This window comes from Hypanus sabinus, chromosome X1 (assembly GCF_030144855.1).
Source record: "Hypanus sabinus isolate sHypSab1 chromosome X1, sHypSab1.hap1, whole genome shotgun sequence".
In the NCBI taxonomy this organism is placed as follows: domain Eukaryota; kingdom Metazoa; phylum Chordata; class Chondrichthyes; order Myliobatiformes; family Dasyatidae; genus Hypanus; species Hypanus sabinus.
Window position 1 is genome coordinate 63,378,831 of NC_082738.1, and position 72,089 is coordinate 63,450,919.

A 72,089-nucleotide genomic window follows, 5' to 3' on the forward strand; every position below is an offset into this window, starting at 1 on the left:
TTCAAATGATTTCCGTATTCTTTTAAAAATAAAGTTATCTCCCTTTTAAAGTTTAATGTGCTCTTGGATCTCGATTATATATTAACACATAAGTGGGGATTAAGTTCAAAGTAAAATGCATTATCAGATTCACCACATGCAACCTTTTCCTGTGGCCATAGTTAGCAGATCTATAGAGCAGCCACTGTAAACACGATCAATGGAAAACAAACTGTGCAAATGCAAATATAAATAAATAGCAATAAATAAACGAGCATGAAATAACAAGATAAAGGGTCCTTCAAGTGAGACCATTGGTTGTGGGAACACCAGAAGTGGAATGAGTGGAGTTAACCCATTTTGTTCAAGAGCCTGATGGAAGAGGGGCAGTAACTGTTCTTGAACCTGGTGACATGAGTCCTGAGGCACCTGTACCTTCTATCTAATGGCAGCAGTGAAAAAAGAACAGGGCCTGGGTGGTGAACACAACTCAACAACTCATACGGATGTGCTCATTGTTTGGGTGGGTTTTACTGGGCAGAATCCAATACCTTTTGTAGGATTTTCTGCTCAAAGAAATTGGTTTTCCCATACCAGGCCATAATGTAGCCAGTCAGCACTCTTTCCACCGCACATCTACATCTACAGAGGTTTGCCAAGGTTTTTGATGACATAATGAATCTCTGTAGTCTCCTGAGGAAGGTAGAATCTCAAATGGAGATAAGAGGGTGTACAGGAGCGAGATATATCAGCTAGTTGAATGGTGTCACAGCAACAAACTTGCAAAATGTAAGATAAAAAGACCTGATTGTGGACCTCAAGAAGGGTAAGACGAGGGAACTCAAACCAATCCTCATCGAGGAATGAGAAGTGGAGAGAGTGAGCAGCTTCAAGTTCCTGGGTGTCAAGATCTCTGAGGATCTAACCTGGTCAATGCATCTGTTAAGGCAAGAGAACAGATGGACTTCATTAGGATTTTGAAGAGATTGCTTTGTCACCTAAACTTTTGAGAACACTCCAAAACTTCTATAGATGTACTGTGGAGAGCATTCTGACAGGCTGCATCACTGTCTGGTGTTCCGGGGCAGGGGTGCCAGGGGTTACTGCACAGGGCCGAAAGAAGCTACAGAAAGTTGTAAAATTAGTTAGCTCCATCTAGGAGATTGGCCTCCATAGAATCCAAGACATGTTCAAGGAGTGATGCCTCAGAAAGATGACATCCATTATTAAGGACCCCCAGCACCCAGGGCATGCCCTTTTCTCACTGCTACCATCAGGTAGGAGGTACAGAAGCCTGAAGACACACACTCAGTGATTCAGGAACAGCTTCTTCCCCTCTGCCATCCGATTCCTAACTGGACTTTGAACCGATGAACACGACCTCACTACTTTTTTTAAATATCAGGGCTTTTTTTGCATTCTTTATTTTAACTTACCTATTTAATGGACATATATATATATATTTACTGTAATTTAGTTTTTTTCTCTACATCTATTTATCATGCATTTCATTGTACTGCTGCCGTAAAGTTCATGAATTTCACAACATATGCCAGTGATATTAAACCAGATTCTGATTCTGAGTTGTGTACCACAACTGTAGTTCAATATCTACCATCAGGCTGATCAACACCTCCACGCATTAACCCACCCTCCAATGGGAGCTCACATCACGTTATATACAATCAGTGTATATATGTAACAGTTACTTGTACATTATATTTTACATGTCTGCTTTTATATTTATTGTGTTCTTTATGCTGAATGTGTTTTGATGATGCATTGGATCCGCAGCAACAATTGTTTCATTCTCTTTTACACTTGTGTACTGAAGAATGACAATAAATGATCTTGAATCTTGAATATCCAATGCGGTGACATTTAAATGACATGGAGTCAAATGGGGCAGGAAAGCAATACTGAGACCACTTTGTTTTTGAGAGAAGCATACTCCAATTAGCACACACCTACTTCTCATTACTTATATTTCTCTGTTGACAGATGCTGCCTATGTATATCAAATGTTTGCAATATTTTTAGTTTTCCACGATTCTGGAAGGTGGGAAGGTTGAATTTTTTGTGTGTGGGTTTATAAGAGGATGTTGTAATATGAACAAAGTCACTGGAGAGACACTGAAGCCAGTGGAGACACAAGTGTTTTATTCAACAAAAATGAGACACTGTTGGAGGAAGATGTCTCCCGACCTAATATTACATGACATTTTTTTGTATTGCGATGAGCAAAGGTAACATCAAGACAGTTCTATAGTTAGAATGTATTTACAATTCTTATTTTGAATTACATATATTTGTCACACACCTCATTCTTCACACCCATACTGCAGACACCCAAGATGAATGTTAATCAGCATTGTCTGGTTAGCAATTAACTCCAGTGCATAGCTCCAGGAAAACTATTGTCCAGGGCTGTATCTTAAATTTACTCTATAGTTCACATTCAAGTCTGAAGATTGGTTGCTGGTTAAGTAAATATTTGCTATTTACCCTAACTCCAGAATACATCTTAACTGCCCCTCTTCTTGGTTTTTCTGGACAAAAATGAATTTGTTCCAGGAAAGGCTAAACTTTAAGGAGAATCTGATCAAAAAGGGCAGAAAAGATACTCTGTTCTTAGGACTACCTTCCCCAATTACCTATCACATCCTTATGTGCATCTACATCTACGCAATCATCCCTGATGGCTCCTTACAAGACTCAAAGCAGAGATTGTTCCAGAAATTTGACAAAGTCTTTCAAAATGCATCTTCATCATTGTATGCCTGTTGCCTCATCTCCTGCTGGCCTACTGCAGTTTTGATCACATTCTTCATCTTTACCCTTTCATTCTCTGATAGCTAAACCTTTCTCTTTCTGGGGGCACCAGCCGGATAAATGCATCAGGGTTCATTTGCCCTCTGATCGATGAACAGAAGGGGTTGGGGTGGCCTCTATTTGAATGACGGCAAAGACCTCTCCCCGGTGGCACCCCTTCCAAACTATCCAGTCGATCGCTGGCCAGCCACTGAAAGGGCCCAGATCATTTGTATTCACTGCCCATTCAGGCTGGGGTGACTGCTTTCAGATGCAATGTGCAATTTCTTCTCTTTCTCAGTCTGCCGTGCCATCAAAGTTGAGAACCTGATAGAACATAGAACAATACAGCACAGTACAGGCCCTTCAGCCCACAATGCTGTGCCAACCCTTAAACTATGCCTTCCGTATAACCCCCCAACTTAAATTCCTCCATATACCAGTCTAGTAGTCTCTCAAACTTCACTAGTGTATCTGCCTCCACCACTGACTCAGGCAGTACATTCCAAGCACCAACCATTCTCTGAGTGAAAAACCTTCCTCTAATATCCCACTTGAACTTCCCTCCCCTTACCTTAAAGCCATGTCCTCTTGTACTGAGCAGTGGTGCTCTGGGGAAGAGGCGCTGGCTTTCCACTCTGTCTATTCCTCTTAATCTCTTGTATACCTCTATCATGTCTCCTCTCATCCTCCTCCTTTCCAAAGAGTAAAGCCCTAGCTCCCTTAATCTCTGATCATAATCCATACTCTCTAAACCAGGCAGCATCCTGGTAAATCTCCTCTGTACCCTTTCCAATGCTTCCACATCCTTCCTATAGTGAGGCGACCAGAACTGGACACAGTACTCCAAGTGTGGCCTAACCAGAGTTTTATAGAGCTGCATCATTACCCCGCGACTCTTAAACTCTATCCCTCGACTTATGAAAGCTAACACCCCATAAGCTTTCTTAACTACCCTATCTACCTGTGAGGCAACTTTCAGGGATCTGTGGACATGTACCCCCAGATCCCTCTGCTCCTCCACACTTCCAAGTATCCTGCCATTTACTTTGTACTCTGCCTTGGAGTTTGTCCTTCTAAAGTGTACCACCTCACACTTCTCTGGGTTGAACTCCATCAACCACTTCTCAGCCCACTTCTGCATCCTATCAATGTCTCTCTGCAATCTTCGACAATCCTCTACACTATCGACAACACCACCAACCTTTGTGTCATCTGCAAAGTTGCCAACCCACCCTTTTACCCCGACATCCAGGTTGTTAATAAAAATCACGAAAAGTAGAGGTCCCAGAACCGATCCTTGTGGGACACCACTAGTCACAACCTTCCAATCTGAATGTACTCCCTCCACCATGACCCTCTGCCTTCTGCAGGCAAGCCAATTCTGAATCCACCTGGCCAAACTTTCCTGGATCCCATGCCTTCTGACTTTCTGAATAAGCCTACCATGTGGTACCTTGTCAAGTGCCTTACTAAAATCCATGTAGATCACATCCACTGCACTACCCTCATCTATATGCCTGGTCGCCTCCTCAAAGAACTCTATCAGGCTTGTTAGACACGATCTGCCCTTCACAAAGCCGTGGTGACTGTCCCTGTTCAGACCATGATTCTCTAAATGCCCACAGATCCTATCTCTAAGAATCTTTTCCAACAGCTTTCCCACCGCAGACGTAAGGCTCACTGGTCTATAATTACCCGGACTATCCCTACTACCTTTTTTGAACAAGGGGACAACATTCACCTCCCTCCAATCCTCCGGTACCATTCCCGTGGACAACGAGGACATAAAGATCCTAGCCAGAGGCTCAGCAATCTCTTCACTCACCTCGTGGAGCAGCCTGGGGAATATTCCGTCAGGCCCCGGGGACTTATCCGTCCTAATGTATTTTAACAACTCCAACACCTCCTCTCCCTTAATATCAACATGCTCCAGAACATCAACCTCACTCATATTGTCCTCACCGTCATCAAGTTCCCTCTCAATGGTGAATACCGAAGAGAAGTATTCATTGAGGACCTCGTTCACTTCCACAGCCTCCAGGCACATCTTCCCACCTTTATCTTTAATTGGTCCTATCTTCACTCCTGTCAACCTTTTGTTCTTCATATAATTGAAGAATGCCTTGGGGTTTTCCTTTACTCTACACGCCAGTTCCTTCTCATGTCCCCTTCTTGGTCTCTTCAGCCCCTTCTTAAGCTCCTTTCGTGCTACCCTATATTCCTCAATAGACTCATCTGATCCTTGCTTCCTAAACCTCACATATGCTGCCTTCTTCCATCTGACTAGATTCTCCACTTCACTCGTAACCCATGGTTCCTTCACCCTACCATTCTTTATCTTCCTCACCGGGACAAATTTATCCCTAACATCCTGCAAGAGATCCCTAAACATCGACCACATGTCCATAGTACATTTCCCTGCAAAAGCATCATCCCAATTCACACCTGCAAGTTCTAGCCTTATAGCCTCATAATTTGCCCTTCCCCAATTAAAAATGTTCCTGTCTTCTCCTGTTCCATGATAATGTTAAAGGCCAGGGAGCCAGATGCTCACCCACTGAGAGATCTGTGACCTGACCCAGTTCATTACCTAATACTAGATCTAGTATGGCATTCCCCTAGTCGGCCTGTCAACATACTGAGATAGGAATCCGTCCTGGACACACTTAACAAACTCTGCCCCATCTAAACCCTTGGAACTAATCAGGCGCCAATCAATATTAGGGAAGTTAAAGTCACCCATGATAAGAACCCTGTTATTTTTGCACCTTTCCAAAATCTGCCTCCCAATCCGTTCCTCGGTATCTCTGCTGCCACCAGGGGGCCTACAGAATACTCCTAACAGAGTATTAGGAGTACCAATCTCAATCTCAATCTCTGCTCCCTTCCTGTTCCTGACTTCTACCCATAATGACTCAAAAGAGGATCTTGCTACAATACCCACCATTTCTGCAGTTGGAATAGTATCCCTGACCAGTAATGCCACCCCTCCTCCCCTTTTTCCCCCTCTCTATCCCTTTTAAAGCACTGAAATCCAGGAATATTGAGAATCCATTCCTGCCCTGGTGCCAGCCAAGTCTCCGTAATGGCCACTACATCATAATTCCATGTATGTATCCAGTTCATCACCTTTGTTCCTGATGCTTCTTGCATTGAAGTACATGCACTTCAGCCCTTCTACCTTACTACATTTACACCCTTTATTCTGTTTCTCTTTCCTCAAAGCCTCTCTATATGATAGATCTGGCTTTACTCCATGCACTATACTTGCAGCTCTCGCATGACCTTTATCCTCCTCCACTCTGGTTCCCCTCCCCCTGCAAATCTAGTTTAAACCCCCCGGAGCAGCACTTGTAAACCTACCCACAAGGATGTTAGTCCCCCTCCAGTTCAGGTGCAACCTGTCCCGTCAGAAGCCCTCCCTCCTGCACCCACTCCTTAGCCATGTATTTAGCTGCATTATCTTCCTATTTCTAGCCTCACTAGCACGTGGCACGGGTAGCAATCCTGAGATTGCAACCCTGGTGGTCCTGTCCTTCAACTTTGCACCTAACTCCCTAAACTCTCTTTGCAGGACCTCTTCACTCTTCCTACCCACGTCATTGGTCCCTACATGGACTACGACATTTGACTGCTCACCCTCCCTCTTGAGAATACTGAAAATTCTATCCGAGATATCGCAGACCCTGGCACCAGGGAGGCAACTGACCATCCAGGATTCTCAATCTCTCCCACAGAACCTCCTATCTGCCCCCCTAACTATCGAATCCCCAATCCCTACTGCTCTCCTCTTTTCCCTCTTTCCCTTCTGAGCTGAGGGTCCAGTCTTGGGGCCAGAGACGCAACCACTGCAACTCGTCCCCGGTAGGACATCCCCACCAACAGTATCCAAAACGGTATACTTTTTGTTGATGGGAACGGCCACAGGGGTGCTCTGCTCTTCCTGTCTATTCCCCTTCCCTCTCCTGACAGTCACCCAGCTACCTGCCTCCTGACTCCTAGGGGTGACTATCTCCCTGAAACTCCTGTCTATTTCTGCCTCTGCCTCCTGAGTGATCTGAAGTTCATCCAGCTCCAGCTCCAGTTCCCTAACTCGGTTTGTCAGGAGCTGCAGCTGGATGCACCTTTTACAGGTGTAGTCATCAGGGACAACAGTGCTCACCCTGACTTCCCACATTCTGCAAATGGAGCACTCAACTGACCTAACTGCTGCCTCCATTACCTACTCCTAAGCTAATTAAATTAATGAAAGGAACTTACCCGGCCTTACCTCACTGGGAGCAAGCTTGTCCTCAGCCTCTGCTCGCCGAAGCCTCTCGAGCCAAAGCCTTCCTTTTCTGTCACCTGCTCTGTTAATCTGCTCACTTTTTAAACTCTCCTGCTGTCTCAGAGGCCGACCTTCACATGCTTGTGCAGTCGTCTCCCGTTCAAATTGCTGAAGAAATGTCCCTGCTGTAACTTGGATCCATTCCCATCTATTTTCCCCAGTATCTTTTCTATTCTATGTTACACAACTAATTATCTACCTTCAGCAAACAACCTTCATTACAGAGTAGCATTACCATTGCACTTTAACATGCTAGTCACGGCTTTCTGTCATGCGTTCTCGGTGTCCTCTGCCTTTGCGTTTGCTGTGGGTCTGCTTCTATCAACTGTGGTCAGGTCTGGTGCAGCTGGCTGGTGTTCATCACTTAGGTTTTCTGTAATTACACTGTTACTGGGTACACTCTGTCATGTGGGCTGAGTCCAGTGACTGCAATGCCGGACTTGTACACCAACACAGGCGTCATTCTTCAAGAGCACCACCTGGGAGTGAAACCCGTCTTTTCAGCCAACTCCCTTACCATGACTTGGTCACTTGGCCAAGGGAGGACTATCTTCTCTCTCCCCCTAGCTTTCTCCGATCCGCAATATATCGCTGCTGCTTTGCTCGACCCCTCAATGTGGTCCTTCACATCTCCCTGTAATCTTACTAACTTGGCATTTGTAGTTTCTGTTGCGTCTTGTTCTTCCACTGCCCTGCTCACACTGAGTCTGCCCACGCGTTCCCTTTCTGGTGAGCCTTTACGGTGATCACCTCAGGCAGCTGCACTATTTCTAACCACTCCTGACTGCTTGGCCTCTCTCCTTGGGACATCCTGGCATGATTCCCACACATCGCTGTCTCTCTTCTCTGTTTGGGGCTGCTGTCTTTCTGTGGGCCATGTTAGCTGCTTTGAGGGTCATACACATTCACTGTCCCTGGCTTGTCCATGTTATTTCTCCTTTCCCTGAGTCTATGATAGCACCTGCCTTATCCCCAGGATAGTACCTTCATTGTTTGTGCACACCCAAAAAATCTACGGGAATCTGCAATCCCTCAACCTCAAGTACCTAAGGCTGACCTCACCACCCTCATTGTTTCACCTCCTGTAACTCGCTTCTCCACTTATGGGCAAGTTACCGATACCGACGACCCCGTGTCCACTAACATTTCACATTGCTGCCCCCCAATAAACTTCCTGTGTACATCTGTGGATGACCACCATTGGCCAGAGGCTGCCGTCAGCGTTTGCCTGCCCTCACTAGCTCTATAATATAGTCAACAGTCAAATCAGAAAGAGAGGGTACCGCTGTGGATTCCACCTGCTTTGGTGAGTTATTTTCACATCTCTCTTTTCAGGACACTACCTCCAACCACGGTCCGAGAAGTCGCAGCTGTAAAAATCATCTCCTTTACCCTTCCACGTCTATTCCAGCAGTTCCTTGCTACGTGCCCTAGTTGCTGGCACTCAAAGCAAGTTCTCTGTGAGAACACAGCAGCTACATTCACTACAGCCACTTTACAACTTCCCCTCCCCCTCCACTGGTCTATCTCACCGGCCCATGATACTATCACAGATTCAGATTTCTGAATGGACAATGCTTTTTTTTGCTCTCTTAATCTTTTAAATAAAATATATACTGCATATAGTTATACATACAAAAATATATAATTATATATATTTCTTATTGTAATTTATTGTTTTTATATTATGCATCGCACTACGCTGCTACTGCAAAACAACAAATTTCACGACATGATAGCGATTCTGACCTAGTTCTGATTGAACACTGATAGATTCAGAAAGGCCATTTACAAACGCTGGAATATTTCCCAAAATTACTCAGAATTTCTCATTAAAAATTTTGTTCTTTTAACAAAGATACTAGAATATTAGTGATGTAAATTGTCATTATTGCAGAGGAGGAGGTGTGTTTAGAAACATAGAAAACACATAGCACAATACAGGCCCTTCAGCCCACAAAGCTGTGCCGAACATGTCCTTACCTTAGAACTACCTAGGGTTACCCATAGCCCTCTATTTTTCTAAGCTCCATGTAGCTATCCAGCATCTCTTAAAAGACCTTATCCTATCTGCCTCCACCACTGTAGCTGGCAGCCCATTCAAATTGATGCTCCTGGGCACATAGTTGTCTTTACGAAAATCTACTTTTCTTCAGCAGAATGCAGCTCGTAAGAATTGTCAAGATTAAAAATTCAAGATTGCTTATTGTAATTCATCAGTACACAAGTGTAAAGGAGAACAAAGTGATTGTTACTCTGGATCCAATGTTGCATAAAAACACAATAAATATATAAGTAATCCTATAAAACACAATGTACGAGTAAGTGCTGAGTGTGTCTATATACATAAGATTAGCTTTTATAGATAGACATAGTGATACTAGGTGTAGGAGTATCTGAAATACAAAGTGACAGAAAATGATAAAGTGACTCAGCACTATAACAGTAATGTAATGGAAATGAGAAAAAAAATTTCACGATCAAATAAGAGGCAAAATTTTTAAAAAATGAATACACTTTTATTAATCAATTTTGCACCACTATGTTCAATGTACAAGCATTGGCTCAAAAATTAGGACAATTTTCTTACTTGATATCCTGTCAACATTGAGGGGCAAGTGCAGGTTTAATTCTGACATATGTACTCTGTTCAGAGTTTACTGCACAACGATTAACCTTTGAGTAGTTTACACCCAGCAATGGGTTTACAAGCAGTTTGATAGATCTCCTAACCCAATCACCACCTAGCTACCCCTCACTATTGCAATGACATGTGAGGAAATCTAGTCAGAACAGGGCTGAACTCAGGAGTGATGCCTCAATGAGGGAATAACCATCAACGTGCACTGTCCGTACAAAAAACTCCCCAACGACAGGGCAAAATATGCTTGGAAATCTAAGGGTTAATTCCATTGCTAAACTGACATTAAAACTTGTGTCTGGAGCAAAGGAATATAAATGAACTGACGTCTGAAAGCAGAAGTTATTTCTAAATAATGTTATTCACCATCTAATCCATTCTGCTCAGAATGGACAGACTGGGTAGAGGAGCTCGACAATGGTGAGTTCTCCTGATAACACAACAGCAAACACTCCCTGTAAGCAAGGGGCTCAGGGGGTTACAGGTGAACATTTAAGCATAATCGTAGTGGCTGCCATGATACAAACTAAAAGAGATTCCACACATGCTGGAAATCCAAAGTAACACACACAAAATGCTGGAGGGAATTAGCAGGTCTGGCAGCATCAATGGAGCGGAATAAAGAGTCAGCATTTTGGGCCGAGAGGTTCTGAAGAAGGGTCGTTTATTCCTCTCTATAGATGCTGCATGAACTGCTGAGTTTCTCCAGCAATTTGTGCCTGCCATGTCAACTGTTCAACAAAATCCATGCCACTGGATCAATTTCATTTAAATCCGAGTGTTTTGGATCATTCCATCAAGATCCAAATCCGCCCACCAGTATTCTAAAGGCTTTTGGGCCTAGTTCTTCTCCCTGCTCCCCAACATTTGTGCTGATTGGAGTGACACAATGACCCAAACAGTGAGAGGGAAAGGCACCTCCCCTCCAGCTTCTGTCTTGATGCAGTCTAGTCATCCAACTCCAGGCCGAATTCACCATACAGATCCTTGATGGTGACCCCTCTGACTAAAGCTGGAGCAAAGACAACAAAGGGAAATTATTACAGGAGCTGGCTCAGTAAGGCAGAGACAGCAGCAGTGATAACTCTGGAAGCTGTGATTTACAGTATGTGAAGCTATACCATGCAAACAATTACTTCAACAGGAACGCACTGGTTTTGAAAACAGAGTGTGCTATATATTTCTGTATGCATGAACAAAGCCATCTTCATTTTTGCGGTAACCAACTCCACCTCATGTAGAGGCCGAAATAAAACATCTACTTGATTAATGCAATATCTTTAATATCTCCAGCCGTTTTGCAGAAGGGTTACCAGGCATGCAATTGCATATTTCTCTTTTGCCATTTAATCACTCATGGCTTTCATTGGCCTTTGGACAATAGAGAACAAGACAGACCCTTACTGATGTTCTTAAGAATGAGAGGGGATTTTAGAAAATAGTATAGCATAAGAAGGGGCTCTTTAACTCAAGCTGTCTGTGCAGAACACAATGCCAAATTAAATTTAATCTTTTCTGCCTGTACATAATTCATACTATGGAAAGCGGAAAGAGGCCAGTGAGTGAGTGGGCCAGTGAAGGAGTGGAGATTTGAGGCTTTGACTCGAGAGATTCTGGCAGTTTTGGCAGTTGGACTGTGCAATCAAGTCAATCAAGATTTGAATAGCTCAGACTCAGCAGAAAGCAGCTGATTGGGCAATCGAGGTCAGGTGACCAAGCAGTTTGAAAAGCTCAAACAAATAAATAGAGGGGTAGCTCAAGCAGAGCAGCCTGTGGAAAGCGGCCAGTGAAGGAGAGGAGATTTGAGGCTTCGATGAGAAGAGGTGGAGGATGAGCTTGTTCCCAGTTAGTCTATACAATGCCTCCTGAGACGGTGATGGGCCTCTCCTGTGAGATGTGGCAGTCTTGGGGGAACTCCCCTCTCCCGCAGAGTCACACCTGCCAGAAGTGCTTGCAGCTGGGTGATCTGGAAGACAGTGTGAGGAATCTGGAGCAGCAGCTGGATGACCTTCGACTCATAAGGGAGAATGAGGCAGTCATAGATGAGAGCTACAGGGAGGTAGTCACACCTAGGCTGCCGGAAGCAGGTCATTGGGTGACAGTCCGAGGGGGGAAAGCGAAGGAGAGTAGACAGGTAGTGCAGAGCACCCCTATAGCCATTCCCCTGAATAATAAGTTTACCGTCCTGGATACTGTTGGCGGGACAACCGACCAGGTGTGAGCCACGGTGGCAGGGCCTCTGGCACTGAGTCTGACCCTGTGGTGCAGAAGGGTGGGACAGAGAAGAGGAGAGCTGTCGTCATTGGAGACTCTATAGTCAGGGGAGCAGACAGGAGATTTTGTGGACGTGAGAAGGACACCCGCATGGTTTGTTGCCTCCCGGGTGCCAGGGTCCGGGATGTCTCTGACTGGGTGCATGATATCCTAGTACGAGAGGGAAAGAACCGGAAGTCGTGATACATGTTGGGACCAACGACATAGGCAGGAAGGGGGATGAGGCCCTGAAGTGTGAGTTTCAGGAACTAGGCAGAAGGCTGAAGAACAGGACCTCAGGGGTGGTGTTCTCAGGATTGCTGCCAGTACTATGTGATAGTGATGATAAGAATTGGAGGAGATGGCAGTTGAATGCGTGGCTGAGGAGTTGGTGCAGGGGGCAGGGTTTTAGATTTTTGTATCATTGGGATCTCTTCTGGGGAAGGTGGGACCTGTACAGATTGGATGGGTTGCACCTGAACTCGAGGGGGAGCAACATCCTTACTGGTAGGTTTGCTAGCATGGATCGGGAGGGTTTAAACTAAGTTGTGAGGGGGAAGGGACCCGGTGTGATAGAGCAGTGGCAGAAGTGCATGGAGTAAAGCCAGATCTGACATATAGAGGGGCTTTGAGGAAAGAGCAGCAGAATAAAGGGTGTAAAGGTAGTAAGGTAGCAGGGCTAAAGTGTGTGTACTTCAATGCAGGAAGCATCAGGAACAAAGCTGATGAACTGAGAGCTTGGATACATACATGGAATTATGATGTAGTGGCCATTACAGAGACTTGGCTAGCACCTGGACTGGAATGGATTCTCAATATTCCTGGATTTCAGTGCTTTAAAAGGGATAGAGAGGGGGAGTGGAGGGGTGGCATTACTGGTCGGTGATACTATTACAGCTACAGAAAGGGTGGGTAATGTAGCAGGATCCTCTTTTGAGTCAGTATGGGTAGAAGTCAGGAACAGGAAGGGAGCAGTTACTCTATTGGGAGTATTCTATGGGCCCCCTGATAGCAGCAGAGATACCAAGGAGCAGATTGGGAGGCAGATTTTGGAAAGGTGCAAAAATGTTATCATGGGTGACTTTAACTTACCTAATATTGATTGGCACTTGTTTAGTTCCAACGGTTTAGATGGGGCAGAGTTTGTTAAGTGCGTCCAGGATGGATTCCTGTCACAGTATGTTGACAGGCCGACTGGGGGAATACCATACTAGATCTAGTATTAGGTAACAAACCAGGTCAGGTCACAGATCTCTCAGTGGGTGAGCATCTGGGGAACAGTAACCACCGCTCCCTGGCCTTTAGCATTATCATGGAAAAGGACAGAATCAGAGAGGACAGGAACGTTTTTAATTGGGGAAGGGCAAATTATGAGGCTATAAGGCTAGAACTTGCAGATGTGAATTGGGATGATGTTTTTACAGGGAAATGTACTACGGACATGTGGTCGTTGTTTAAGGATCTCTTGCAGGATGTTTGGGATAAATTTGTCCCGGTGAGGAAGATAAAGAACGGTAGGGTGAAGGAAACATGGGTGACAAGTGAGGTGGAAAATCTAGTCAGGTGGAAGAAGGCAGCATACATGAGGTTTAGGAAGCAAGAATCAGATGGGTCTATTGAGGAATATAGGGTAGCAAGAAAGCTTAAGAAGGGGCTGAGAAGAGCAAGAAGGGGGCATGAGAAGGCCCTGGCGAGGAGGGTAAAGGAAAACACCAAGGCATTCTTCAGTTTTGTGAAGAACAAAAGGTTGACAGGAGTGAAGTAGGACCGATTAGAGATAAAGGTGGGAAGATGTGCCTGGAGGCTGTGGAAGTGAATGAGGTCCTCAATGAATACTTCTCTTTGGTATTCACCATTGAGAGGGAACTAGATGACGATGAGGACAATCAGTGAGGTTGATGTTCTAGAGCATGTTGATATTAAGGGAGAGGAGGTGTTGGAGTTGTTAAAATACATTAGGACGGATAAGTCCCCAGGACCTGACGGAGTATTCCCCAGGCTGCTCCACGAGACGAGGGAAGAGATTCCTGAGCCTCTGGCAAGGAACTTTATGTCCTCGTTGTCCATGGGAATGATACTGGAGGATTGGAGGGAGGCGAATGTTGTCCCCTTGTTGAAAAAAGTTAGCAGTGATAGTCCGGATAATTACAGACCAGTGAGCCTTGCGTCTGTAGTGGGAAAGCTGTTGGAAAAGATTCTTAGAGATAGGATCAATGGGAATTTAAAGAATCATGGTCTGATTTGCGACAATCAGCATGGCTTTGTGAAGGGCAGATCATGTCTAACAAGCCTGGTAGGTTTGTCAGGTTGGAGGCCGGTGACTAGTGGTGTGCCTCAGGGATCTGTACTGGGTCCAATGTTGTTTGTCATATACATTAATGATCTGGATGATGGGGTGGTAAATTGGATTAGTAAGTATGCAGATGATACTCAGGTAGGTGGCATTGTGGATAATGAAGTACGTTTTCAAAGCTTGCAGAGAGATTTAGGCCAGTTAGAAGAGTGGGGTGAACAATGGCAGATGGAGTTTAATGCTGATAAATGTAAGGTGTTACATTTTGGTAGGAATAATCCAAATAAGACATACATGGTAAATGGTAAGGCATTGAAGAATGCAGTAGAACAGAGTGATCTCGGATTAATGGTGCATAGTTCCCTGAAGGTGGAATCTCATGTGGATAGGGTGGTGAAGAAAGCTTTTGGTATGCTGGCCTTTATAAATCAGAGCATTGAGTACAGAAGTTGGGATGTAATGTTAAAATTGTACAAGGCATTGGTAAGGCCAAATTTGGAGTATTGTGTACAGTTCTGGTCACCGAATTATAGGAAAGATGTCAACAAAATAGAGACAGTACAGAGAAGACTTACTAGAATGTTACCTGGGTTTAGCACCTAAATTACAGGGAAAGATTGAACAAGTTAGGTCTTTATTCTTTGGAGTGTAGAAGTTTGAGGGGGGACTTGATAGAGGTATTTAAAATTATGAGGGAGATAGATAGAATTGACGTGGATAGGCTTTTTCCATTGAGAGTAGCGGAGATTCAAACAAGAGGACATGAGTTGAGAGTTAGGGGCAAAAGTTTAAAGGTAACACGAGGGGGAATTTCTTTACTCAGAGTGGTAGCTGTGTGGAATGAGCTTCCAGAAGAAGTGGTAGAGGCAGGTTCAGTATTGTCATTTAAAGTAAAATTGGATAGGTATATGGACAGGAAAGGAATGGAGGGTTATGGGCTGAGTGCAGGTCGGTGGGACTAGGTGAGAGTAAGCATTCGGCATGGACTAGAAGGGCCGAGATGGCCTGTTTCCATGCTGTAATTGTAATATGGTTATATATAAAGCTCCTTGAGGAGGTGACCAGGCATATAGATGAGGGTGGTGCAGTGGATGTGATCTACATGGATTTTAGTAAGGCATTTGACAAGGTACCACACGGTAGGCTTATTCAGAAAGTCAGAAGGCATGGGATCCAGGGAAGTTTGGCCAGGTGGATTCAGAATTGGCTTGCCTGCAGAAGGCAGAGTGTCGTGGTGGAGGGAGTACATTCAGATTGGAGGGTTGTGACTAGTGGTGTCCCACAAGGATCGGTTCTGGGACATCTACTTTTTGTGATTTTTTTATTAACGATGTGGGGATAGAAGGTTGGTTTGGCAACACTGCAGACGATCCAAAGGTTGGTGGTGTTGTAGATAGTGTAGAGGATTGTCGAAGATTGCAGAGACATTGATAGGATGCAGAAGTGGGCTGAGAAGTGGCAGATGGAGTTCAACACGGAGAAGTGTGAGGTGGTACACTTTGGAAGGACAAACTCCAAGGCAGGGTACAAAGTAAATGGCAGGATACTTGGTAGTGTGGAGGAACAGAGTGATCTGGGGGTACATGTCCACAGATCCCTGAAAGTTGCCTCACAGGTAGATAGGGTAGTTAAGAAAGCTTTCATAAGTCGAGGGACAGAGTTTAAGAGTCGCGATGTAATGATGCAGCTCTATAAAACTCTGGTTAGGCCACACTTGGGAGTACTGTGTCCAGTTCTGGTCACCTCACTATAGGAAGGATGTGGAAGCATTGGAGAGGGTACAAAGGAGATTTACCAGGATGCTGCCTGGTTTAGAGAGGCTGGATTATGATCAGAGATTAAGGGAGCTAGGGCTTTACTCTTTGGAAAGGAGGAGGATGAGAGGGGAAATGATAGAGGTATACAAGATATTAAGAGGAATAGACAGAGTGGACAGCCAGCGCCTCTTCCCCAGGGCACCACTGCTCAGTACAAGAGGACATGGCTTTAAGGTAAGGGGAGGGAAGTTCAAGGGGGATATTAGAGGAAGGTTTTTCACTCAGAGAGTGATTGGTGCGTGGAATGCACTGCCTGAGTCAGTGGTGGAGGGAGATACACTAGTGAAATTTAAGAGACTACTAGACAAGTATATGGAGGAATTTAAGGTGGGGGTTATATGGGAGGCAGGGTTTGAGGGTCAGCACAACATTGTGGGCCGAATGGCCTGTACTGTGCTGTACTATTCTATCTATGTTCTAAGTAATATCCAATTCCCTGCATTTTCATGTGTCTACACTACCCCGGAAGTGTGCTCCAGACACCCACCACTCTCTAGTAAAACACTTGCTATTCACATCCCCTTTAAAGAGAGGGAGGAATGGGGCTTGTTTCACTGATATTGCTTGTTCTGCTCTGTGATGTCATGCAGAGAATTGTGAGCATGCTATGTTGGCTGCCCCCAGCACTTCCTTGGGTACAGAGTCATAGACTAGAGCACAGTAAGAGGCCATTCAGCCTATCTAGTCTTATCTGAAGTATTAACCTGCTTCATCCCATTGACCTACATCCGGACCATACGCCATCCACGTACCTATCCAAATTTCTCTTAAATGTTGAAATCAAACCTGCATCCACCACTTCCGCTCATGGCTCGTTCCACACTATCACCACTCTCTGAGTGAAGAAGTTCCCTTTAAACATTTCACCTTTCACCCTTAACCCATGACCTCTAGGTGTCATTTCACCTAACCTCAGTGGAAAAACCTCTATACCCCTCATAATTTAGTATACCTCTTATCAAGTCTACCCTCAGTCTCCTATGTTCTAGGGAATGAAATCTTAAGCTAAACAAACTTTTCCCATTAACTCTGGTCCTCATATCCTGGCAATACCCTTCATAATTTTCTCTGCACTCTTTCAATCTTACTGATATACTATATGTCGGTTGATAATAGAAATTACACATTTCACTGCATGCTTTTGATGTATGTGCGATAAATGAATCTGAATATCTAAGAGGCATTTGGATAGTTACTTAGATAGGAAATGTGCAGAGGGTTAAGGGCTTACCAGAAGCAGATGGGACTAGCCTAGATGGTCATCAGGGTTGGCATGAACAAGGTGGGCAAGAAGGGCATTTTCCTGTGATATGCGATAGTGTCAGGAGAGATTTAAATACAATTCCACCTTGGTATATTCTAAACTGAAATGGCATCTGTAAGACAAAATGACAGTACCCGAGAAGTGGGATTATTTTGAGAAAGTTAAAGGAGTACAAGTCTACAGACTTGAGAGAAGATAACAATGAACAGGTGTTTGTCTGGAGAAGGCGAGATCATAGTGCAGGTGCAGCTCCCAAATAAGACCTTATCTTGGGAAAGCACTGGGGTAAGGGTTTTGAATGGATCTTGAAGGGTATAAAAAGAGGCACTTTCTCTGATGAAGGTTCTAATAAAGTCCCAAAATATCAACTATTTCTTTTGATGGATACTGCCTGATCTGCTGAGTTCTTCAAGCATTTTATGTGTGTTGCACTTTCTTTGTATAGGGGGAAATCTTCTCTTAGGCTAGGTCACAACTAGTACCAGTGCTAAGAGATGGAGAAGGGTAAGAGAGAGAAGGTGGCGTGAAAAGTTGTCAGGTCTGTGGTTCCCTCTGGCATTCTGTAGATCTTATCATTCAGTGGATAAGTATTAGCTTGTTTTCTGTACTGCTATTTCATTAACCATTTGCTTTCCATTTTGTATTGCATATTTTATACAATTCTAATAGTGATTTCTTGTGATTTAACACATTAGTGACTCCATTGTTTGCTATTGTACTTTGCTGGATCAGAAAAGAATATGGAACAAATTTTAATATTTATTACATATTCTATAAAGAGATCATAGTCCTATTAACAGAGGGACATTTTGATTTTGGGGGATATGGTCCATTTCCCTTGATTTCTGGATGATATGTCACTTTCAACTGACCGTAACAAGTTCTTACCCAGTTTTCCCAACAGAATCTGACCTACGTCTTTGATGTCATTGTACTCATGGAGCTGGTCAATGTGCTGGTCAAGTTCTTCGAGAGTATATCCTCTGCAACCAAAGAAATACACTAGTGATTCCTGTACACACACAGTCACATCTTGTACTTAACCTTAACGTTGAGGTACAGTCGGCCCTCCTTATCCGCGATTTCAACCAACCGCGGAATTGCGAAAACCCGGAAGTGCTCTTCTGGCACTTCGAGCATGTAGTCGCTTTTTCTTGTCATTATTCCCTAAACAATGCAGTATAACAACTATTTTACATAGCATTTGCATTGTATCAGGTATTATAAGTAATCTAGAGATGATTTAAAGTATACGGGAGGATGTGCGTGGGTTATTGTGGATCGGGATCAAGAAAATTCAGAAGTTCTCTTTTTCTAAGCTCCATGTACTTGTCCAGGAGTCTCTTAAAAGAACCTATCGTATCCACCTCCACCACCGTTGCTGGCAGCCCATTCCATGCACTCACCACTCTGAGTAAAAAAAAAACTTACCCCTGACATCTCCTCTGTACTTACTTCCAAGCACTTTACAACTGTGACCTCTCGTGTTAGCCATTTCAGCCCTGGGGAAAAAGCCTCTGACTATCCACACGATCAATGCCTTCTTAACACAAACATCTTGTATACCTCTATCAGGTCACCTCTCATCCTTCGTCGCTCCAAGGAGAAAAGGCCAAGTTCACTCAACCTATTCTCATAAGGCATGCTCCCCAATCCAGGCAACATCCTTGTAAATCTCCTCTGCACCCTTTCTATCATTTTCACATCCTTTCTGTAGTGAGGTGACCAGAACTGAGCACAGTACTCCAAGTGGGGTCTGACCAGGGCTGCAATATTACCTCTCGGCTCCTAAATTCAAACCCACGATTGATGAAGGTCAACGCACTGTATGCCTTCTTAATCAGTCAACCTGCATAGCAGCTTTGAGTGTTCTATGGACTTGGACCCCAAGATCCCTCTGATCCTCCACACTGCCAAGAGTCTTACCATTAATATTATATTCTGCCATCATATTTGACCTACCAAAATGAACCACCTCACACTTATCTGGGTTGAACTCCATCTGCCATTTCTCAGCCCAGTTTTGCATCCTATCAATGTCCTGCTGTAACCTCTGACAGCCCTCCACACTATCCACAACACCCCCAACCTTTGTGTCATCAGGAAATTTACTAACCCATCCCCCCAATCACAAAGAGAATGGGTCCTAGAACCGATCCCTGAGGCACTCCACTGGTCACCGACCTCCATGCAGAATATGACCTGCCTACAACCACTCTTTTCCTTCTGTGGGCAAGCCAGTTCTGGATCCACAAAGCAAGGCTCCCTTGGATCCCTTGCCTCCTTACTTTCTCAATAAGCCTTGCATAGGGTACCTTGTCAAATGCCTTGCTGAAATCCATATACACTACATCCACTGCTCTACCTTCATCAATGTGTTTAGTCACATCCTCAAAAAATTCAATCAGGCTCGTAAGGCACAACCTGCCCTTGACAAAACCATGCTCCCTTTTCCTAATCATATTATACCTCTCCAAATGTTCATAAATCCTGCCTCTCAGGATCTTCTCCATCAACTTACCAACCACTGAAGTAAGAACTAGAACTGTTTTTTTTTAAAGTCACAATTCATTTATCTCTCTGGATACATATACTCCAACTTCCTGGATCGGATGAGTATTAGGGTCCCAATAACTACCTCTGCTAGTCTCAATAGGTAACTCATCCATTCCTACACCGAATAATCTTGTGCTCCTGAGGGAAAAAACTAAATTATCTGTATACTGTTCAATACAGTGCAAGAGAATGCAGACACAAGACAGTTGGCTGGAAATCTGGAACACACCCAAATTGCTGGAAGCACTCACCAGGTCAGGCAGCATCGATGGAGATTGAAGGACAGTCAACATTTGGTTTCTCGAAGTTCCAGCATTTTGTGTGTAGGACCTAAAGATTATATCTAATAACCTACCTTGAGGTTTTCCAAAACATTGACTCTCCATTTGCTTCTGAAGATGCTACCTTACCCACTGAGTTCCCGCTGAATTTTATCTGTTGGACTGAGTGAATAAATTCATTTTTCAGAGGACTCAGGGTCGTCCACAGTGACATACGTATACTTTAATAATAACCTTAATTCGAACAAAGTTCTAAATTTGACAGATTTAAGTCATGGTATAAGTGGAACTATGACTGATAATAACCCATCTTCAGAATTTCTACAGGAAAACTGCAATTGCTACAAGTCTACAATAAACAGAAAATGCTGAAAATAGTCGACATGCAGTCAGCATCTATGGAAAGAGAGAAATCAAGTTTACACTTGAACTTTCTTAACAAAGGGTCTTGGCTGACCCAATTGTAGACTCTTAACTGCCCTCTAAGATGACCGGGAACACAAAGTACACTGCAGATACTGTGGTCAAACCAACACGTACAAACAAGCTGGGTGAACTCAGCAGGTCGGGCAGCATCCGTTGACTGCCCATTTCAATGGATGCTGCCCGACCTGCTGAGTTCATCCAGCTTGTTTGTACGTGTTAAGATGACCGGGAATGTCACTGTTCAAGGACACGATAAAAAGTCATCCAACTGAAATGTTAGCTCAGTTTCTCTTTGCACAGACACTGCCTGACAAGCTGACTGTCACCAGCATTAATTGTTTTATTCCTAGAAAAGAAAAATTGAGTTCTATGTTCAATATTTGAATTGAGGGAAGAGTTAGATTGATTTTGGAATATGTTAAAAGAATTATAGGCTGAAGGCCCTGTACTGTTTATGTTCTAAATAGCATAGCAGGTTTTTGGCCTCTTGTCAAAAATTTGCATGATCAAGGCAAACAACAAACTTACTCTGAGATTAGTTCAGCAATCTGCCGGTCCAGCTCTTCAGATTTCTTCTTCAGATTTGCAAGTTCAGTCTGAAGATCAGTAGCATTGAGCTCTGTACTCCGGTGGGTTGAAAGAGACTGTAGCTGAGAGAAAATTTAGTGACAGCAGTAATGAATGGGCTAGGATCTAAAATATTAACTGTTTCTTTCTCTACAGATGCTACCTGATCTAATGAGTGTTTCCAGCATTATTTTGCTTTTATTTTAAAGGAGGAAATTAAACAGTAGATTCAGTATGAAATATAGTATCTCACAGATAATAAAGTAAAAGGAAATTAGTTTCTCTTTTCAAAAGGAGAAAATGGACAGGAAATTGCTTAAGAACTTGATTTTCATAATAAAAAGTTTAAAAATAACTTAATTCTTAATAAAAATTGAAAATGCTAGGTTAGCGTAACCAGAGAAGTGTTGAGATGGGTAATAAATCAGCCATGATCGATTGTCAGAGCAGACTCAATGGGCCAAACAGCCCAATCCTCCTCTTTTATCTTATGCTATCTCCATTACAATACCAACGACCCAGGATCATTTCTGTCACTGTTTGTATGTTCTCCCCATGACCATGTGGGTTTCCTTTGGGTAACCTGTTTCCGCCCACATTCCAAAGATGTATGGGTTAGTAGATTACCTGGTCACATTTGATGGTTGGTGTAATTGGACAACACAGGCTCGTTGGACTGGAAGTGACTGTTACTGTGCTGTACCTCTAAATAAAATAAACACTGCAGATCTAAAACAAAACCAGGAAATGCTGGAAACACTCAGCAAGTCAGGCTGCATCTGTGGGAAGAGAAACAGATAATGTTTCGGACCTGTCATCAGTCTGGAACTTTAACTCAGTTTTACTTCACATAAATGCAACATGATCTTCCAAGTATTTCCAATCTTTTCTGGTTTTGTTTTAAACTTCATTACTTTAATCCGTCTTTTCAAATCTGCCTGCAGACCCACTTGATAGGGCATTCAGATACTCACTGGTGACTTAAAGCTTGCATTTAATTTTTTGGATGGTCCAACAGGTGTCCTGAGAACAAGAGAAAAACCATTAGTCAAAACATGTACTACAATATTTTGACGTGGCCCACAACTGTCTTTTTACATCTTGGTTCATCGATCAAGAAAGATTTCATATTATCTCGCCACATGAATACGCCCAACTCTTGTGAGCCAGGGCATTTTTCTTTGGAGCAAAGGAGGATAAGAGGTGACTTGATAGATGATAAGAGGCACAGATCACGTGGACAACCAGAGACGATTTCCCAGGGGGTATAATTTTAAGGTGATTGGATGAAAGCATGGGGGGGGGGGGGTGGATGTCAGAGTAAGTTAAAAAAGTACAGAATGGTGGGTGTTATATATGCAATATATAACAGTATATGCAATGCCATGGGTGGTGTTGGAGGCAGATACATTAGGGATATTTAAGAGACTCTTGGATAGGCACATGGATGATATAAAAATGGAGGGCATGTGGGAGGAAAGGGTCAGATTGATCTGAAGAGTACATTAAAAGGTCGGCACAACATCTTGGGGCAAAGGGTCTGTACTATGCTATGATAGATAGATAGATATTTTATTCATCCCCAAGGGAAATTCAACATTTTTCCAGTGTCCCATACACTTATTGTAGCAAAACTAATTACATACAGTATTTAACTCAGTATAAATATGATATGCATCTAAAATCACCCTCCCAAAAAGCATTAATAAATAGCTTTTAAAAAGTTCTTAAATAGTTTACTAAAGTGCATTGAGTGGTAACTTAAGCTCAGTCCTAACCCCAGCACTTTAATATGTCTTGCCCCTGGTGGTTGAATTGTAGAGCCGAATGGCGTTGGGGAGTAATGATCTCTTCATCCTGTCTGAGGAGCATTGCATTGACATAACCTGCCGCTGAAGCTGCTTCTCTGTCTCTGGATGGTGCTGTGCAGAGGATATTCAGGGTTTTCCATGATTGACCGTAGCCTACTCAGCGCCCTCCGCTCTGCCACCAATGTCATACTCTCCAGTTCTTTGCCCACGACAGAGCCCGCCTTCCTTACCAGCTTATTAAGACGTGAGGCGTCCCACTTCTTAATGCTGCCTCCCCAGCATGCCACCACAAAGAAGAGGGCGCTCTCCACAACTGACCGATAGAACATCTTCAGCATCTCACTACAAACATTGAATGACGCCAGCCTTCTGAGGAAGTACAGTCGACTCTGTGCTTTCCTGCACAGGGCATCTAATATTCTAAGTTCTTCCTCAAGGGACACCTCTGTCCTACTTGGAACTCCATGCAGTGATGATGATCACAGTGACAATGCTTCTGATTTAACTTTTCTGTGGCTCAAAATGAGCTTACTTTAACCTCTTACCCAATGATCTTTCCTTCTACTATCAAATTGCTGAAAGTTCATGAATTCATTCGTTATTTTTGTACTGCCACACAACTACTTTCACATCCTACAAGTCAGTGATTCTGAGTTCCAATGAAAGGTTGCAGGTCAGAAATATTCATGGTTTCTGTTTCCACAGATGCTGCCTGACCTGCCAACAGTTCCAAGCATTTGCTGTAACACACATAAAATGCTGGAAATTCAAAGCAACACACACAAAATGATGGAAGAACTCAGCAGGCCAGGCAGCATCTATGAAGAGGAATAGAGTTGATGTTTCGGGCTGCAGAATCTCTCCTGTCAAGTATTTGTTTTTATTTCAGATTTCCAGACTACTTTGTCCTCTACAAACTGCCAGCATTTACACTGTGGTGTTCTGAACTGACATTTTCCACATCACTGCAGATGGAAGATCTGCTCATAGCTTTACAGCCCAAGTGAAACATTAAGCCTCTCCTCTGTCATCAGCAACAGAATGACATACATGGACATCACTATTCAACTCCTCTTAAATCTTTTATTTGCCATCAAAATAGTTCTTTAACAATTGATTTTGTCTCAATTACACTAAACTGGCATCCGGTCTCCACTTGTCAGCCCTTCATTTGAATTTGAATTGATCTGATATGTTCTCTGATGTGAGTTTCCAGATTGATGCATGGAGACTTCTGACATGATGTCCCAGAAGATTATCTGTCAGACAACTGGTAAAACATTTACTTAAGACATGAGAGCAGAATTAGGGCATTCAGCACATTAAGTCTGCCCACCATTCCATCATGGCTGATTTATCATTCCTCTCAACCCCAATCTCCAGCCTTCTCCCAGTTACCTTTGACACCCTTGCTAATCAAAGTTTAAACTAAATTTATCAAAGTATATATGCATCACCAGACACTACTCTGCAATTCATTTTCTTGCAGGCATTCACAGTCAATACAAAGAAACAATAAAATCAATGAAAAACCACATATGAAGGCAGGCAAACAAGCTACGTGCAAAAGTCAAGCTGTGCAGATACAAAAAATAAATACACAATAAATAAAATTGACAACACGAGATGTACAGTCCTTGAAAGTAAGTTGTCAGGTTGTGGAATCAGTTTAGTGTTGAGGTGAGTGAAATTATTCAAGAACTTAACTTCTGCTTTAAATATGACCAATATTTCTCCACTCTGGTATTGCCTGGGAGAGGCACATTTCAAGGCAAAGGCAGAATGGAGCACTGCCAAGATTGATCTCGAGCATTAATCTTGACAGTGCCTAATAAGTACCACACTTCATAGGCTTGTTGACCAATACTTTGGATTGGTAGGACACATACAACCTTAAATCTATTTCTTCTATACCTTTTTCAACACAAGTCAACCAACCCTTCTTTAACAAATATAGAGACATACTCAGTGGCCACTTTATTAGGTACACCTGCTTGTTAATAGAACATAGAGCAATACAGCACAGTACAGGCCCTTCAGCCCACAATCTTGTGCTGACCCTCAAACCCTGCCTCCCATATAACCCTTAAATTCCTCCATATACCTGTCTAGTAGTCTCTTAAATTTCACTAGTGTATCTGCCTCCATCACTGACTCAGGCAGTGCATTCCACGCACCAACTACTCTCTGAGTGAAAAACCTTCCTCTAATATCCCCCTTGAACTTTCCTCCCCTTACCTTAAAGCCATGTCCTCTTGTACTGAGCAGTGGTGCCCTGGGGAAGAGGTGCTGGCTATCCACTCTATCTACTCTTAATATCTTGCATACCTCTATCATGTCTCCTCTCATTCTCCTTCTCTCCAGAGAGTAAAGCCCTAGCTCCCTTAATCTCTGATCATAATCCATACTCTCTAAACCAGGCAGCATCCTGGTAAATCTCCTTTGTACCCTTTCCAATGCTTCCACATCCTTCCTATACTGAGGCAACCAGAACTGGACACAGTACTCCAAGTGTGGCCTAACCAGAGTTTTATAGAGCTGCATCATTACCCCGCGACTCTTAAACTCTATCCCGCGACTTATGAAAGCTAACACCCCATAAGCTTTCTTAACTACCCTATCTACCTGTGAGACAACTTTCAGGGATCTGTGGACATGTACCCCCAGATCCCTCTGCTCCTCCACACTTCCAAGTATCCTGCCATTATGCCATAATGCAAATACTTAATCAGCCAATCATGTGGTAGCAATTTAATGCATAAAAGCATGCAGGCACTGTCAAGAGGTTCAGACCAAATATCAGAATAGGGATGAAATGTGATCTAAGTGACTTTGACCGTGTAATGATTGTTGGTGCCAGACGGAGTGGTTTAAGTATTTCAGAAACTGCTGATCTCTTGGAATTTTCCCACACAACAGCCCTCAGAGTTTACAGAGAATTGTGTGAAAAACAAAAAAAAACCATGAATGGCAGTGCTGTGGGCGAAAACACCTTTCCAATGACAGAGTTCAGAGGATAATGACCAGACTGTTTCAAGCTGACATACGTTATAACAGAAGAGTATCTCTGAATGTAGAACACGTCGAACCTTGCAGCAGAAGACCACACAGGGTTCCACTCCTGTTCCTAATAAAGTGACCACTGAGTGTAGAACACAGCACAGTACAGGGCTTTGTAGGCCTGTGCTCTGCTACGAGGCAGAGCAGAGTTGATAGACCAAGTGGCTTAATTCTGCTCCAATGTCTTATGGTCTTTCAGCCCACAATGTTGTGCAAACTCTTTAACCTACTCCAAGATCAATCTAACCCTTCCTTCCCACAAAGCCCTTCATGTTTCTTTCATCCATGTGCCTATATAGGATCTCTTAAATGTTCATAATATCTGATCATAAATCATTGCATACAGAACTAGCAACTCAAACTGACATTGATTTTCAGTGTCAGAGAGCAAGGAAAAAGATGCCCTTCAGCCCAACTCATTAATGCCAAACAAAATGTTCACCTATGCCATTCTGATTTGCCTGGAGACATGCAACAGCAACTGGATTTTTTTTTAAAAATGGGGCTGTTAGAAATTCGCAGAAAGAATCAATCCTCACATTAAACAAAAGGGTTTGTTAGAGGACAGTGAAACTATTGCCAGTAATCTTAGGAATGGAAATCAATGCACAGACTTAAGATGACTGGCATGAGAAGCAGAGAGAACAAGAAGCATTTTGAAAGTGAGCATTGTAATCATTTTGTCATGAGAGGTATATTCTCTGAAGAAAGGTACTGAGATGAGATGTAACTTGGAAAGCAATCTAACCAGTTACACCACCATCTGGGGAGGGTTTAAACTAATTTGGCAAGGGGTGGGAACCGGAGTGAAGAGACTCAGGATAGGACGGATGGTTTAAAAAAAAAGCAAAGATAGTATGCAGTTAGACTGTCAGGAAGGACAGGCAGATGATGGGACTAAATTGCAGCAAGCAGGGTGAGCACCAGTGCATTAGGAAGGCAGAATCAAAAAGGGTAGCAAATAGAGCATTCAAAGTGTTATATCTCAATGTACGGAGTATAAGAAATAAGGTGGATGATCTTGTTGCAGTATTACAGATTGCCAGATATGATGTTGTGGCCATCACTGAATTGCAGCTGAAGGATGATTGTAGTTGGGAGTTGAATGTCCAAGGTTACACATTGTATCAGAGGGATAGAAAGGTACGCAGAGGGGGTGGCGTGGCTCTGCTGGTATCAAATCAGTAGAAAGATGTGGCTTAGGATCAGAAGATGTTGAATCCTTGTGGTTGAGCTAAGAGACTGCAAGGGTAAAAGGACCCCAACGGCAGTTATATACAGACCTCCAAAAGTAGCTAGGATGTGGACCACAGAGACAAGTTAAAAAGGCAATGTTGTAATAGTCATGGGAGATTTCAACATGCAGGTCAATTAGAAAAATCAGGTTGGTAATGGATCTCAAGAGAACGCGTTTGTTGAATGCCTACAAGATAGCTTTTTAGAGCAGTTTGGCATTGAGCCTACTAGGGGATCAGCTATACTGGATTGGGTGTTAGTTAATGAACCGGAGGTTATTAGGTAAAAGAACCCTTAGGAGACAGGAGAAAGTCAAGTCTGACATAGCAGTATTTTAGTGGTATCAGGGAAATTACAGTGGTATGAGAGAGGGGTTAGCCGAAGTAAATTGGAAGGAGATGCTGGCAGGGATGACAGCAGAGCAGCAACAGCGCGAGTTCTGGGAAAAATGAAGAAGGTGCAGGATAGATGTATTCCAAAATTAAAGAAATACTCAAATGGCAAAATAGTACAACTGTGGCTGACAAGGGATGGAAAAGCAAAAGAGAGGGTATATACAAAATAAAAATTAGCAAGAAGATAGAGGATTGAGAAGCTTTTAGAAACCTACAGAAAGCAACTAAAAGAATCATCAGGTGGGAAAAGATGAAATATGAAAGCAAGCTAGTAAACAATATCAAAGTGTATAGTAAAAGCTTTTTCACTATGAAAAAAAATAAAAGAGAGATTAATGTCGATATAGGACCACTAGAAAATGAGGCCAAAGAAATAATAACGGGGGGACAAGGAGATGGCAGATGAACTAAATGAGTATTATGCATCAGTCTTCACTGTGGAAGATACCAGCAGTATGCCAGATGTTCAAGGGTGTGAGGGAAGAGAAGTGAGTGCAGTTACTATTACAAGGCAGAAGGTGCACAAAAAGCTGAAAGACATAAGGATACATTAGTCACCTGGACCAGAAGAACTACACCCTAGGGTTCTGAAAGAGGTAGCAGTAGAGATTGTGGAGGCATTAGCAATGATCTTTCAAAAAAATATTGGACTCTGGCATGGTGCCAGATGACTGGAAAATTGCAAATGCCACTCCACTCTTTTAAGAAAGGAGGGAGGCAACAGAAAGGGAATTAAAGACCAGTTAGCCTGACCTCAGTGGTTGGGAAGATGTTGGAGTCAACTGTTAAGGATGAGGTGATGGAGTACCTGGTGACACAGCATGGTTTCCTTAAGGGAAAACCTTGCCCGATGAACCTGTTGGAATTCTTTGAGGAGACTACACGTAGGATAGATAAAAGGGATGCAGTGGATGTTGTATTTTTGGATTTCCAGAAGGCCTTTGACAAGGTGCCACACTTTAGGCTGCTTACCAAGTTAAGAGCCCATGGTGTTACAGGAAAGTTACTGGCATGGTTAGAGCATTGGCTAATTGGTAGGAACCAACTAGTGGGAATAAAATGATCCTTTTCTGGTTGGCTGCCAGTGATTACTGGTGTTCCGCAGGGGTCAGTGTTGGGACCACTTCTTTTTATGCTGTATATCAATGATTTAGATGATGGAATAGATGGTTTTGTTGCTAAGTTTGCAGATGATACGAAGATTGGTGGAGGGGCAGGTAGTTTTGAGGAAACAGGTAGGATGCAGATTAGGAGAATAAGCAAGAAAGTGGCAAATGAAATACATAGGAAAATGCATGGTCATGCACTTTAGTAGTAGAAATAAATATGTAAACTGTTTTCTAAACCGGGAGAAAATCCAAAAATCTGAGATGCAAAGGGACTTGGGAATCTTTGTGCAGAACTTGCAGGTAGAGTCAGTGATGAGGAAGGCAAGGGCAATGTTAGGATTAATTTCAAAAGGTCAGAATACAAAAGCAGGGATGTGATGCTGAGGTTTTATAAGTCAACAGTGAGGCCTCACCTTGAGTATTGTGAACAGTTTGGGCTCTTTATCTAAGAGAAGGTGTGCTGGCATTGGAGAGGGTCCAGAGGAGGTTTGCACGGACAATTCCAGGAATGTAAGTGTTATCGTACGAGGAACGTTTGATGGCTCTGTGCTTGTATTCGCTGGAATTTAGAAGGATGAGGGGGAATCTCATTGAAACCTTTCCAATGTTGAAAGGCCGAGACAGGGTAGGTGTGGAAAGGATGTTTCCCATGGTGGGGAGTCTAGGACAAGAGGGCACAGCCTCAGGATAAAGGGGGGAGTCCATTTAAAACAGAGGTGCAGATAAATTTCTTTAGCCAGAGGGTGGTGAATTGTGGAATTTATTACCACATGCATCTGTGGAGGCCAGGTCGCTGGGTGTATTTAGGGAGGAGATTGATAGGTTCTTGATTGCACATGGTATCACAAGTAGAAGGCCACAGAGCAGGCTGAGGAGAGAAAAACAAGGATCAGCCATGATTGAATGATGGAGCAGACTTGATGGGCCAAATGGCCTAATTCTGCTCCTATATCTTATGGTACAGAGGGGACACTGCACACAATCAGAAAAGCAGCAGAGTTGCAAACTCAGCCAACTCCATCATGTAGACTCGCCCCCCCAGCATCGTGGACATCTTCAAAAGGTCATGCCTCAAGAAGGTGGAACCCATCATTAAGTACTTCCACCACCCAGGACTTGCCCACTTCTATTTGCTACGAGAGAGGAGGTACAGGATCCTGAAGACACACACAATGTTTTAGGAACAGCTTCTTCCCATCTTCTATCAAATATCTGAACAATGAACCCATAAACACTATCTCACTATTTTTTTTACTCATAGAGCATTGAACAGTACATCACAGGAACAATGTTGTGCCAAACAACTTAAATTGGTAATCAAACAGCCAACTAAATTAAATTAAACTCTTCTACCTACACAATGTCCATATCCTTCCATTTTCCTCACATTTATGGATCTATCTAAATACACCTTAGAAGTCCCCAATGTATCTGCCTCTAAGACCACTCTAGGAACACATTCCAAGCACCCACTGCCCCTCAAATCCTTTGAGATTACTCCCTCTGGCATGCATTCTGATATTAGACAGGTCAACCCTGGGAAAATTATATGAAAGATGTCAACAAAATAGAGAGAGTACAGAGAAGATTTACTAGAATGTTACCTGGGTTTCAGGACCTAAGTTACAGGGAAAGGTTGAACTAGGTCTTCATTCTTTGGAGTGTAGAAGATTGAAGGGGGACTTGATAGAGGTATTTAAAATTATGAGGGGGATAGATAGAGTTGACGTGGATAGGCTTTTTCCATTGAGAGTAGGGGAGATTCAAACAAGAGGATGAGTTGAGAGTTAGGGGGCAAAAGTTTAAGGGTAACACAAAGGGGAATTTCTTTACTCAGAGAGCAGTAGCTGTGTGGAACGAGCTTCCAGCAGAAGTGGTAGAGGCAGATTCGATATTGTCATTTATATTAAAATTGAATAGGTATACGGTCAGGAAAGGAATGGAGGGTTATGGGCTGAGTGCAGGTCGGTGGGACTAGGCGACTAGAAGGGCCGGGATGGCCTATTTCCGTGCTGTAATTGTTATATGGTTATATGAAAAAGATACCGTCTGTCTACTCAATCTAAGCCTCTCAATCTTATAAACCCTTCTCAGATTTCCCCTCAGCTTCCACTACTCCAGAGAAAACAATCCAAGTTTGTCCAACCGCTCTTTATAGTGCATGCTATCTAATCCAGGCAGCATCTCCTCTATATGCTAGTTAAAGCCTCCACATCCTTCCTATAATGGGACGACCAGAACTGTACACAATACTCCAGATGCAGCCTAACTACAGTTTTAGAAAGCTGTAACGTAACTTCCTAAATTTTGATCTCAATGTCTGAACTAACAAAGGCAAGCAATAAATGCCTTCATAATCACCCTATCAACCTGTGCAGCCACTTTCAGGGAGCTATGAACTTGGACCCCATGATCCCTCTGCTCATCGCCACTTAGGATCTTGCCCCTTACAGAGTACTGTCCCACTTGGATCCCATTTTTCTGCCCATGTCTCCAACTGATCTCTATCCTGCCGTTTCTTCATCTAAGCTATCCACAACACCATCAACCTTCATATCATCTGCAAGCTTACTAACCCACCCATCTACTTTTTCTATCCAAGTCATTTATCGAAGCAAGAGGCAGAGGGAAGAAGTAAAGGCCTCTCGGAGAGAAGCCGTTTCTTTCAACTGATCGAGCAAAAGAGGCTAAACTGCGCAGGCGCGTGACGTAGCGCGCCAAAGGTTTAAAAGGGAGAGGAATTTTTCAGCAGTCTTTTAAATCGAAGCAAGAGGTGGAGAGGGAAGAAGTAAAGGCATCTTGGAGAGAAGCCATTTTTAACTGATCGGGGAAAAGAGGCTAGACTGCGCAGGCGCGTGACGTAGTGCGCCAAAGGTTTAAAAAAAAGACCACCATATACAGCGGCCATCGTCGGAGTGGACTGAGGCAGAGTGGGATGGCTTTGGCTCAATCAGGCTTCGGTGAGAACAGGCAGAGGTGAGGTTTAAAGAAAGCGAGCAGAGGCTGAGGACAAGCTTCACTCCAAGTGAGGTAAGGCCGGGTAAGCTCCTTTCATTAATTTAATTAGTTTAGGAGTAGGTAATGGAGGCAGCAGTTAGGGCAGTTGAGTGCTCCATTTGCAGTATATGGGATGTCAGGGTGAGCACAATTGTCCCTGATGACTACACCTGTAAAAGGTGCATCCAGCTGCAGCTCCTGACAAACCGAGTTAGGGAGCTGGAGCTGGATGAACTTCAGATCATTCGGGAGGCAGAGGAAGAAATAAACAGGAGTTACCGGGAGATAGTCACCCCTAAGAGTCAGGAGACAGGTCGCTGAGTGACTGACAGGAGAGGGAAAGGGAATAGACAGAATGAGCAGAGCACCCCTGTGGCCATTCCCATCAATAATAAGTATACTGTTTTGGATACTGTTGGTGGGGATGACCTACCAGGGACAAGTTACAGTGGTTGCATCTCTGGCCCCAAGACTGGGCTCTCAGCTCAGAAGGGAAGGAGGGAAAAGAGGAGAACAGTAGTGATAGGGGATTCGATAGTTAGGGGGACAGATAGGAGGTTCTGTGGAAGAGATTGAGAAACCCGGATGGTCTGTTGCCTCCCTGGTGCCAGGGTCCGCGATATCTCGGATCAAGTTCTCAGTATTCTCAAGAGGGAGGGTGAGCAGCCAGATGTCGTGGTCCATGTAGGGACCAATGACATGGGCAGGAAGAGTGAGGAGGTCCTGAAAGATGAGCTTAGAGAGTTAGGCCCCAAGTTAAAGGACAGGACCTCCAGGATAGCAATCTCAGGATTGCTACCAGTGCCACGTGCAGGTGGGTTTAGTAATAGTAAGATAGTGCAGATCAACACATGGCTGAGGACATGGTGCAGGAGGGAGGGCTTCAGGTTTATAGATAATCGGGCAGTTTTCCAGGGAAGGTTGGACCTGTTCCGGCGAGACGGTTTACATCTGAACTGGAGGGGGACAAATATTCTTGCAGGTAGGTTTGCTAGAGAAGCTCCAGTGGATTTAAACTAGATACAAGGGGAAAAGGGAACCAGAGTGTTGGAACAGATGTATGGGAGAAGGAAGAAAAAGAAGACAATAAAATTGTTTGCACTGTTAGAGACAAACAGAGAGGAAGAGGTGGAGAATTCAATTAAATATTCCCGGATTTCGTTGCTTCAGGTGTGATAGAATCAGAGGGGCAAGGGGGGAGGTGTTGCATTGCTTGTCATAGAAAATATTACAGCGGTGCTCTGGCAGGATATATTAGAGGGCTCGTCTAGGGAGATAATTGGGGTGGAATTGAGGAATGGGAAAGGTGTAGTAACACTTACAGGGGTGTATTATAGACCACCTAATGGGCAGCGAGAATTGGAGGAGCAAATTTGTAAGGAGATAGCAGATATTTGTAGTAAGCACAAGGTTGTGATTGTGGGAGATTTTAATTTTCCACACATAGACTGGGAAGCCCATTCTGTAAAAGGGCTGGATGGTTTGGAGTTTGTAAAATGTGTGCAGGATAGTTTTTTGCAGCAATACAAAGAGGTAACAAATAAAGAAGGGGCAGTGTTGGATCTCCTGTTAGGGAATGAGATAGGTCAGGTGACGGAGGTATGTGTTGGGGAGCACTTTGGGTCCAGTGATAATGCCATTAGTTTTAATATAATTATGGAGAAGGATAGGACTGGACCCAGGGTTGAGATTTTTGATTGGAGAAAGGCTAACTTTGAGGAGATGCAGAAGGATTTAGAAGGAGTGGATTGGGACAATTTGTTTTATGGGAAGGATGTACTAGAGAAATGGAGGTCATTTAAAGGTGAAATTTTGAGGGTACAGAATCTTTATGTTCCTGTTAGGTTGAAAGAAAAGGTTAAAAGTTTGAGAGAGCCATGGTTTTCAAGGGATATTGGAAACTTGGTTCGGAAAAAGAGAGATATCTACAATAAATATAGGCAGCATGGAGTAAATGAGGTGCTCGAGGAATATAAAGAATGTAAAAAGAATCTTAAGAAAGAAATTAGAAAAGCTAAAAGATACTAGGTTGCTTTGGCAAGTAAGGTGAAAATAAATCCAAAAGGTTTCTACAGTTATAACAACAAAAGGATAGTGAAGGATAAAATTGGTCCCTTAGAGAATCAGAATGGACAGCTATGTGTGGAGCAAAAAGGTATGGGGGAGATTTTGAACAATTTCTTTTCTTCAGTATTCACTAAGGAGAAGGATATTGAATTGTGTAAGGTAAGGGAAACAAGTAGGGAAGTTATGGAAACTATGACGATTAAAGAGAAGGAAGTACTGGCGCTTTTGAGGAATATGAAAGTGGATAAATCTCCAGGTCCTGACAGGATATTCCCTGGGACCTTGAGCGAAGTTAGTGTAGAAATAGCAGGGGCTCTGACAGAAATATTTCAAATGTCATTAGAAATGGGGATGGTGCCGGAGGATTGGCGTATTGCTCATGTGGTTCCATTGTTTAAAAAGGGTTCTAAGAGTAAACCTAGCAATTAGGCCTGTAAGTTTGACATCAGTGGTGGGTAAATTGATGGAAAGTAATCTTAGAGATGGTATATATAATTATCTGGATAGACAGGGTCTGATTAGGAACAGTCAACATGGATTTGTGCGTGGAAGGTCATGTTTGACAAATCTTACTGAATTTTTTGAAGAGGTTACTGGGAAAGTTGACGAGGGTAAAGCAGTGGATGTTGTCTATATGGACTTCAGTAAGGCCTTTGACAAGGTTCTGCACGGAAGGTCAGTTAGGAAGGTTCAGTCTTTAGGTATTAATATTTAAGTAGTAAAATGGATTGAACAGTGGCTGGATGGGAGATGCCAGAGAGTAGTGGTGGATAACTGTTTGTTAGGTTGGAGGCCGGTGACTAGTGGTGTGCCTCAGGGATCTTTACTGGGTCCAATGTTGTTTGTCATATACATTAATGATCTGGATGATGGGGTGGTAAATTGGATTACTAAGTATGCAGATCATACTAAGGTAGGTGGCGTAGTGGATAATGAAGTAGGTTTTCAAAGCTTGCAGAGAGATTTAGGCCAGTTAGAAGAGTGGGCTGAAAGATGGCAGATGGAGTTTAATGCTGATAAGTGTGAGGTGCTACATTTTGGTAGGACTAATCAAAATAGGACATACATGGTGAATGGTAGGGCATTGAGGATTGCAGTAGAACAGAGTGATCTAGGAATAATGGTGCATAGTTCCCTGAAGGTGGAATCTCATGTGCATAGGGTGGTGAAAAAAAGCTTTTGGTATGCTGGCCTTTATAAATCAGTGCATTGAGTATAGGAGTTGGGATGTAATATTAAAATTACAGACCTCCAGCTAGAATAAGTCTCGTTGACTACTACCTTCTGGCCTCAATGGGCAAGCCAGTTCTGAAGCCAAACAGCCAATTCACCCCTGATCCCATGCATCTCAATCTTCTGGATGAATGCCTTACATATGTAATGTCCATATAAACAACACCCACAGCTCTGCCTTCATCAAAAATTTCAATAAAGTTAGAAAAGCAACTTGCCACAAAGCCATGGTTTTCCAAATGCTCATAAATCCTATCCCCAAGAATTCTTGCCAGTAACTTCCTTACCATATACGCGAGACTCACCGCTCTACATTTTCTAGTTTTACCCCTGATTCCTTTCGTGAATAATGGAACATTAGCTCATCACCAGTCCTCAGAGACCTCATCTGTGGCTGGATAGAACACGAAGATATTGGTCAAGACCCCAGCAATCTCTTCTCTTGCCTCTCAACAACTTGGGGTATATCCTTTCAGGCCCTGGGGCCTTTAAGAGACCAAACACTACCTCCTCCTTTACCTCGAAATGCCCTAGCACGTCAAAGTGCTCGGCACTGATCTCTAAATCCTTCACGTTCTTCCCCTTGGTAAATGCTGATGTAAAGTACTCGTTAACCCAGTCTTTGGGCTGTGTAAGAAACTGGAGCACCCGGGGGAAACCCACACATTCTACGGAAAGAACACACACCGGAACTGAACTCCAGAACACCCTGAACTGATAGCGTCGCACTGCTATGCTACCCTAGAGTGGAGTTTCTCCCTCTTTTCATAACATTCCCCTCCCACGTTTACAAACCCAGAGTTTGACAGACCTTTTGAGGGATCGGCCAAGTGTCGCCTCACCGACAGTGGGAGTAGAGGCATGGGGCAATGCCGGCGTCAGGCCGCCAGAGGAGGGAGAGCCCGCACCCACCGCCAACAGACCCGACCTCGATTCCCCGGCCATAGCGACCGCTTCGCCGCCTCGGTCAACTTCCGTGCACGTGACAGGCAGCAGCCAATCAGATGCTCCGTGAGTGTTGCGTACTTGTGTTACAGACTTGGTTTCAAAATTCGTTGTTTCGCGCCTCTGCATCGTCTTTCAGTCATATTTTCCTGAGGCTTTTTGGTGGGTTTTTTTGTCTTGGAATCTGAAAGATTTGAGTGCAAGATTCCTAACGCAAAATCAACAGGTTCTGGAAATTAAACTATAAGTGTAAGACAAAATAGATCTGGTAGCATGGTTATTGAGTTTTTTTTAAGCATATAGGTTTTAATATAAATTACCCAGCTGACATAACGGCATTCAAACTCCTATCTGCAAATCGACGCTCCTGATTGAAATCCACTAATTGAACTTGGAGTTGTTTTGTTCTGTTATTTCTGCTTGTGTTCTGAACATTATGGGCATGCTATGTCGGTGCCGGAAAATGTGGTGACACACGTTCAAAGTGATAGCGCATCCTTGTTTGTTAAACGACGAAGGGTTTCGGCCTGGAATGTCGACTGTACCTTTTTCCACAGATGCTGCCTGGCCTGCTGAGGTCCTCCAGCATTTGTGTGTGTTACGACGCATTTCATTGTATGATTTGATGTACCGGTGATAAATAAATCTCTACAATATTCCACTATCTCGCAGATAGAACGCAGTGGAATTAGTATTTCAAGTGATTACTTTTCCTCAGAAGCCTTTTGGACGAGTCGCGTCTTTTTTCAACGTTCTTGAAAGGGAGGCGAAGAGCTCAGTACTACACTAGTAGACTGCAGCGCTATAGGAGGCGCTGTCCTTTGGATCTGATGTGAAAACAAGATTCCCACTGTCAATTCATCTGGATGAAAAACATCTCTTGGCATTATTTCAAAGGCTCGGGATATTTTCATCTCCCTGGTGTCCTGAGGCCAATACTTTACCACACAAACACGCTGGGCAAAAACATTCAGCTGATCGCTCGATGGTTTAAAAAATCAAAAGTTCGAAGTAAAATTTATTCTCAGAATACATACATGTCACCACACACAGCCGCGAGATTCTTTTTCTGCGGGCATACTTAGCAAATCCATAGAATAGTAAAATATAAACTGTTCAGGAACTGATAACTGTAAACAAAATGCAAATGCAGATATAAATAAATAGCAATAAATCGATCAGGTTTATCATCACCGGCACGTGACGTAAAATTTGTTAACTTAGCAGTAGCATTAATTGTAATACATAATCTAGAAGAGAATAAATAAATAAATTACATATATTGAATAAATTAAAAATCATGCAAAAAAAACAGAAATACTGTATATTTAAAAAAAGTGAGGTAGTGTCCAAGGTTCAAAGTCCATTTAGGAATCTGATGGCAGAGGGAAAGAAGCTGTTCCTGAATCACTGAGTGTGTGCCTTCAGGCTTCTGTACCTCCTACCTGATGGTAACAGTGAGAAAAGGGCATGCCCTGGGTGCTGGAGGTTCTTAGTAATGGACGCTGCCTTTCTGAGACACTGCCCCCTGAAGATGTCCTGGGTACTTTGTAGGCTAGTACCCAAAATGGAGCTGACTAGATTTACAACCTTCTGCAGCTTCTTTCAGTCCTGTGCAGTGCCTCTCCCCCCCCCCCCCCCCCCAAACTAGGCAGTGATGCAGCCTGTCAGAATGCTCTCCATGGTATAGCTATAGAAGTTTTTGAGTGTATTTATTGGCATGTCAAATTTCCTCAAGCTCCTAATAAAGTATAGCCACTGTCTTGCCGCCTTTATGCCTACATCGATATGTTGGGACCAGGTCAGAGATCATGACACCAAGGACCTTGAAGCTGCTCACTCTCTCCACTTCTGAACCCTCTGAGGATTGGTACATGTTCCTTCATCTTACCTTTACTGAAGTCCACATTCAGCTCTTTCGTCTTACTGACGCTGAGTGCCAGGTTGTTGTTGCGGAACCACTTCACTATTTGGCATATCTCACTCCTGTACGCCCTCTTGTCGCCACCTGAGATTCTACCAGCAATGGTTGTATCATCAGCAAATTTATAGATGGTATTTGAGCTATGCCTAGCCACATAGTCATGGGTATATAGAGAGTAGAGCGGTGGGCTAAGCACCAGTGCACCAGTGTTGATCGTCAGTGAGGAGGAGATGTTATCCCCAATCCGCACAGACAATGGTCTTCCGGTTAGGAAGTCGAGGATCCAATTGCAGAGGGAAGCACAGAAGCCCAGGATCTGTAATTTATCAGTCAGGGATTGTGGAATGATGGTATGAAATGCTGAACTATAGTCGATGAACAGCATCCTGACATAGGTGTTTGTGTTGTCTAGGTGGTCTAAAGCCATGTGGAGAGCCATGGAGATTGCATCTGCCATTGACCTATTGTTGTGAAATTACAATGGTTCCAGGTCCTTGCTTGAGGCAGGAGTTCAGTCCAGTCATGAGCAACCACTCAAAGCATTTCAACACTGTAGATGTGAGTGTTGCTGGGTGATAGTCATTAAGACAGCTCACATTATTTATCTTAGGCACTGGTATAATTGTTGCCTTTTTGAAGCAAGTGGGAACTTCTGCCCTTAACAGTGAGAGGTTGAAAATGTCCTTGAATACTCCTGCTAGTTGATTGGCACAGGTTTTCAGAGCATTACCAGGTACTCCATCAGGACCTTCTGCCTTGTGAGGGTTCACTCTCTTTAAAGACAGCCCAACATCGGCCTCTGAGACAGAGATCACAGAGTCATCAGTTGCAGTAGGGATCTTCACAGCTGTAGTTGTGTTATGCCTTTCAAAGCGTGCATAGAAGGCGTTGAGTTCATTTGGTGGTGAAACATCACTGCCATTCATGCTATTGGGTTTCACTTTATAGGAAGTAATGTATTGCAGACCCTGCCAGAGTTGTGGAGCATCTAATGTCACCTCCAACCTCATTCGAAATTGTCTCTTTGCCTTTGAAATAGCCCTCCGCAAATCCTACCTGGTTTTCTGGTACAGGCCTGGGTCATCAGACTTGAATGCCACTGATCTAGCCTTCAGTAGATGACGTACCTCCTGGTTTATCCACGGCTTTTGGTTTGGGAATGTACAGTAAGTCTTTGTAGGCACACACTCATGCACACAGGGTTTTAATGAAGTTGGTAACAACTGCAGCTGTTATGATCCCAGCCCCCTCCTTTGTGAGAATCGCAAGAGCACCCATTGGGGGGGGGGGGGGTCAGTAGACCCAGGAAGTGAGAGAGAGAGAAACGTGAAAAATTGCACGTCCCACCCGGGATACAGAATAAGATGCCAGCGACTATTGTCTCATGGAGACCACGTGAAAAGCCCTCGGGCAAGGTGGGCTGGTTGAGAGAGAGATTGCATCATTCCAACCTGATTGACACCTGCGACCCCGTGAGGAAGTATAAAGGAGAGTCTCGGGGGGACAGCCCCTCAGACGCACCCAGAAGACACGAGAGAGTGATCCCGCAGCAGCGGGAAGCCATTCTGAAGGAAGCCACGTACGTTAGATTCCGGGATTGGAATTTGTGGCTGGAATCACAGAAAACCACTTTTAACTAACATCGGGGAGAGGGAACCAACGCTCCCCCGATTTCACGGAAGATTCATCAAGACTCGGCAAGTTCTTTCTCTTCTCACCCAATCTCGCTCTCTCGGTCGCCCCACGTGAAACCCAGCGATTTTCAAAGGGCTGAGGCCTGCAGCCTTCTGAGTGACTTTTATATTTCCAACGGACAATCTATTAACCCCTAGACATCAGCAGAGCTCACTTCTTAATGATGATTATTACTATACCCGCACTTTAGATTGAGTGTTGACAATGTGCACTATCTGAATGTATGTATTAACCCTACTTTTGTGTCCCTTTACGAATAAAAACGTTTGAAAATAGTGACATCAGACTTCAACGGACCTCTCTATCTTTGCTGGTAAGTTCTCCAGTTACGGGGTTCATAACAGTTGGGGTTCTCGTCTCGGGATTTGACACCAAATTGGGAGGCCAGTGAATCAGGCTTGTAAATCAAAAACTTGAATCTGGTTACGCGGGTAGCCAGATGGGAAACCAGCAAAGATGGACGTGGGTGAATTTATGGAAAACCCGACGCTAGAGGCGGCCACAAAATCAGACTTGTTAAATTTAGCGAAGGGGTTGAACCTCACAGAAGTGAGGTCGTCCACGAAAAAGCGGGAGGTACGAAGGGCCATAACCCAGTATTACATTGGGAAGAAGGTGTTTGAAGCTGAGGTATTGGGAGATATCCCTGAAGAGGTACCATCAAGTGGGACAGTTCAGTTAGAGGTGGAGAAATTGAAGTTGGAACGTGAAATTAAGTTAAAAGAGCTGGAAGCGGCAGAGAGAGAGAGGGAAAGGGAAAGACAGCATGAAATTCACCTAAAGAAGCTAGAAGCAGAAGAGAAAGAGAGGGAATGGGCTGAGAAAGAGAAGGAACAGGCCGAGAAAGAGAAGGAACGGGCCGAGAAAGAGAAGGAACGGGCCGAGAAAGAGAGGGAACGGGCCGAGAAAGAGAGGGAACGGGCCGAGAAAGAGAAGGAACGGGCCGAGAAAGAGAAGGAACGGGCCGAGAAAGAGAGGGAACGGGCCGAGAAAGAGAGGGAACGGGCCGAGAAAGAGAGGGAACGGGCCGAGAAAGAGAAGGAACGGGCCGAGAAAGAGAAGGAACGGGCCGAGAAAGAGAGGGAACGGGCCGAGAAAGAGAGGGAACGGGCCGAGAAAGAGAGGGAACGGGCCGAGAAAGAGAAGGAACGGGCCGAGAAAGAGAAACAGAGGCAACATGACTGGGAAATTGAGAAGATGAAGAACGAGCGAAGAGATCAAGGGTTAGACCGAGCAGAGCGGTTTAATGTTAGTAGGGAGTTGAGATTGGTGCCCCCGTTCGAGGAGGCAGATGTCGATAGTTATTTCTTGCTTTTTGAAAAGGTGGCAGTAAATCAGAAGTGGCCAAAGAAGCAGTGGGTGGCGTTGTTACAAAGTGTGTTAAAGGGGAAGGCCCAACGAGCATATGCGGCCTTGTCCCTGGAGGAGGGAGGAGTGGAGAATTATGATGAGGTAAAAAAGGTCATTCTCCCGATTTACGAATTGGTACCTGAGGCCTATAGACAAAAGTTTAGAAATTTAAGGAAAGGGTGGAATCAAACGTATACCGAGCTAGCCCATGAGAAGGGGGTGCTCTTGGACCGTTGGTGCACCGCGGAAAGAGTGGGCGAGGATTATGGGCGTCTCAGGGAGTTGTTTTTGATTGAGGAATTTAAAAGTTGTGTTCCGGAGGAGATCCGGGTGTATTTGAATGAGAAGCCGGATAAGTCCATTTCAGAATTTGCCAGGTTGGCGGACGAATATGCCCTAACCCACAAGACAAAGACTCCCTCGAATAAAGGTCCCCAGAGAGACCGTGGGAGTGATCGAGAAAGTCCGACGAGTGAGGCAGAGGTTCCACCGGGAGCTAGCGGTAAGGTTGAGGGGGAAAGGCAAGACGGCAAGAGGGTTCCGGGTTTGACCTGTTTTAATTGTGGAAAGGAGGGGCACATTGCATCTCAATGCTTTGCTCCGAGAAAGGAGATAGGAAGAGGGAAAGCCACAGTCCCTATCGGGTGTGCCGTGGTAATCAGCAAATCGACCAGAGAGCCAAGGGTAGACAGAGTACGAGAAGGCTCTGGGAGTTGTCTGACACACGGAACCGTGTCTGTGACGGAGGGAGACACACCAGTTCCCATACGAATCTGGAGGGATACGGGCTCTGAATTATCCCTGGTTAGCCGTAAGGTACTAGAATTTGGTCGGGAAATGGGCATGGTAAACGTGGAAGGGATAAATAAACGGATAGAAATGGTTTCCTTATATAAGGTCATTTTGGATTGTGAGCTGGTGTATGGATCAGTTGAAGTGGGGGTGCCCTCAGAATTCCCGAGAGCTGACGTGGACATCCTGCTGGGGAACGACTTAGCAGGGGGTAAGGTTTGGTCAGCCATGCTGCCGACCTGGCGACCGGCGAGTATGGTGGCCCCGTCCCTAGCGCCCAAGGACCATCTCACCGGCGCGGTCACTCGCAGCATGTCGAGAGAGAGAGCTGTGAACGAGAGCAGTTTAAATCTGGCCAGTTTTGATTTGGCTGAGACGTCTTTGTTGACCCTGTGCCATGAGGGTTTCGAGGGTGGTAAGACGAAGAGTAGTAAAGTGAAAGGGGGTAAGGGAAAGGAGATAGATCTGCCCTTAGTGAAGAGAAAAGTCCTAAAGGTAGGAGATAAAGATGAGAAACTGATAAAGCTGTTAAAAGGTCCCGAGTTGGACATGGATGATCTGTCTGGTTTGGCAGAATTGTTTGAAGAACTTGAGAGTTCTAAAGGTGTTCCCAATAATGAGAGGAGGGCAGTCCTAGATGGAAAGGATACCCTTGCCTCGAAGGGGTCTGCTGAAAAGGCCGAGGAGGTTGATTCAGCTCGCAGGGTTGCGCCTTCCCCGGGTGGAAGCTGCCCAGAGGGTAACTGGGAGGATCGGGGGAAGTTAGAATTTGAAAAAGGTACGGGTGTTGAAAGCCTGGAAGAGGCAAATGTCCCGTTTGAGTGTGTCCGAGATGGGGGTGCACAAGGTGCTGAACCTGGTAACGGAGCTCAGAAGAAGTCTGAGGTATCTGATTCAGTGGAACGGGGTGACCGTCCTTGTGGGTCAGATAGACTTGGTTCAGTGGAAAAAGGGTTAACCTTGGTAACCGGGGAAAGTGTGAGTTCCCCAGTGTTTGTACTCGAAGGTGGGTTCAAAGTTAACGCAGAATTTAAGAATGGGGGGATGAGGATTGTTATTGAAGGAAACGAAAAGTCTGTAGTTTCCAAATCGAAGGAAGAAATCTTAAACCTGGCAGATCGCTCACAGAGTGAGCTGGGGAATAGCGGGGCCCCCCACTCTATTGTTATGCCAGGATGGGGTGTGAAAAGGCTGCCTTCCACATGCTACTTGAGCGAAGAGTTTGAATCAAACACCAATAGCCTGAAGGGGACTGATAAAAGGGCCAGCCACCTGGGTAAAATCAAAGAGTTGGGTGGAAATGGTCTAAGTCTGGGGCATGGTGTTGCTAAAATAACCCCGATGAGCGGGGCGGGCGGGAGTTCACCACGCAAAACTACTCAAGTTCCCCACGGGGGGGGGGGGTGCTCGCCAGAAAAGAGGCGACGGTTAATGGGGATGCCATTGTTAAACAGCCAAGCAGGTTGAACGGGTTTGCGCCAAAGCCTGTGAATAATAAAGACAGCCCTTTGGAGACCCGCCGGTTAAGTTAAACGACTGAAACGATTAGTATTCGCGTAAACTTTTGTAAATGCACCTAAGCTAAGGTCACACCTCCTTAGTTTTGTTGCTTAAGAAAAAAAAATTAAATAGGTGGTTATTGAATTGAAGTCTAATGTATGGTTCGCAATGTTAAGATATTAAAGAAAGGACACTGTAATCGTTAACTATTTAGATACTGACTTGAATGTATAACGGTAGTATTTTGTGAAAAGAAAAACTTGTGTATTGTGTTAGATCCAAAACTCCTGTAAGACTGTGGACCACTCCGTTTTAACCGCTGGTAAAACATTTTTTTAAGAGGGGAGGAGTTATGATCCCAGCCCCCTCCTTTGTGAGAATCGCAAGAGCACCCGTTGGGGGGGGGGGGGGTCAGTAGACCCAGGAAGTGAGAGAGAGAGAAACGTGAAAAATTGCACGTCCCACCCGGGATACAGAATAAGATGCCAGCGACTATTGTCTCATGGAGACCACGTGAAAAGCCCTCGGGCAAGGTGGGCTGGTTGAGAGAGAGATTGCATCATCCCAACCTGATTGACACCTGCGACCCCGTGAGGAAGTATAAAGGAGAGTCTCGGGGGGACAGCCCCTCAGACGCACCCAGAAGACATGAGAGAGTGATCCCGCAGCAGCGGGAAGCCATTCTGAAGGAAGTCACGTGCGTTAGATTCCGGGATTGGAATTTGTGGCTGGAATCACAGAAAACCGCTTTTAACTAACATCGGGGAGAGGGAACCAACGCTCCCCCGATTTCATGGAAGATTCATCAAGACTCGGCAAGTTCTTTCTCTTCTCCCCCAATCTCTCTCTCTCGGTTGCCCCATGTGAAACCCAGCGATTTTCAAAGGGCTGAGGCCTGCAGCCTTCTGAGTGACTTATATTTCCAACGGACAATCTATTAACCCCTAGACATCAGCAGAGCTCACTCCTTAATGATGATTATTAATATACCCGTGCTTTAGATTGAGTGTTGACAATGTGCACTATCTGAATGTATGTATTAACCCTACTTTTGTGTCCCTTTACGAATAAAACGTTTGAAAATAGTGACATCAGACTTCAACGGACCTCTCTATCTTTGCTGGTAAGTTCTCCAGTTACGGGATTCATAACACAGCGTACTCATCCAGTTTCAAAGGTGAATCCCTGAATACAGTCCAGTCCACCGATTCAAAGCAGTCTCATAGGTGCTCCTGTGCTTCCCTCGTCCATACCTTCTTGGTCCTCACTACCCAGCACGAAATGAAATAACAAGATAACTGAGTCTCTAAATGAGTGTAGTTGTCCCCTTTTGACCAAGAGACTGATGATCAAGGGATAGTAACTTTTCTTGAATCTGGAAGCGTGAGTCCTGAGGCCCTTGTACCTTCTACCTGATGACAGCAGCGAGAAAAGAGCGTGGCTTGGGTGGTGAGGACCTTTGATGATAGATGCTCTTTTTCTATGGCAACGTTTTCTGTTGATGTGCTCAATGGTTGGGAGGGTTTTACCTGTGATGTACTGGGCCAAATCCACTACTTTTTGCAGGATGTTCTGTTCAGAGGCATTGGTTTTCCCATACCAGGCCATAATGTAGCCAGTTAGCACACTTTCCACCGTACATCTATAGAAGTCTGCCAAGGTGTTTGATGACATGCCAAACTTCTGAAGACTACTGAAGAAGTAGAGGCACTGTCGTGCTTTCTTCATAATAATATTTATGTGATTGTTCCAGGACAGGTCCTCTGAGATAGTGACACCCAGGATTTTAAAGTTACTGACCCTCTCCACCTCTGATCCTCCACTGATTACTGGCTCATGGACCTCTGATTTCCCTCGGTTGTTGTTATTACGGTACACCACTCAGCCAAGTTTTCACTCTGCCTCCTGTATGCTGATTCAGCACATGTTTGATACAACCCACAATAGTCTAACCTTGGCTGTAACGTTAATTGTAACTCATAAACACAAGAGGTTCTGCAAACTCTGAAATCCCGAGCAGCACACGGATTAATGGAGGAACCCATTAGGTCAGGCAGCATCTGTGGAGGGGAATAAACAATTGATGTTTCAGACTTCAGGGCTGGAAGGGAATGGGGTTGAAGCCAAAATAAGAAGATGAGAGGAGGGAGAGGAATACAATCTCAAAGGTGATGGTGAAACCAGGTGAGGGGAAGGTAGGTAGGTGGGTGAAATGAGAAGGTGGGAGGTGATAGGTGGAAAAGGTAAGGGGCTGATAGGAACGGAGTATTGGCCATGGGAGAAAGGGAAGGAGGAGAGTTACCGGAGGGAGGTGATGAGCAGGTGAAGGAGGAGGTAAGAAGGGAACCAGAATGGGAATGGAAAAAAGAGGAGAGGCTTCACCTATCATCTTCTAGCTTGTACTCCTTCCCTTTCTTCCACCTTCTCATATGGTGTCTTCCCACCTTGATGACGAGTCCCAGCCTGAAACGTTGACTGCTTACTCCCCTCCATAGATGCTGCCTGACCTGCTGAATTCCTCCAGCATTTTGTGTGTGTTATCTATTGTATCTCATTGAGTACAAAGTAGTCTTGAACCTGGTGACCTCTTGAGAGAGATAAACAATCTCCCCCAGATCTGTGAATGTGTACACATACAATATACTCCGCATTGAAGATTGATTCTTTCAACATTGGGCTGATGCTTTAGAAGAAGCTTAGCCATAGATCAATGCTAAGTGCATTCTGCCCCTGCTTTCAGAAACCAGAAATCAACAGGATATGTTTTATTTGTTGGGTAAATTGACAAATGGAGCTGACAGTTTATTCTTTTTAAAACCTAATATGCCATCCTGACTCATTCAACACTTTCTGTAAATTCTGTAAATTTTCTGTAAGTTTTCTCTAAATTAATTTTGTACTATGGTTGTGTTGGTCTTACTGAGAGCTCAGCTCATGCACCTGCCGTTGAAAGACACCTCTCCTGAAAACCTGTTTTCTACACTTTGTAAGTTGGTGGACAGCACATTGGCCTTATTGGTAAGGCACAAAATGTGAGTTCCACCATTTCACTTACTGTGACGGAAGCAATGGAAACACTCAGTAGGTCAGACTATGCCTGTGGAGAGAGAAACAGAGATGGGGGTTGAGGAGGAAACTGGAGGTCCAATCTTTGTTGACATGTTCTATTCCTTCCGGATGTTTTTCCTTATTTGAAGTGTATCCATCCAACATTAGACAGGTAGGGCACTTAAGGGAGAGGTAGGAAGTGGAAGATAATGCATGTTTTAATTTCTTTTGTCTTCTGGGCCACCACTGATCAACACAGCACTTGCCCCAGATGATCGTTAGATTCTTCTAGTTTGCCAAAGGTATTAACAAATTATAACATGGTAATAAAATTCATCAAGAAAATTAATAGTTCTTCTGCAGATAGTAGGTATTTGGTGTCATTAGCTGAAGGGGCTGTTCCTGTGTTGAACGGCTCAAGACATCAAATGGGGCTAGTTGATGCCATAGGTCCAGGTTCAATCCTGACCTCAGGTGTTGTCTGTGTTGAGATGTCCACCATTGAGAACACCTTCAAAAGACGATACCTCACAGTCAGCGGGAGACGCTCATGGAGTGAGTACTGTTTTGGATTCGCTCCATAACCTTTACTTTTTTTTTAACCTTTGATCACCCTTATTCAGCTTATTTTTACCTATATCGAAAGTTTCTTTGTTATTTTTTTTTTTGAACTTACTGCCAAGAGTTTGTTGTGAACTTTTGAAGATATGCAAACAGAAATGTCTCTCAGGTCTAAGGGACGAGAACCCGGATGCAATCTGAACGGTAATGGAAAGAAGCAGGCTCCGCCACAACAAACTCAATTAACTTATGAATTGTTTATGGAGGTTTTGGACAAAAAATTTGATCAACTACAACAATTTTTTAAAGAAGATATAAAGGCTTTTCAAGAGTACATGGTTAAGACGGATTCAGTAATTAACCAGCAACAAGCTCTTATCGCATCCCTGCAAGAAGATGCTCGGAAGAGAGATTTGACTATTGGAAAACTGCAACAGGATTTAATTTCAACCATTAAGCTGATGGAAGCCCTTAAAGCCAAGAGTGACGATTTTGAGAATCGGTCCAGAAGACAGAACGTACGTATACTTGGTCTTCCAGACAGCATAGAAAAAGATGACCCTTCGAAATATTTTGCTCAACTTTTAAAAGAAGCGTTTCCAACGATCTTCCCGAATAACCCTCCTTTATTGGATCGGGCACGTAGAATTCGGCGTCGATCACCGAGTGCTACAGACAAACCTTCGGTTGTAATTGTCCAGTTCCATTATGTACACGACAAAGAACAACTTATACGTGCAGCTCGTCGGGCAGGAATGGTTAAATTCCAAGATTACTGCTTCCGTCTGGTTGAAGACTTTAGTCCTGATCTTTTTAAAAAAAGGCTTCTTTTTAAACCGTTGATGGCTGAATGTTATGAGAAAAATCTGAAACCTGCGCTCCTATACCCTGCGAAGCTTCGAATTTCTCCGTCGAATGCTCCACGCCAGGTTTTCCTTTTAACTTCAGAAGCGAGAAATTATCTGGAGAAGAACTTCCCTACTGCTATAGACACTACTCTCTAATAAATGAACGATTCTGATCGTGTAAGATGGTTCTCGATTTCTCAAACCAGAATTAACCTCTGGTTATTGGTGTAGGTTTATCCTATACTTTATACTTAAGTTAAAGTGTGTTTTCGTCATATCAATTGCTTTGTCTTATACACTTTAACCATTATACTACATTCTTGTCTATTAACTTTGTTCCTTCGAAGGTATATTTTTAACCTTTTGAAGGTGAATTTTTTTTTGATTAAGATGGTGGTTTTTTGAAAAAGATTTTTGGTTTTGCTTAAGATGGCGTTATGTTTTTTCTTTCTTTCGTCTTCTTCCCACAATGCATCGCTTATCATAGCTTAAATATTTTTTGCTTTGTCTGGGCCAGAGCTCGATTTATAAGTTTTTTTTAGTGACGATATTCTTATTTTTTACAACTAACTATACTTAGAAATATGGTTTTTATTATAGCGATTTTAATTTTTAAAGTTGGGGTGATTTTTTCTATATATATCCTTTATATATGGAGTGTTCTTCCGCTGACATAGGGGTAGAATTAGTCTCATTTTTTCCTTTTTTAAGTCATATTTTGACTTTTTCTCTTTTTCTTGGGGGGTGGGGGGATGGTCTGTTTTCTAATTCTATTTTTTTTGCATCAGTTTGTGTTAGTTTTTTCATTTGGGCTGTTTTTGAACTTCAAATATGTCTGTGTTGTCGTCACTTCAGGGTCTTCTCTTTACTTTTGTTCCTCTTCCGGGTGCATGAGTTTACAAGTTGGTTAACCCTTTCTATACCAAAGGGTTGATTTTAGAATTATGGCTCAGACCATTAATTTTGTGTCTTGGAATACTAATGGTTTAAATCATCCAATTAAATGAAAGAAGATTTTCAAAGTATTCCAAAGACTTAATGCTCATATCATTTTTGTACAAGAAACTCATGTGAGGAAGGAGGACAAATTTCGTTTTTTTAGATTTTGGCGGGGTCAACAGTATCATGCAAATTCGAACGCTAAAGTAAAAGGAGTTTCAATTTTTATTGACTCCTCTATTCCATTTGTTCAACATGATATTTTTTCAGATCTGAATGGTAGATTTTTGTTAATTATGGGTTTACTTTGTAATAAAAAGGTTGCTTTGGTTAATGTTTATGCTCCAAATGTGGATTGTCCTGACTTTTTTAAGTCCTTATTTACTTCTTTACCCAATCTAAATGAATATAAGTTAATAATGGGTGGTGACTTTAATTGTTGTTTAATTCCTTTGATGGATAAATCTTTATCTATTCAGACTTTACCTAATAAGTCGGCCACTTGTATTAAATCTTTTTTGACTGACAATGGAGTTTTTCATGTTTGGAGATTTCGGCATCCTAACGACAAAGAGTTTTCTTTTTTCTCACATGTTCATCACTCTTATTCAAGAATTGATTATTTTTTTGTAGACTCTTGTTTTATTCTATTGGTAATCGGTTGTAACTATGATATTATAGCTATCTCTGATCATGCTCCATTATTACTTTCTATGAAATTTATGCATACAGCTTCTAATGCCAGACAATGGCAATTTGACTCTACCTTATTGCAAGACTCGGACTTTATAAAATTTATGAAGGAGCAGATCAACTTCTTCTTTTCAACTAATTCTACAGATGATATCTCCTGCGGAACACTTTGGGACACTTTTAAAGCGTATATATGTGGACAGATTATATCTTACTCTGTCGGTTTGAGAAAACATACTAAGACGGAAACTCTTTTATTGGTTGATAAAATTAAAGAGATTGATAAGAAATATTCGATTGCTCCTAGTAAGGAGCTTTACAAACAAAGGGTTGAACTTCAAATGGAACATAGTATATTACTTACATCCTCGATTGAAAATCAATTAATGAAAACTAGATCTGATTTTTATATACATAGTGATAAATCTGGTAAACTGTTAGCTAGTCAATTGAAGAATGCTTTGGTTAAACGTCAAATCATTAAGATTGGTCAGTAGAATGGGAATTTGACAGTTAATCATGATGAGATAAATAAGTCATTTCAAGACTTCTATACCTCCCTGTATCAATCTGAATTTCCTCAGGATTGTAATATCATGTGTGATTTTCTTGGGAAATTAAATTTTCCAAGATTATCATCTGATGATCTTTCAATATTGGATACTCCTATTACGGATGTAGAAATTAAGGGGGCTATTTCCTCAATGAATTCTGGGAAAGCACCGGGTCCAGATGGTTATACAGTTGAATTTAAAAAAAAAAATTTCCGCTACTCTTTCCCCTTGGTTATGTAAGGTTTTTGAGGAAGCAATTAGATTGGGGAATTTGCCACAATCCTTTTATAGAGCTTCCATTTCTCTAATATTGAAGAAAGATAAAGACCCTACTAACTGCATCCTATAGACCAATATCTTTATTGAATGTAGACTCCAAGATTTTTTCCAAGTTACTGGCATCCAGATTGGAGAAGGTATTACCCAAAATTATTTCAGAAGATCAAACCTGTTTTATTACAAATTGCTATTCTTTTTTTAACATTAGGAGATTATTGAATATTGTTTATACTCCCTCACATGACATTTCAGAATGCGTGATTTCATTAGATGCGGAGAAAGCATTTGATAGAGTTGAATGGCCTTACTTATTTAATGTGTTGGAGAAGTTTAATTTTAGTCCGATATTCATATCATGGATTAAATTGATTTATCATACTCCAGGAGCCTCAGTGTTTACCAATAATCAAAGATCTCCCTTTTTTCGCCTATTTCGGGGCACTAGACAAGGATGTCCTCTTAGTCCATTACTATTTAACATTGCCTTAGAACCTTTGGCAATTGCCATCAGACAATCAAAGGATATTTTGGGTATTAATCGTGGGACAGACATTCATTAGTTATCTTTGTATGCAGATGATTTATTACCATTTATTTCTAACCCTGAGAAATCTATCCCAACAGTTTTATCATTATTGGCTCAATTTAGTGAGTTTTCTGGGTATAAGTTAAATCTTAATAAAAGTGAATTGTTTCCTTTGAATAGACAGGTCCCAATTTATGGAAATTTACCTTTTAAATTAGTTAATGATTCTTTTATTTATTTAGGGATCAAAACCACAAAAAACCATAAAGATTTATTTAGATTTAATTTTTTACCCTTAATTGATCAGATTAAAGGTTTGTTTACTAAGTGGTCACCATTATCTTTATCTCTAATAGGTAGGATTAATGCTATTAAGATGGTTATTTTACCTAAGTTTTTATATATTTTTCAAGCGATACCAATTTTTATTTCGAAATCTTTTTTTTACTGATGTTGATTCAAAAATTTCCTCATATATATGGCAGAATAAAAATCCCAGGTTAGGTAAAATATATTTACAGAAGACAAAGAAGGAAGGCGGGTTAGCATTACCTAATTTCAGATTTTATTATTGGGCAGTTAATATTAGATACTTGTTATGCTGGTTGAAAGATTGGGGTGGATCTTTCAGCCCTCGTTGGGTGAGTTTAGAAATTAAATCTGTATCAGCTTATGCTCTGGGTTCTATTTTAGGGACTTCTCTCCCTTTTGCTCTTTCTAAATTGCTGAAATGAATTGACAACCCGATAGTTAAACATACTTTACGTATATGGTTTCAATTTCGGAGATTTTTTGGGTTGACTCAATTCGTTTTAAATAGTCCTATTGTATCTAATTGTTTTTTCCACCCGTCCATTATAGATCAAGCTTACTCGGCTTGGAAAACTAAGGGATTACTAAGATCTTCTGATTTATTTTTGGACAATTGTTTTATATCTTTTGAGCAATTATCCAACAAATATAACTTGCCGAGTTTTCATTTTTTTAGATATTTACAGATTAGACATTTTTTAAGTTCTGTACTCCCTACGTTTCCAAATTTTGTGCCTTCAGATATTTTGGAGAGTTTACTTGAATTAGACCCTTTTCAAAAGGGGCTTATTTCAAAACTTTATAATATAATTATGAAGATACGTTCAGAGCCCCTTTATAAGACCAAAAAGGATGGGGAAAGAGAGCTTAACCTTATTATTTCTAGTAAGAATTGGGATAGAATTCTTCAATTAGTTAATACATCATCAATATGTGCCAAACATTCATTAATACAATTTAAGGTCGTACATAGGGCCCATATGTCCAAGGATAAATGAGCTCATTTTTACTCTTATATTAATCCTATCTGTGATAGATGTCAATCTGAAATTGCGTCTTTAACTCATATGTTTTGGTCTTGTTCATTTTTGGAAAAATATTGGAAAGATATTTTTGATATTATTTCTGCGGTTTTGAATATTGATTTACAACCTCATCCTATTACCACAATTTTTGGTTTACCAATGTTAGACTCATTGCATTTATCTTCTTCTGCCCGTTGAATGATTGCATTTCTAACTCTGATGGCTAGAAGATCTATATTGTTGAATTGGAAAGACATTAATCCTCCCACTGTATTTAATTGGTTCTCTCAAACTATGTTATGTTTAAATTTAGAAAAAATTAGAAGTGGTGTTTTTGAGACTTCTGTTAAATTTGAAAAGTTATGGAGACCATTTATTCAACATTTTCATATGATGTAATATGACCCTGTTCCAAGTTCATTTGATTTCCCAGCTTTTAGCTTATGTATGTTGAGAGGACTGGAAGTGACGGCATTGATGAATATTTATTCTTGTGAGATATTATAAACAGCCCCTTTTTTTTTTCTCTTTTTTTTCTTCTTTTTTTGCTTCTTTTTTCTTCTTTATTAGTTATTAGTTATTAGATTAGTAGATTAGCTAATTTTGCATTATATTTTTTTGTTTTTTTTTCTTTCTTTTTTCTGTTTTTTTATATCATATATTATGAAATATTTAGACTTACCATGTTCATACATATATTGTATGGTTTATGTCTTGGTAAACTCATTTATATTGTAACTATTGTTTATGTTTTTTTCATCTGTAATGGAATTTGTATGTTTGTAATTTCATTATTAATATATCATTTGTATTCTGTCCATATTACTAATAATAATAAAAAGATTTAGAAAGAAAGAAAGAAAGAAAAGACGATACCTCAAAAAGGCACATCCCTCATTAAGGACCCCCACCATTCAGGACATGTCCTCTTCCATTTGCTACCATCAAGGAGGAGGTAGGGAGCCTGAAGGCATGCACCCAATGTTTTAGGGTCAGCTTCTTCCCCTATGCCATCAAATTTCTCAATGGACAATGAACCCATGAACACTACATCACATTTTCTGCTCTCTTTTTGTACTACTTATTGATTTTTAAATATATTTTTATTATAATTTATAGTATGTTTAATGTATTACATTGTACCGCTTAGTCAGGGCATTAAAGGTTACGGGGAAGGCTGGAGACTGGGTTTGAGAGGGATAATAAATCAGCCATGTTGGAATGGCAGAGTAGGCTTGTTGCACCACATGGCCTAATTCTGCTTCTATGTCTTACGGTACTGCTGTCGCAAAACAACTTTCACGACATATAACAAACCTGATTCTGATTCTGAGTTTGAATGTTCTCTCTGTGACTGCATGCGTTTCCCCATCCCCACCCCGGTTGCTCTGGGTTCTTCTCGCAAAGATGTACAAGTTGGTACATGAATTGGCTGATGTGTAGGTGGGTCGTGGAATCAGGGGGATTGATGAGAATGTGGTGAGAATAACAAAGTGAGATCATTCTACGTGTTTAATGCATAAGAGTCAGATTCATTTATCACATGTGCATCGAAACATACAATAAAATGTTGAAATTGAAATGAACTATCTTTATTGTCATTGCATAGTACAATTTGTCATGCACCAATACAGAGAAAATGAGTTTGCAACTCTCATACTCAATGCTATAAAGCAGCAAATAAATACTGTAAACAATAAATAAAATCAAGTAACCAGCCAGTACAAGCAATGTCCAGCAGTACAAAAGCACAACTCAAATGAATGACAGCCATAAAACCAGTATTAAAAGTAGCAATATGGATGATGCTTGATGGATTGGTTCAGAGCAATTATAGCTCTGGTCTTCTGTGTGCTGGATGATCTTCTGTGTGCCGATGATCTTCTGTGTGCTAGAGACGACCCGCTGAAGTGCTTTCCTGTCAGCTACTGTACAACTGAGATACCACACAGAGATGCAGAATGCTAAGATGCTCTCTATGGTGCAGCGGTAAAAGGTCACCAGCATCTGTTCAGGTAGACCAGCTTTCTTCAGTGTCCTGAGGAAAAACAAGCATTGCTGTGCTTTCGTAACTATTGTGGTGGTGTTAGTGGACCACATAAGGTCTTCTGAGATGTGTATTCCCAGAAACCTGGAACTGGACACTCTCTCCACTATGTCTCCGTTAATGTAGACTGGAGCGTACTCGTCATCTCATGACTTCCCAAAGTTGATAATTAGTTCCTTAGTCTTTGCTGTGTTAAGAGACAGGTTGACAGATGGGGGGCCAAGCGGTTGCATTTATCAATGACTCTAAAAATACTAAATTATAAAATGCAGTTCCATACTACCCCATGTGAGTTCCTTTGTCAGCAGAGGACTTCATTGATGCAAAACTGGGAGACCCCTCGCTCTCTGTGACCTGGTCAGCACACTGAAGAGTCTATGAATGGGAGGGTGTCCGGCAAGTGGGAGATGAACTTCAGAATCGGTGAGGGGCCTGCAGGTAGGGTAAGGGTCTGGAGAGTAGTTAGTGGGGATGTGGCAGTCTGGTGGGTGAGAGATGGTGAGCAGTATGATTGAGAGGGTGATTGGTGAATGGGTGAGGGAATGTGAATTGCCAGGGCATAAAAGGCAATGTAGCCAATTCAGGTAAAAGGCAAGTGCATTGGTTAGCATAGATGTGGTGAGCGGAAGGGTATGTCTCTGTGACAATATGGGACCAGTAAAAAGGAGAGGGCACACTATTAGTGAAAGCCATCAATACATGGTTAAGAGACAAGTAGGCAGGGGTAAGGGACGAATAAGAGGAGTGAGGGATGTGTAAGAGGCATGAAGAATGAGTAAGAGGGGTGAGGGATGAGTATGAGGAATGAGTGATGTGTAGGAGGGGTGAGGGATGAGTAAGAGGGGTGAGGGACGAGTAAGAGGCATGAGGGACGTTTAAGAGGGGTGAAGGACATGTAAGAGGCATGAGGGATGTGTAAGAGGGGTGAGGGTCGAGTAAGGGGGTGAGGGATGAGTATGAGGCATGAGGGACGTGTAAGAGGGGTGAGGGATGAGTATGAGGAATGAGGGATGAGTAAGAAGGATGAGGGAAGAGTAAGAGGCATGAGGGACGTGTAAGAGGGGTGAGGGATGAGTATGAGGAATGAGGGATGAGTAAGAAGGATGAGGGAAGAGTAAGAGGCATGAGGGACGAGTAAGCAGGTGTGAAATGTGTAAGAGGGGTGAGGGACGAGTAAGAGGGGTGAGGATGAGTAAGAGGCATGAGGGACATGTAAGAAGGATGAGGGATGATTAAGGGGGTGAGGGACGAGTAAGAGGGGTGATGGAGGAGAAAGTAGGGGTGAGGGATGAGTAAGCAGTGTTGAGGTGTGAGTAAGCTGAGCTGAAGGGCGAGTAAGTGGGGTGACAGAAATGTAAGCAGGGGTGAGGGACGAGTAAGGGGGATGAGTAAGAGGAGTGAGGGACATGTAAGCAGGGATGAGGGATGATTAAGAGACATGAGGGACATGTAAGAGGCATGAAGAATGTGTAGGGGTGAGGGATGAGTATGAGGCATGAGGGATGAGTAAGAGGGATGTGGGACGATTATGAGGCATGAGGGACATGTAAGACGGCTGAGGAATGAGTAAGAGGAGTGAGGGACGTGTAAGCAGAGGTGAGGGACAAGTAAGTGGGGTGAGGGAGGAGTAAGAGGGGTGAGGGATGAGTAAGGGGGGTAGGGGATGAGTAAGCAGGGGTGAGGGATGAGTAAGAGGGGTGAGGGAGGAGTAAGAGGGGTGAGGGATGAGTAAGGGGGGTAGGGGATGAGTAAGCAGGGGTGAGGGATGAGTAAGAGGGGTGAAGGATGAGCAAGCAGGGGTGAGGGACGAGTAAGAGGTGAGGGATGAGTAAGCAGGGGTGAGGGATGAATAAGAGGGGTGAGGTACATGTAAGCATGAGTGAGGGACGAGTAAAAGGGGTGAGGGATGTGTAAGAGCAGTGAGGGACAAGGAAGAGGGGGTGAAGGACATGTAAGCAGGGGTGAGGGATGAGTAAGAGGAGTGTGAGATGAGTAACCAGGGGTGAGGGACGAGTAAGAAGGGTGAAGGATGAGTAAGAGTAGTGAGGGACGTGAAACCAGGGGTGAGGGACGAGTATGAGGGGTGAGGGACGTGCAGCAGGGGTGAGGGATGAGTAAGAGGAGTGAGGGATGAGTAAGCAGGGGTGAGGTACGTGTAAGCGGAGTGAGGGACGTGAAAGCAGGGGTGAGGGATGAGTATGGGGGTGAGGGATGAGTAAGAGGAGTGAGGGATGAGTAAGCAGGGGTGAGGTACGTGTAAGTAGGGGTGAGGGACGAGTAAGATGGGTGGGGGCGAGTAAGCAGGGGTGAGGGACGAGTAAGAGGGTATCAACACCATAGGTATCACGTACCCTACGCCGTAAGGTGACGTGCACATCTTCAGAAAAGTTACTCATGCGCCACAACAACGCGTACTGAAGCAACTGTGGTTGGCGCGCTTGGTAGCATTGCATTTCCTCCCTACGCATTTCCGGTTGCTTCTTCTCCACCATGTCTGTAGGCTGTTAGTACACCGATATGAAATAGATGAACCCAACTGTCAAATGTACCTGCTGACATATGAAAATGTTTGAAATGCACTTCCTTGCCCATGTCTCTCACGAAGAAACTCAACACGGTGGCGTAGAAGCCCGACTGCCAACTAACGTTTTGCTGCACAGCAACGCATACTCGCTATGACATAGATCGATGCAGAAGTGAAAATCAGGGTTACGACATAGGCTGCGGCGTAGCCCATACGCACAAGTATAAATTAGTCTTTAGAGGAGTGAGGAACGAGAAAGCAGGGCTGAGGGATGTGTAAGGGGGTGAAGGACGAGTAAGCTGAGGTGAATGATGAGTAAGAAGGATCAGGGATGTGTAAGAGGGGTGAAGGACGTATATGAGGGGTAAGGGATGATTAAGCAGGGGTGAGGATTCGTGTAAGGGGTGAGGGACGAGTAAGCAGGGGTGAGGGATTTACAAGTCAAAGTCAAGTTTATTGTCAATGCAATGAGAAAACTTAATTGCAACAGCATCGCAGGCACAGAGCATCATTTGCAAGAAAAATATTAACATAAATTAAGCACATTTTATACAAGAAAGGACACAATTAGTGCAAATAAAAACAAAGTCTATTTTCGTGTAAAGTGATCAAATTTGTTAAAATGCACTGACCAGGGTTGTGTTGTTTTTCACAAATAAAACTGCGGAGATGGCTATGTTTAAGAAAAAAACCATAGCAATTCATTTATTGAACACCAAAAACTGAACAGAAAAGCAAACTAAAAACTTTACCTAAGTATGTCATCATGTCAGACCGGTCTCATTTCCACCAGTTACATGACTCTACACAGAACCCGCCTTCTGCAAAATTCACTAAAACCAGCATAGTGGGCCTGGCTAGAGCTCTGTAGTGCTCAGACAAGCCACACAACTTGGGCCCTGTACTCCATGGGTAGAGGAACAGTAGGTGACTCCGGGTCATCCAGAGGTGAGTTGACATGCTCATGGACATGTCATAATGCCAGGGGCATACAACCATAAAACCATTAAGGTTGCGGATGTTGTTCCTTTATTCAAGAAAGGGAGTAGAGGTAGCCCAGGAAATTATAGACCAGTGAGTCTTACTTCAATGGTTGTTAAGTTGATGGAGAAGATCCTGAGAGATAGGATTTATGAACATTTGGAGAGGTATAATATAATTAAGAATAGTTAGCATGGCTTTGTCAAAGGCAGGTTGTGTCTTATGAGCTGATTGAGGATGTGACTAAACACATTGATGAAGGTAGAGTAGTAGATGTAGTGTATATGGATTTCAGCAAGGCATTTGACAAGGGATCCCATGCAAGGCTTATTGAGAAAGTAAGGAGGCATGGGATCCAAGTGGGCCTTGCTTTGTGGATCCAGAACTGGCTTGCCCACAGAAGGCAAAGAGTGGTTGTAGATGGGTCATATTCCGCATGGAGGTCAGTGACCAGTGGAGTGCCTCAGGGATCTGTTCTGGGACCCCTACTCTACGTGATTTTTATAAATGACCTGGGTGAAGAAGTGGAGGGATGGGTTAGTAAATTTGCTGATGACACAAAGGTTGGAGGTGTTGTGGATAGTGTGGAGGGCTGTCAGAGGACATTGATAGGATGCAAAACTGGGCTGAGAATTGGCAGATGGAGTTCAACCCAGATAAGTGTGAGGTGGTTCATTTTGGTAGGTCAAATATGATGGCAGAATATATTATTAATGGTAAGACTCTCGGCAGTGTGGAGGATCAGAGGGATCTTGGGGTCTGAGTCCATAGGACACTCAAAGCTGCTGCGCAGGTTGACTCTGTGGTTAAGAAAGCATACGGAGACCTCAGCCTTGGAATCACACATTTGTTGCCATTTTTGTTGTTATTTGTGTTTCTTGGTTCTTATTTGTTCAGGGAGTAGATTGATTAAGTTTTATTCTGCTAATTTCAATGATACATTGACAGATAAGTACAGATGGCTAAGGACAAAGTAAAATTCATTTCTTTTAAAGTCAATGGGCTATTAAATCCAATCAAACATAATAGAATTTTATCCAAAATGAAAAAAAGAACCCCATATAGTATATTCACAGGAAGCTCATTTAAGTGATCAATGAGCATAAAAAACTAAAGAGAATGGGCTTCACTAATTTGTTTTCCTCCTCATATAAATCAGGACATAGGAGAGGAGTTGCTATTCTTATCTCAAGGAAGCTAAATTTTGAAAAAGTATTTGAAATGGGAGATAAAGAGGGCAAATATATTCTGGTAAGGAGGAATATAGATGGCAATTCAATTACTCTATTGAATATATATGCACCCCCGGGAAGTGATATTGGTTTCTTTCAGAAAATTACCGATATTATGGTAATGGAAACAGAAGGTGTCCTGATACGTGGAGGAGACTTAAGTTTACAATTACAACCAAACTTCAACTCTTCCAATAGAAGAACTTATGAAACAAAATCTTTACATAAGAAAGTTAATACACTTTTTGAGGATGTTGGATTAATTGATATATGGAGGGACCTTTTCCCTGACAGAAGGGATTACACTCATTATTCTGCTCTCCATTCTGTATATACAAGAATAGACTATTTCATAACATTTGGAAAAGACAAAGACAAAATAAACACCTGTGGAATTGGGACAATAGATGTAAGTGACCATGCACCTATATATTTATCTGTTGATTTTGACCTACAACCAAAGAATACTATTTGGAAACTAAATTCAAGTCTACTCAATGATCTGTACTTTAAGGAACAAATTAAAAAAGAAATTGGTCTCTACTTAGAATTTAATGATAATAGAAAGGTTTCACCTCCTATTTTATGGGATACTCTGAAGGCTGTCTTAAAAGGGAAAATTATAGCGATCTCTTCATATAAGGAAAAAATAAGGAATAAAACATTAGAGCAGTTACAAAATAGGTTGAAGGAACTAGAGAAAAAACACAAATTGAATTTGGCACAGGATACATTATGGGAAATTAAAAGAATTAGGAATGAAATTAATAGTTTGGCTATGTCAGAAATCAGGAAAAATTTAATGTTTCTGAAACAAAGACATTATAAAAGTGGATCAAAATCTATGAAAGTACTGGCATGGAAACTGAAAAAAAAGATAGCAGAAAATACAATTCATAGAATTAGGGACCCAAGAATGAAAATGATAAAAATATAAGTTAAGTGAAATTCAAGAAGCTTTTGAAGTGTTTTACAGAACTCTATATTCCAAAGTTCCAGGGGGAAGCATAACACAAATTGACTCCTTCTTGAATTCTCTAGTTACCCACTTTAAGCGAAGAACAAAATAGAAGGATGACTGCTGACATAACTGAAGCTGAATTAAAAGCTGCAATTAGTAGGCTTAAATTAAGCAAGTCACCAGGATCAGATGGGTACACGGCAGAGTGGTACAAAGAATTTAAAAATGAGTTAATTCCTGTTTTACTCCCCACACTGAACTAGGCTCTAAAAAAGGCACAAATGCCATCCAGTTGGAAGGAAGCGATAATCTCAGCGATACTGAAAGAAGGCAAGGATAAAATGGAATGCAGGTCATTTAGACCAATATCTGTTCTCAATGTAGTTTATAGATTATTTACCTCCATCATGGCCAAACGATTAGAGGAGTTTCTACCCATACTGATATGTAACGATCAGCCAGGCTTTATACGCCAATGCCATACACAAGATAATATACAAAAGACACTTCACATTATGGATCATATGCAAAAAAAATAAAATCAAAGCAATAGTGATAAGCGTGGACACTGAAAAGGCATTTGATTCGGTTAATTGGCATTTTCTTTACAGAGTTTTACATAGATTTGGTTTCCAAGACACAATTATTAAAACTATACAGACACTATATGATAACCCTACTGCTAGGATTAAAATCAATGGATATTTATCAAATAGTTTTACTCTAGAAAGGGGCACGAGACAGGGTTGTGCATGGTCACCGCTATTCTTCGCGTTATATCGGGAACCACTAGCTCAATACATCAGACAAAATGAAGATATCAGGGGAATTACTATTAAAGAGACAGAGCATAAATTGGCTTATTATGTGGATGACATTTTGATCTATCTAGGGCAACCTAAATTGATGCAATCCTTTGAACAATATGGTCGATTATCAGGATACAAGATCAACATAGATAAAACCCAATTACTTTCATATTTCTATAGCCCACCAAGAGAAATTGAAAGTAAATATCCCTGGACATGGCACACAGAGTCTTTCAAATATTTGGGCATCATTATGCCAAAAGATTTGGCAAAATTATCAGAATGTAATTATCAGCCTTTATATAAAAAATTAAGGAAGATATGGCAAGATGGAACCTGATTCCTTTTTTCAGTCTCAGTTCAAGGATTGAGTCTATTAAAATGAATATACTGCCCAGACTGTTATATCTCTTTCAGACCCTACCAATAGAGATTAATCAAAATCAATTCAATGAATGGAACAAGATGTTATCAAGGTATATTTGGCAGGGTAAAAGGCCTAGAGTTCATCTCAAAACTTTGCAATTAGCAAAGGAAAAGGGAGGATGGGGCCTACCTTCTCTTAAAGATTATTATTTTGCAGCACAGTTGAGAGCTGTGATATGTTAGTGCAACCCATCATATGACGCTCAATGGAAAAACATTGAGGAGCAGTACTTCCCATCCCCATGCAAGCAACTTTGGCTGATAACAACCTGCAAAACTACATAAATACTATTGATAACCCATGGGTGAAATTGATTCTTAAAATATGGAAAACTACTATAAAAGAATATAATCTAGAGGGAAATATTGCATTTCTTAAATGGTGTGCATATGACTCGGATTTTACACCAAATAAATTGGATGCTAGATTTAAGGACTGGACAGCTAAAGGAATAACATTTATTTACAATGTAATGAAGGAAGGAACACTGTTTAGTTTTGAAATGCTTAAAGAGAAACACTTATTAGAAAACAAGATTTTTATTGGTATCTACAGATGCAACAATATGTTAATAAGACGCTTAAAAATGTAACCAAGGCAAGTACATGCTTGATAGAGCTATTTAGAACAGCATATAATTCGAATAATGGTAGTAGAATCATTTCAAGCATGTATAAGGGGTTGTCAAATCTTAAAACACATTCGGCTTCATACATTAAAACAAAATGGGAGAAGGGAGGAGGGATAATTATATCTGAGGAAGAATGGACAACAATATGGAGGTATCAATGGAAGTGTACCAGTTCACAGAAATGGAGGGAGTTTGGATGGAAAAACTTGATAAGATATTTTATTACATCCTCTCAGAAATCCCATTATGATAGTAACCACCCTGTTTGCTGGAGAAATTGTGGAAATCAAAATGCAAATCATTATCATATTTTTTGGGACAGCCCTGTTATCAAAAACTATTGGAGGGGGATACACAATGCTCTACAAGACATCTTTAAATGTGAAAGTAAGACCATACTTAGAGAGTAAGACTATATATTTTGGATATATACCTGAAGAATGGTTGAAAAGAGATAAATATTTAATAAATATACTGTAGGTGGCTGGTAAAAAGACTCTTACTAGGAAATGGTTATCACAGGAGAGTCCAACTTTAAATACATGGATGGAAATTGCAATGGACATTTACAAAATGGAGATAACAACATATGTTAATCATAAGCTGGAACAATTTGATTCATACTGGGAAAAATGGTTTAATTACATAATGCCTCATAGGCCTGATTTTATTCTCACAAATCAATGAATATGTTGTAAAAAAATCACTCCCTACTTGTACATAGTTCTTTCCTTTTTGCTTTTTTTTCTTTCCACTCTTTTCTATAAGTGTATACCTCAGATAAATACTTTGTGGAGATTTGTGATACATATGATTATATGATATACAGGTATAATGTCTGAAATACATCTTATGGAAATGTTTGATAATGAACTTCAATTAAAAAATAAATTACAATAAAAAGAAAGCATATGATGCATTGGCCTTCATCAATCATGAGATCGAGTTGAGGAGCTAAGGGATAATTTTGCAACTATGTAGGACCCTGATCATACCCCCTTGGAGTACTGTGCTCAATTCTGGTCGCCTCACTACAGGAAGGATGTGGATGCCATAGAAAGGGTGCAGAGGAGATTTACAAGGATGTTGCCTGGATTGGGGAGCATGCCTTATGAGAATAGGTTGAGTGAACTCTGTCTTTTTCCCTTGGAGCGACAGAGAATGAGAGGTGACCTGATAGAGGTGTATAAGATGATGAGAGGCATTGATCATGTGGATAGTCAGAGGCTTTTTCCCAGGGCTGAAATGGTTAGCACAAGAGGGCATAGTTTTAAGGTGCTTGTAAATAGGGGAAGAGGAGATGTCAGGGGTAAGTTCTTTACTCAGAGAGTGGTGAGTGCATGGAATGAGCTGCCGGCAACGGTGGTGGAGGCGGATTCAATAGGGTCTTTTAAGAGGCTCCTGAACAGGAGTCTTAGAAAAATAGAAGGCTATAGGTGACCCTAGGTAATTCCTAAAGTAAGGACTTGTTTGGTACAGCTTTGTGGGCCAAAGGGCCTGTATTGTGCTGTAGGTTTTCTATGTTTCTATGTTTCAATTTGGCCCATCGAGTCTTCCCTGCCATTCAATCATGGCTGCTTTTTTTTTTTCCCTCAGCCCCCACTCCCTGACGTTCTCCCTGTAGCCTTTGTTGCCATGTCCAGTCAAGAACCTGTCAAGCACTAGCACTGTTGAAGCAGCAAGGTTGTCAGCATTTCCTAGCATTTGTACCAAAACAAGCATGGTAAATACACAGGCCTGGGATTATGTTGGGGGCCTTGCTGACTGGGCTTATTGAGGTAGAGAAAGGAGAAGGAATGATGCACCAATGCCTGGCTGAGTGTAGACTATCAGCCATTTTAGCAATCTCCCTATAGTCAAAAAAGGATCTAGTGCTTTTCCAACGTATATGATGAATAAACTCTTCTTGGGCTTCTAGCCGGGTACAGGTATCAAGTTTAACCGACGTTTCAATGACAAACTCTGCCATCTTCATCAGATGCTTGGGCACATCTTGTCTGGTGGTATAAATACATTCTTCCTGATTGGTTATTTTTCATCCAATCAGATTTTTGCTGTCCCACCTTGTTTACAATTGAATTCCAGTTCTTACTCAGAGTGAGACCTTCGACTTTGTTAAAATTCTTTTTCTCTAGATTTATTTCAATGGCTTCCTTCACCGGGTGGACCCAAAAACCATTGGAGCGGCACAGAAGTTTTGTGCTGTCGAAGTCAATCTTATGGCCATTGTGAGTGCAATGTTCTGGTAGCACCGATTTCTCCATGTAACCCAAACAGATCAACCTCCTATGCTCTTTCCCATTAGTTCCCATTAAGGACAGCCTAGTCCTCCTGTGGTCAAGGTTTGATAAGGGTACCATTGACCTTTTTGAACACACCCCTACATCAACATACTTCCTCTGTAAGGGGAGCTACTATGAATAAATGGACTGGGTGGTCATGGGATCGCCCTTGTCAGTGACTATTGCTAATTTCTACATGGAGGGCTTTGATGAGAGAGTTCTGAATTCATCACCCTTGCGCCCCAAATGCTTCTTTAGATACATCGATGACACCTTTGTAGTGTGGCCTCATGGACTCCTTGCACTCCAACAGTTCCATGACTATCTAAACAGCATACATCGAAGCATTCAATTTATGATTTCCAAGGTAAATTTCCAAGATGGCGGCATGATGCAGCTTGCAGCGGCCACTCCGGAGCTGATTATCTGTTATTTGTGGTGGGGTGCCGTGCGCAATCATAATCGATTGAAAACGGACGTGGGAGCACGGAGGAACATCGGGAAGTCTCCAGGAAGACCTTCTTCGTTGCTGCTGCTGCTGTGAGGTCCGGGATTCTGCTGGGACGAACAGGTCCCCAGGCCTCGGGGTCGTGTTGCCGATGGCCGTTGGCGGGGCCATCTTAATACACTCGGCAGAGGATGGTGCTCGGAGAAACTGTGCCGGAGGGAATGGTCGTCGGCTCGGAGGCTCGACGGACTCAGAGTCCGCTGCGGTCAGGTCGCTTCCAGTGTGTGCTGTGTCTGCGAGGATGAGTCAGGCGGTGCCCTGGAAGTCCATAGCAGGGGTATTCCCTTCTGCCACTGGCGTGGGATGGCAAATCTGTCAGGACCCTGGGGACTTGTGGAAACTGTGTGGTGATTTCTTTTGAACTTATAGCCCTTTAACATCTTTCGACTATTTTTACTGTGCCCATGGTCTGTTTTTTTATCAATTATGGTATTGTTTGCACTGTTGTAACTATATGTTGTAATTATGTGGTTTTGTGCAGGTCTTGTAGCTTTAGATTTTGGTCTTGTTTTTGTCTGGTGGATTTGGAGCTCCTTTCCGGGGAACGCACTAAGACAGTAGCGCGATATTAATACGCAGCAGCCTCTCCGGACTCTGGATTGGGGACTGCCAAACGTTATGTGGATTTTCTGGCGTAGTCTGTTTTGTCATTTGCTGTTGTGATATCATTCTGGGGGAACGTTGTCTCATTTTTTAACTGCAATGCATTTGTGGTTTCTAAATGACAATAAACTGAATCTGAATCTGAATGATGGAGATGGAGAAGAACAGTTATCTCCTGTTCCTGGATATTCTAATACAACTGAAGCCAGATGGTATCCTTGGATATGGCATCTATCAGAAACCCACTCACATGGACTTGTACCTCAACAATAACAGCTACCATCGGTTGATTTTGTGTACTTTTATTTTCAGAAGGCCTTTGACAAGATGACACACATGAGGCTGCTTAACAAGCTTCAGGCCCATCGTGTTACAGGTAAGATTCTAACATGGATAAAGCAGTGACTGATTGGCAAGAGGCAAAGAGTGGGAATAAAGGGAGCCTTTTCTCATTGGCTGCTAGTGTCTAGTGGTGTTCCATAGGGGTCTGTGTTGGGACTAATTCTTTTTACATTATATGGATGATGGAATTGATGGCTTTCTTGCAAAGTTTACAGATGATATGAAGATAGATGAAGGGGCAGGTAGTTTTGAGGAAGTAGAAAGGCTACAAGAAAGACAGATAGATTTGGAGAATGGGCAAAGAAGTGGCAGATAGAATAAAGTGTCAGGAAGTGTATGGCCATGCACTTTGGTAAAAGAAATGAAAGGGCTGACTATTTTCTAAATGGGGAGAAAATACAAAAAACTGAGATGCAAAGGGAGTTTGGAGTCCTTGTGCAGAATTCCTTATAGGTTAATTTGCAGGTTGAGTCTGTGGTGAGGAAGGCCAATGAAATATTAGCATTAATTTCAAGAGGACTAGTATATAAAAGCAAGGATGTAATGTTGAAACTTTATAAGGCCTCACCTGGAGTATTGTGAGCAGTTTTGGGCCCCTTACCTTAGAAAGGATGTGCTGAAACTGGAGAGGGTGCAAAGGAGGTTCACGAAAATGATTCCAGGATTGAACGGCTTGTCATATGAAGAGCATTTGATGGCTCTGGGCCTGTATTCACTAGAATTCATTAGGGCATCCTTTTAGAATAGAGATGAGGAACTTCTTTAGCCAGAGAGAGGTGAATCTGTGGAATTTGTTACCATAGGCAGCTCTGGAGACCAAGTCTTTATGTATATTTAAGGTAGATGTTGATAGATTTTTGATTGGTCAGGGCATGAAAGTATATGAGGAGAAGGCAGGAGATTGGAGCTGAGAGGAAAATTGGATCAGCCATGATGAAATGGCGGAGCAAACTCAATGGGCCTAATGCTCCTATATCTTATGGTCTTGTCATGCCTCCAAATGTAGAGCAGTTCTTTCTAGTTTGATTAACCGTGCAAAAACCATTTTGTATCTGGAAAATCTCCCTGAGGAAATAAGACAATTACACACGATGTTCCTACAGAATGGCTACAAGGTGTAGGAAATCAACTTGGCTCTTAAAAGGGCTGACAGAAGAACCAGGAAACCTAACGAGAAGGAGCCTATTGTTATTGTCTGTCTTCCCTATAATTCCACGGTTTCTGGAAGGATCGCCGGGATCCTGAAGAAATTCTGGATTTATACCATCCACAAACCCATAAGGAAGCTCAAGTCACAACTTATGCAGGTCAAAGATGGCCTGGGACTCAGGTCAGCTGGTGTTTACAGGATTCCCCCATGAACGTGGAGCAGCGTATATCAGTGGAAACCCGCATCAAGGAGCCCAGGAGGTGTATCCGTTTGGGTTACCCAGAGAAATCGGCAATAGCAGAACATTGTATACGCAATGGCCATAAGATTGACTTTGACGGCACAAAACTACTGTGCCACACCAATGGCTTTTAACAAAGAAAAAAGTTTCACTCTAAGTAAGAACTGGAGTTCGATTGTAAACAAGGCGGGAGAGTGGAAACCTGATTGGATGAGACCTAACCAATCAGGTGGGATGGACTACAGGGATATAAATACCACTGTACTAGACATGCGCAGGCATCATCCCCGATGAAGATGGCAGACTTTGTCATCAAAACGTCAGTTATAATCTATATGTGATCTATACGTGAACCCGGCTGGATGCATGGCAAAGACAGATTTAGAGTGATATGGGTGGACAGATAGGACTAGCTTTAATGGGAATTGTGTTTGGTATGGACTAGTTGTGCTGAAGGGCTTGTTTCCATGCTGCAGATCTCTATGACGCTATGACATAAATTATGTGAGAAAGTGGAAAATAAAGTGACATGGAGTCCCACCACCAGGGAAATCTGGCAGGATATTGATAATGTCACAATGAAAAGCTTGTCTTGGATATTGTTCATACTGATCAAATCATTACACAATAAGGCAAAAGAATAACAATACAGAATAAAGTGTAAAAGCTACTGAAAAGTGTAGTGCAAGTAAACGACTAGGTGCAAGATCGTATTGAGGTAGATGGTGAGACCAAAAGTCGATTTTATCTTACAAGAGTCTGACAAGTATAGAAGCTGTCCTTGAGTCTGGTGGTACATGCTTCACGTTTTTATATCATCTGTCCAATGGGAGAGAGAAGAAGAGAAAATGTCTGGGGTATTGGACTGAGAGAGCTTTGCATCATTCAATCTGACTAGAAATGTGGCAGCTCAATCAATAAGACACCCTGTTAAGTACTGAACCTGAACCAGAACAGAACGCTGGCTTTGTAGTGTCCAGACTGTGACTTAAATCCACAAACCTCTAACTCAGAGCCAAGTTTTCTACAAACAGAGGAAATGCAGACACACAGTGCAAGACTTTGCCCTTTTCTACGTTCTGCAACTAATTTACACAAATGACTCTCCTTGAGAACCACCCCGATTCTGTCAACATAATTAGCTTGGTTTATGACAAATATTAGCCATGACAGAAAGTGAACACTGGATTCAGCTGTTTACCTGGAGCGTTTGTCAGATGACGCTGTTGATTTCTTTTGAATGCACTGAAAGTCTTTGAGTCATACTGCACAGAAACAGGTGATTCAGCCCACCATATTCATGCCAACAATTAGGCACCCTTCCATATTATCCCCAGATTCCAGTACTTGGCCTTTAGCCATTTATAGAATATGTGACTTACATATTATGCCTTACATCACATATGGAGTTAGAGGCTAGTTGGTTAAGGAGGGACTTAAAGTAACTTGCCAGCTTTTAGGATGTAAATCTGGTTTTAATGTGATGTGATGTGATGTATTGTATGCTATTCTGGTCTCCTACCTACAGGAAAGATACCAATAAAATTGAAAAAGTATAGAGAAGGTTTACAAGATTGCTGCCGGGTCTTGAGGACCTGAGTTACAGGGAAAGGTTGAATAGGTTAGGACTTTATTCTCTGGCGCATAGGAGAATGAGGGGAGATTTGATAGAGGTGTGCAAAATTATGAGGGATATAGATAGGGTTACTTCAGGCTTTTTCCTCTGAGGTTGGAGAAGACTAGAACTATAAGTCATGGGTTAAGGGCAAAAGGTGAAATGTTTAAGCGAACTTGAGGGGGAGCTACTTCACTCAGAGGGCAGTAAGAGTGTGGAATGAGCTGTTAGCAGAAGTGTTGGATGTCCTTTTAGAACAGAGATAAGGAGGAATTTCTATATCAAGAGCGTGGTGAATCTATGGAATTCATTGCCACAAACAGCTGTGGAGGCCAAGTCATTGGGTGTATTTAAAGTGGTGGAGGTTGATTTATTCTTGGTCAGTAAGGGTGTCAAAGGATACAGAAAGAAGGCAGGAGCATGGGGTTGAGAGGGATAATAAATCAGCCGTGATGAAATGGCGGAGCGGACTCAATGGGCCAAATGGCCTAATTCTGCTCATACGTCTTATAGTCTTATGCTCCAAGGAGGATGATCCAACCTTCTCCAATCTTACACTATAGTTCATCTCCCTCAACCTAGCTAATAAAGGAATTGTTCAACCGGTAACTCCTCCCAGCTAATAAACTATGTGCTGCAGGAGCTCAGTGAGGCCAGTGGCACTTGTGGGCAGGAAAAGATAGTAAACATTTTGGGTCAAAACCCTGCATTAGTTTTTAATTTGAAACGTTGACAATTCCTTCCCGCTTCAAGAGGCTGTTCGACCTGCTGAGCTCCTCTAGCAGATCGTAGCTCCAAATTCCAGCAACTGTAGTCTCCGGTTCCTTCCAGCAGATGTGATGTCCAGTGGCCAATGCCACTGTGCAGCAAATCTCTCCTCAAGTAACAGCAGGTAGCTTGAAACTCTGTGAGGGAAACTTCTGATAAGAAGTACAGCTTTGCTGAAATCCTCCCTGTGTACAGTACCGAGGAATGTCTTTGGGCTTTGTGTTTCAATCTGCAGATTAGAATCTTCTAATCTTCTTGAGTTTTTGTCTCTGTCAAAATGAAGATGATAAGGATGAAGCTCACTGTGACTGGGATTGCAAAGTACTGTGCTTCATGCCAGTAGAGAGCAAGGAGCCTCTGTAGAAAGTTTCCCCAAGGCCTGTGGAAGTTTTGGAGGTGTCCATCCATTTATCGTAACCCCGTGTTAATTCATTTCACTGTGTATTTGACATTTCTCTTCCCTTAATTCTATCCATTAGAACTGTTTAAAATCTTGGATGGTCACTTTCCTCTTTCTGCATCTGCTGCATCCTCTCAGCATTTGACTCAGAGACAGCCCCATTTGTTTCCTTTCTTCCCCCTGACTCATTCTGTCTTCCTGCTTGTCGGCAGCTTTCTCTTTCCTTCCATACTTTGCTTTTCTCATGGTTACATCCTGGTAAGATCATCCTCTTTGCCATCTTTGAACCCAGCTCAATCCATGTCCATCGATCTCGAAATGTTGCAGTGCAAGTTGATAGGGTTGTTAAGAAAGCGTATGGTGTGTTGGCCTTCATTAGTCAGGGCATTGAGTTCAAGAGGAATGAGATAATGTTGCAGCTCAAAAAACCCTGGTGAGACCACACTTGGAGAATTGTATCAGTTCTGGTTGCCTCATTGTAGGAAGTATATGGAAACTTTAGAGAGGGTGCAGAAGAGACTTACCAGGATGCTGCCTGGACTCGAGAGCATGTCCTATGAAGATAGTGGAGCAAGCTAGGGCTTTTCTCTCTGAAGCAAAGGATGAGAGGTGACTTGATAGAGGAATAAGATGATAAGAGACATAGATAGAGTGGACAGCCACAGACTTTTCCCCAGAGTGGAAATGGCTAATACGAGGGATCTTAATTTTAAGGTATAGGGGATGTCAGAGGTAGTTTTTTTTTAAGAAAAGATTGGTAGGTGTGTGGAACACACTGTCAGGGGTGGTGGTAGTTTAGGAACATTTAAGAGACTCTTAGATAGCACATGGATGAAAGAACACTGTTCTATGTTCTTTCCACCCACCTCCCTTAATTCTAACCCTCCTCCTCCAGTCTTTTATACACAACTGCCCTTGCTTTGACCCAGTAATGATGGCTGGGCCTTCAGTCACAGAGGCATCACCTCCTGGAGTATAGATTCTACCCTTTTCTAACTCTCCACCTCATTCTCCTATATTAAGAGTCCAGTTAAAACCACCCCATAACCAATCAGTAGGCTACTTCTCTCAACGTTTCTTGCTTTTATTTGGCAAATACTTTTTCCTTGTAATTTCCAAATAACTGATTTGACATTAAGGTACTTTGGGGTATGCTGGATTTGAGAAAGGCTCTGCAGAGGTGCCTGATTTTGTAAAACATATTCTGCTTATTGGGCCACTGAGGTGTAAGGGGGATCCAAGAAAGGATCACACCTCCTGTGAAGGGGCTTGTCATGTCCATTCTGGGGAAACTCATTCACCTTTGGTCCCCACTGGACACTCAAATCTCACTTGTGGCTCCAAGTAGCTGTTTGCATGCGACAGTGGCCACACCCCAGTACACTGCTTTGACAGGTGGGCTAAACCAAGTGAGGGTGGCCTCAAACCCCAATGAAATAGGGACATTCAAAGTCAGCACCAGCAGACTGGGCATACGAGGTCAACAGAGGTTCTGCAACACTTTGTGGAGAGCGAAGCGCATGACAGGACACAGAAGTCAAGGTCATCCACTGCAACCAAGGCAGACCTCTACTCGTACCACTGGTTGAGAGAGTGGAACTGAGCTAGTGCAAAGGTTTTTCCACTTTGAAAACTCCCCTACACAGGTTTGAAGCTGTCTTTGTCGGATACAATGGACAACCAAATCAATCAATTATTGTGATAATTCAGTAATTTGAAAGCAGTAAATAAATGCAAAGTTCCTGCATGCTTCTTTCTGTCTTCTTTTCAATCAATATTTTGTACTTTCCTGTTAACTTTTTTTCCACTTTCTCCCACTTCTGTTGTAGCCAAGCATTCTTCTTCAGGATGGAACACTGATAGTCACTCCAGTAGATTTTTACAGATGAACTGTGAAGCGCATTCTAACTGGTATAAAGGAGCCACTGCACATGCTTATTAAAAGTTGCTGAGGGTTGCAAACTCATCCAGTTCCAACACGGGCACTATTTTTGTTCTCTTTTTGCACTACTTACTGAATTTAATTTTAATATATATTTCTTTATAGTATTTTAAGTATGCACTCTAATGCTGCTGCAAAACAATAAATTTCATGACATATGTCAGTGATATTAAACCTGATTCTGATTCTGATTCCCTTGACGGTGGGATCATTGCCTAATTGTTCCTGCAAGCATTTCCCTCTTAAAACAAACAGCCAGCGATTGAAGTGTTTGAGCAGCTGCTTCCTTTGCTAAATATTTGCAGCTACAGTTAACTTCCTCCTGTGTTAGCCTGTAAAGGCTTTGGGATGAGAAACAAGGATTCTGTGAGGGGCTTGGTGGTGGTCTGAACCCCCATGGTCTCACCAGACTTGTGGTCTAGAGTGCCTCTGTGGCTAACACTGTTATCACTAAGGTGTGGTAGTTAAGTTCTCCTCAAGGCACTTGAACAGAAGAATCTTGGCTGATA

The 72,089-nt window shown here is 42.6% G+C and overlaps 1 protein-coding gene across 2 annotated transcripts; it reads right to left on the reverse strand.

Moving 5' to 3' along the window:
• Nucleotides 1–9,617: 9,617 nt before the first annotated feature.
• On the reverse strand, nucleotides 9,618–36,239 carry swi5 (SWI5 homologous recombination repair protein). 2 transcript variants are annotated; one of them, XR_009509045.1, is made up of 6 exons: nucleotides 35,938–36,239; nucleotides 22,193–22,241; nucleotides 21,180–21,301; nucleotides 18,277–18,371; nucleotides 17,356–17,500; nucleotides 9,618–10,773 (listed from the first exon to the last, which is right to left on the reverse strand). XR_009509045.1 is itself a non-coding variant. In XM_059956657.1 (5 exons), the coding sequence occupies exons 1-5, from the start codon at nucleotides 36,198–36,200 to the stop codon at nucleotides 10,709–10,711; spliced, it is 594 nt and encodes a 197-aa protein (XP_059812640.1). In that variant the 5' UTR covers nucleotides 36,201–36,239; the 3' UTR covers nucleotides 9,618–10,708. The 2 variants fall into 2 exon arrangements, 1 of the variants encoding a protein (XP_059812640.1); XM_059956657.1 differs by lacking the exon at nucleotides 17,356–17,500.
• Nucleotides 36,240–72,089: the final 35,850 nt, after the last annotated feature.

What these genes read in the sequence shown, in the direction of transcription:
- swi5 (XM_059956657.1), bottom strand. Translation starts at nt 36,200, where the DNA reads ATGCAGAGGCGCGAAACAACGAATTTTGAAACCAAGTCTGTAACACAA. An exon ending in CTTGGCCGATCCCTCAAAAG is followed by an intron (nt 22,242 to 35,937) that starts GTCTGTCAAACT and finishes TCTTGTTCTCAG; the next exon opens with GACACCTGTTGGACCATCCA. An exon ending in ATGCAAGCTTTAAGTCACCA is followed by an intron (nt 21,302 to 22,192) that starts GTGAGTATCTGA and finishes ATTTTCTCTCAG; the next exon opens with CTACAGTCTCTTTCAACCCA.